We start from the raw sequence: 60,948 nt of genomic DNA, 5'->3' as shown, positions 1-60,948 counted from the left end.
GATTGGTTCAATGTGAAAACGAAGCTATACAAATCTAGTTGTAACGCTCAGAAGATTTTAATCTTCGCCCATTCTTCAGAAAACATTGAGTGTTGTAACTTGCATGTGGTAAGAGGTTAAGTCTTTTGATTTTTAATGATTCTTGAAATCTCAGGGAGATGCAGTATGGCATGATACTCATGAAAGAATCACCTATGTAAGTGAGAAGTGATGCCGCTTCGTGTGTGTGAGTCACTTATGAATTCCAAAGAGGTGTTCCACGGCCGAAACGGACATAAACGTGAGAACTGATGGAGTTGAGACAATATTGTGTTGATGCTATTGACTAGGCATACACCAAGGAGGAATAGTTCAAGGCATCGCGTCCACTAGCCCGCCGGTATGTCCGATAGTGTTGACCATGGAAGGTTCAAAATCATAAGTTACCTCTCCAAATGCAGTATCGTTTCTCGAGAACTGAGCAAAAGAGTCTGCATGCATGCATACACGTCCTTTGTTGGTTTGAGCTTGCAGCGCTCTAACCAATGTGGGGGATTGTTGGAAACGTGTAAAACTTGGAGGGTTTTGGAGGCTTTTAACATGGACTAGACCTATGGCCTTTCAACGAGGATTTTGGAGGCTTTTAACATGGACTAGACCTATGGCCTTTCAACTTGTGTAACCTCTAATTTCTTTATGTTGTATCTTGAATGCCAAGCTTTTCAAGTACCATCCTCTATCCTATAAATAGATGGAGTTTTGGGAGATGAGAACACCAACAAATCATTCTCTCATCTCTCTAGCTCTCAAGCATTCTAGTTTGCATTAGGAGGATTGCATTGCTCGGTCCTCGACTCCAATTCAAGTTCGCCGGAGCCTACGAGTTTGAGGTGCTTCAACTCGATAGGAGGAAAGTCGTTTCATCTTTGGGGACATTACGCCAATCCGTGAGCACTAGCCGGGGCGTATTTCGTCTTGCGGAGAGAGGGTCACCTTGACTGGACTTGAAGAATACTATAGTTTGCATCTCTTTACGTTCGTTGTAATTTATATTGTTACATTTACCTTCCAGTTTTTATTCTTTTGTAATAGCAAGGGTTGCCCGTGTAATATTTCCAACAAGAAAAGAGTCTAGGATATACAAGAAAATTGCTATTGATTATATATATGCTTTCCTTTGAAAGATTTGCAGGGGAAATAGTGTAATTTTCAATGTACCTCATGAAAGTCTGTTGAGTGTTGGGCAGATTTTCTTTGTATAGATAGACAAAATGACTTCATAGTTCAAGCTTTGCTGACATTGCGAACCCGTATGGCTACTGTATTTCATTTCATCAGTGCAAGTTAACGGGTATGACCAATATATTTCATCATTAGTGCATATGTACTACATAATTCTAATGTTTTTGTGGGATGTAATTTTTTTTCTTTTTAAAAAATATCAATAATGATTTCTCACTTGAACCGACCATTTAACTGTAAAAACACTTCTTTTGTCAAACCAAATAACCTTAACAAAAAACACTTATATTTTTACTAAATACTTAAATCAATATCACAATCTTTTTACTTGCCTCGTACATGGAGTATAAAATGTTCCCGGGAAAATCTCTCCACCAAGTCCAACACATAAGAATTTATTAAAAAATGATTATGATTTTATTCCTTATTCTGATTTGACATTCTCTTTTAATTAGACTAATTCGAATTGGCAAGTAGCAAGTGAGGATTCTTCCAAAAATGGAAGCAAGACTCCTCTTTTGGGCAATTAAATCTATGCAAAATTCGAATCGGCAAGTAGCAAGTGAGTATTCTTCAATAAAATGGAAACAAGATTTCTTTTTTGGGCAATTAAATCTAAGCAAAGTTCGAGCCGTTAAATCCAGAAAGCATGTATATTTTGGAGCAGTAATTATGGTCAAGGACTGCACTTGATGGCGGCTATAATTGCAATGAGAATGTGTCGTTGCTTTGCTTTAGAGAGAGAGAGAGAGAGAAAAGGAGCGCTTGAAGATTGAAGAATTGTAGTGAAAAGAGAAATGAGGAAGTGCGAGAGTGAGAGGAGAGAATTGGGCAGAGGAGAGAGCTACGTGTCGAGGTGGGAGTGGAGGAGGGGAAGGGGGCTCGGTTCCCACAGCACAGGTGCCAGTTTGTGTGTAACCCCCAAAGTCCTATTACCCCGGCGATTCCGTATTTGTTTTCTAGTCTTTCTCTCTCTACATTTCCCTTCTCTCTCTCTGTCTATTTTTATTTCCAATTGTCTGCCCCTCTTTCTCTCTCCCCCTTATTCTCGTTCTCTCCTAGTCATATACCCTAACCCCCTTTTTGTGCTCCACTCCACCGTTCCCGCAATTCCCATCACTTCCTATTTCTCAAGAGGTAGGAATGATTTGGTTTTCTTTAGTTTCTGGGAGTTTTTGATGCACGCCTCAGGTTTGGTGACTGCTTATTTCTTTCTTTCTTGCTACTGTTTTTTCGACTCGAGTCTTTGCAATATCAGCTCAAATTTGATTGTATGGCACTGTTGTATAATTTCCTGCAATATTAGCTGTTGCATGTAACGGCTTTATGCTTTGATTGATTTCTAGTTAATATCAATTTCAGTTATAGGCGATTCCTATTAGGTAATGGGGGATTTGGTTTCTGCATTTAGGTTGGTCTTCATTAGTGTGGGAGGATAAGGCTGTTTTAATCTCCCATTAATCAAATGCATTATTGAATATATGCAGATTTCGGTCGTAGATTACCTCATACTATTGTTTATATTCTTCAAGATTGAACCATTTAAGGTCTTTTTGTAGGATTTTTTGGAAATGATGTTGATAAGTAAAGATTGTTGCATGAAAGTTTCATGCTGTTTAGTTCCCTGTATAATGTGTACTCATATTCAACAGTTAGAAAAGTTAGTTGTGTTTCAAGGTTTAAGGTTGCCGAGCCACTGCTTTCTATCCATGGCCAATAAATATGTTATTCCGCTGCAGATCATAAATGTATTGGCAATGAAGGAAAATGGTTCAGAGAATAGTACCATGCTTAATAGAGACTGGGTGTTGAAACGCAAACGTAGGAAGCTACCATCCGGTACAGATAAGTCTTGTGACAGAGGGAAAATCTTCAGACCTGTAAAATTTTCATCCACTACTAGATTAAATAATGACCAGGAAGAGGACGATAGTCTAGAGCAAAATTCTGGGAAGAGAAAAGGCAACGACGGGGTTAGTTGAATTTCATTTCCTTCTTATCCTCTTTATATGTATTGTTTCCATAAGCAACCCCATGAACCTGATTTGAAGTTAAGGAGACATGAGAAAGTTCTCTAATAGATGCACAAATCTTTTCTTGGCACAACTGTGCTTGCAAGATGTTTTACTCCAGGCGGTTTATTGTTGCCTTTGGATATTTTTTCAACTAAATTTATCTCTTAGTTAGAATGTTAGATGGATAGGAATTTTATTTATTTATTGAAAATTGTTAAATGTAGGAGCGGAAGGTGCGAGAGGTTCATATTTCAAGTAGAACTTGCCTAGTAATTGCTATGACGATTAAAAAAAATAAAGGGTAAGAGGCTAACATTAAATTCAACCCATTTTAATAGGAGTATTATACTTGACCAAATAATTTATTGAGCAATCTAGGACGTAGTGTATGCCATTAGACGAAGTTACTTTAATACAATTATTAAATATAAATTGGATGGCGTGGAGCATAAATACCTATCTTAGGCTGAGAAATTCAATCCAAGAAACTTGTACTCTACCCTTTTTTGCATTAGGGTTTCCGAGATTTATTGCCAATTGCATGCAAGTCATTAAGATATTACCACAATTTGGATCGTACAGTTGTGTAAAGACTTTTGAGCTAGATGGCATATGCATTTTTGTTTTTATTGTACAGTATTATTACGAGTGTGTGGTCTGTGAGCTTGGTGGAAAGTTGCTATGTTGTGATAGCTGTCCCCGTACATATCATCTTGAATGTTTGGATCCCGCTTTGAAGGTATGTTATTGAATGACTCATTTCCCAAGATTTTTAATCCTTTACTTCTTTATTTGCTTCATTTATTACTTTGAATTATGTAGCGCATTCCAACTGGTAAATGGGAATGTCCAACCTGCCTTCAGCAACATTCTTGTGCAGAGAGCATGAATAATCTGGATCCTGTTTCGAAACGCGCACGAACAAAATTAATTATTCGTAGGTCAAAGACTGAGGCTGAATCATCTTCAACTGACAAGCTAGCCAAGACAATTGATGCTCCCATTCTTCGGAAGAAAAGAAATTCAGATAAAGGAAAATCTCCTGCATCTCGCCAGAGCCGAACAACTAAGAAGTTGGATGCTTCCTCCAATCACTTATGCCATAACGTTCAGTTAAATCCAGTTCAAGATGTCTCTGTGGATGCTAGTTCGTCTCATGATGTTAATGAAAAAGAGCAAGATTCTCATGCACTTGTACAAGCACAGGACAGGAAGGCTCCCGTTACAGGATCGTTGTCAAGGAAAAAGAAATCAAAAGCTAACGTAGAATCTACTGACATAAATCCCAAGGCATTTCCTGAAAAGTTTTCACCCGGAAGGGAACCTGTTCTTTCACTGGAAGCTTCTAGCCAAGCAGCAAGAAAAATAAAACAAAAATCGTGTTCTGACAATAATGAAAAGAGGCTTAAGACGATTAAGGGCAAATCTGGTTCTGAACCTTCTAAAAAAGGACTGCTCAAAGCCAGTGTTCGACGTTCAGGCACTTCAAAATCAAAGGGAAAATTTAATATAGCTGGTGAAGATACTTCCTCAACTAAGAAGAATATTACAGCATCTACGGCTGGTGTTCTTCCAAAGGATGAGGTCTTTTGCTTTCTTTAATCATGGTTTCCTCTCACTAAAAATCTGGATATGACATCCTAAATTGTTCATCATATTTCATGCTGAAACTTGTACATTTAGAATGAGTATAAAACATATGAATGTTACTTGAAAGCCTTGTTGTCGTACAGGGCGTGAAGAATAAATTAACAACATGAAACATTGATTTTCCTTTTCAATACTCTAATCACAAGTATATATATTCTAATCAGAAACCCACCTTTTAAAATGTAGGGGTAGTAGTGTATATTAACACATTTATTTTTTCTCGTTATTATAGCTCCTCAAAATAATCTCAGATGCTTGAAAAGATATTAAAACGAAGATACACGAACCAGTTGTTAAAAAGGAAAAAAATCTGATTTGGGAAAACTGAGGTTATACCTAACGTGGTTGTTTTTGTTTACCTTAAAGAGCATGGTAAAACAATGACAGTTCAATTTGGCATGGGAGTCCGATGATTAGCAGTAAGCAAACTCAGGTGGCAGACTTTCACTTTGAGCTGAATCTTTCAGTCTTTCTACTAAAAATGTATTATATCAAGCATGTTGTAGCGGAGATATGAAGTGCACTTTATTACATATGTTCATTGCATATAAGGGCTTGTTCACAAAATCCCTTTCTCCTCTTCATTTTACCTTACCTGTCAGCATGGTAAAACAATGACAGTTCAATTTGGCATGGACTTGTTGCTACAGTCAATGTGTCTCTAAATTTTATGATGCATCTTGTTGTCTTGGATGTAAATGGTTCTTTTGATTTACCCACAAGTATTATATATGCTGCGTGCAGTTAGGGGTGCTTCATCACGAATGATTAATAAGTATATTATATGATTCTTTAATACAGGATGTTGCTGAAGATGCAGCACATGATTCACTCGAAGCACAAGTTGCTGCAAAAGTGAATGTTGAACAAGAGATTAGTAATGGACTACATCAGGTTCGAATGTCCTGGACATCATTCAATTAGTCTTGTAGCAAATGAATTTGATATTTCTTAGATGCCTGACTGCCATTTTAGCTCCAAGTTTTCTTATTATTTCATGATACCAGGTTGATCGTGTAATTGGTTGTCGAGTTTGTGGTGATAACATTGATCCTGGTTGTAATGTGGTGGTCAATGGTGGTGAATCTCCTTCAACAGATTCTTTGGTTGCAGAAGATGTGAATAAACCGGAAGAAAATTTGAGCTGCCAAAGGCCTTTGGAGGGACGAAACTTAGCCGAGGATCTTCAGGATGCTGCAAATTGTTCTGATGAAGGGGGGAAGGCAGAAAATAGTCTGAATAAAGATAAGCTACAAGTATACAAAAGGTCAGCAACCAAAGAATATAAAGAAAAAAGTGTCATGGATTCCATTAGTGGAGAAATTGAAGGTTCTGATTCCTTGGTACCAGAAAACAAAAGTCAAGATGGCAATATCTCATGCACCGATGCAGTAGAAACTTCCAAGAAGGTCCTAAAAGATGAGAAGACTGATATGGTGTTAGACACTTGTCCAAGTAATGATGAAGATAGTGACAGTCAAAATCCTAGGATTTTAAAGGATTGTCAGACTGATGATGCCTCTGATGATAATGATAGCAAAAAAGAGGTTGAAAAAAACATGAGGAAGAACTCTGCTCAGAAAAGGAAACTTGTAGAGTCTTGTTTAGCCGTCTCATATGAGTTTCTGGTCAAGTGGGTCGGCAAATCTCATGTCCACGATACTTGGATTCCTGAATCTGAACTGAAAGTTCTGGCTAAGCGGAAACTGGAGAATTACAAGGCAAAGTATGGAACAGCCACGATGAACTTATGCAAGGAACAATGGAAGAAACCCCAAAGACTAATTGCTACAAGGTCCTCGGCAGATGGTGCAACTGAAGCATATGTAAAGTGGACATGTCTTCCTTATGATGAATGCACTTGGGAAAGACTGGATGACCCCATCATTGCAAAGTCAAGTCACTTGATTGATTTGTTCTTCAGGTTTGAAAGAAAAACTTTGGAGAATGATGCTTCAAAGCTTGACTCTAAGCAAATGAGGGGTGATCTACAAATAAATGAGGTCATTAATCTCACAGAACAGCCTAAAGAGTTGGTTGGAGGTTCTTTATTTCCACATCAGTTGGAAGCATTGAATTGGCTGCGCAAAAGTTGGCATAAATCAAGAAATGTGATACTTGCTGATGAAATGGGGCTTGGGAAGACCGTGTCTGCCTGTGCCTTCTTATCATCGCTGTATTTTGAGTTTAACGCTACACTTCCTTGTCTGGTCTTGGTACCTCTGTCTACAATGCCCAACTGGATGTCAGAATTTGCTCTCTGGGCGCCTGAGCTCAATGTTGTGGAATATCATGGTAACACAAAGGCAAGAGCCATTATACGTCAATATGAATGGCATGCTCGCATTCCTGCTGGATCAAATGAGAAGTCTTCTGCGTTCAAATTCAATGTTCTTTTGACTACTTATGAAATGGTTCTATGTGATTCCTCGTACCTACGTGGAGTTCCTTGGGAAGTTCTTGTGGTTGATGAGGGTCACCGACTAAAAAATTCTAGCAGTAAGCTGTTTGGTTTGTTGAATACGTTTTCCTTCCAGCATCGAGTACTGTTGACTGGTACTCCGCTTCAGAACAACATTGGGGAGATGTACAATCTGTTGAACTTTTTGCAGCAGGATGCATTTCCTTCACTTGCTTTATTTGAGGAGAAATTCAATGATCTAACAACTGCAGAAAAGGTGGAGGAATTGAAGAAACTCGTAGCTCCACATATGCTTCGGAGACTGAAAAAGGATGCTATGCAGAATATTCCCCCTAAGATAGAACGAGTGGTCCCTGTTGAGTTGTCATCTATTCAGGCAGAATATTATCGTGCTATGCTTACAAAGAATTACCAGATATTACGTAACATAGGGAAAGGCGCTCCTCAGCAATCGATGCTGAATATCGTTATGCAGTTAAGGAAGGTGTGCAATCATCCTTATCTCATGCCAGGCACTGAACCTGAATCTGGATCAGTGGAATTTCTTCATGAAATGAGAATAAAAGCATCTGCTAAGCTGACTCTGCTGCATTCTATGCTTAAACTATTACACAAAGAAGGCCACAGAGTTCTTATCTTTTCACAGATGACAAAATTGCTTGATATCCTTGAGGACTATTTGAATATAGAATTTGGACCTAGGACATATGAGAGGGTTGATGGCTCTGTTTCTGTGACCGAACGACAAGCTGCAATAGCACGTTTTAACCAAGACAGAACTCGATTTGTGTTCCTGTTATCAACACGGTCTTGTGGCCTTGGCATCAACTTGGCAACTGCTGATACTGTAGTTATATATGATTCGGATTTCAATCCACATGCAGATATCCAGGCTATGAATCGAGCACATAGAATAGGGCAGTCAAAAAGACTTCTTGTTTACAGGCTTGTTGTGCGTGCAAGTGTTGAAGAGCGTATCTTGCAGCTTGCAAAGAAAAAGCTGATGCTTGACCAACTCTTCGTCAACAAATCTGGATCCCAGAAGGAGGTGGAAGACATCCTAAAGTGGGGCACAGAAGAACTTTTTGGTGATTCACCTTCCATGGCTGGAAAAGATGGTGAAACGAACAACAATAAAGATGAAGCACCTGCAGAGGTAAAACCGAGTAGTAGGAGGAGAACTGGTGGCCTTGGGGATGTATACAAAGACAAATGTGCTGATGGCAGTAGTAAGGTTGTATGGGATGAAAATGCCATTCTGAAACTGCTGGACCGTTCAAACCTTCAGCCTGGTTCACCAGAAAATGCAGAATCAGGATTAGAGAATGACATGCTTGGTTCAGTGAAGGTGTAAACCGGCTCCCTGTTTCATAAACCCTTTTACAGATTTCGTTCCTTTGTCACTTCTATCTGCACTAGCTGTCTTTTTCCTCACCCTTTCTATTTCTTTTATTCAGTCAATAGAATGGAATGATGAGCCTGTAGAAGAACAAGCTGGAACAGTAGCAGACCCTTCGGCAATCAATGACGCAAGTGAACATAGTTTTGATAAGAAAGTTGAGAATTTGGTCATTATTAATGAAGAAAATGAATGGGACAAGCTTCTGCGAGTTAGGTAAGGAATTCAATCTTTACTATGTTTCATTAATCATTATGTAGCCATATGGTATCCACACCATCTGCTACTTCTCTGTGCCACATCTAGTACTTTGTTAATCAGTTTATTAATGAGAAAGATTTATGTGGGAAGGACCTTAATGTTAAGTTAGTGGAACCTTATTTATGAAAATCTTCATGATATAAAATCAATAAATTGGACTTGAAATCATTTTAGAATTAACCTGAAGAAGGTATGCAGCCATGGCAAATAACCAAAGAAAAATGCTTACCTCAAAATGTTTAAGCATTCACCCATCCTGCAAATTAACCATTATCTTTTACTACTTAAGCACTGCGGATACCTCTTAGCCCCGTGCAGATAATTGCTTTCTGGTTTTGTAGATGGGAGAAATATCAGAATGAGGAGGAAGCAGCTCTTGGTCGTGGGAAACGCCAAAGAAAAGCTGTTTCTTACAGGGAGGCATATGTAGCTCATACTACTGAAGCACCACATGAAGTATTACTATTACCTCTCTCACTCTCCCTGCTAGTTGAACTTAGCTTTATGTTCAGTGAATGGGCATGCCTACTATATACTACATCTTGGTAGCTTGAAATATATTTGGTAGTTTTGAGTGAGTGTTAAATTTGTTACATTTGGAATAGTGTAGTAAATGTTATTCTATGGCATGATAGGGTGGAGCTGAAGAGGAACCAGAGCGTGAACCAGAGCCTGAACGTGAGTACACTCCAGCAGGACGGGCTCTAAAAGAAAAATTGTAAGTTTCATATTTACGAAGTCCAGCTTTGTTTATTATCACTGTTTATCCTAGCGCTTGTGATTAATTCTTTCATCACATGTAATTATAGGGCTTCTTAGTTCATGCAAATAAGTTGTCTTTGTTTCCTACTGTGTTTAATCGAGGAATGAGATAAAAAAAAATATACTCCATATTTGACACCGACAAGGATTCTATGACCATTGAATTATCAGTGTGTCACAGTAAAAATTTAATCTCAGGATGTCAAACTGCTGGCATTTTATTACAGGACTATTATGCACAGTAAGAAAGCATCATAAATAGGTCTAAACATCTAATGATTTTGATCATTCCCGAAACCTCCTATGACAACATAACAGATGTTGTGCTTGTTTATCTACACATGCAATGCACAGGAATTGCACAAGCTCCAATCATGCTATTTGTAGGACTACATGACTGTTGTGAATTCGAATACAAAATTCTTTTCTGAATTATCCTGATTAAAAACAGTGTCATTATTTTGCTCAAGGTCAGTGGAAAATTGTATAAATCTGATACATTCATTGTTCACCAGTGCCAAACTTCGTGCGAGACAAAAGGAAAGATTAGCCAGAAGGGATGATGTGACTGAATCTTTAACTCCAGTTCAGAGATCCGATGGTCTAGTCTTAATTCCTAATGTTCATGAAGACAATCAAACGGCTGATGAATCTCGATGTACTGAAGAAAAACCTACAGTTAATGTGGAAGACAATAATCACGATCAACTGGTAGGACGAAACAGCATGACCGATTCAGCCTTAGGATTGCGAAGGATGCCAAAGCAGAAATTTAATTTCCCTATGGATCTTCCTGCAATGTCTACCAGACGGCGTCTTCCAGAGCTTCCCTGGAATTATGATCAGTTGCAGGGCACTAGCTCTATAGAAGCTATGCGCAACAATTTGCTGCCAGTGGTAGGACTATGTGCGCCTAATGCTCCAAAAAATATGGAGGTGCTGCATAGGAAAGTCCCAAGACCTTTCCGACAAGTCAAGCAAGGGGCTGGACTAGATTTTCCCTTACTTGCTTCCTGTTCTGCCTCTGGCCCGTCAAATGAAATCAGTGGCAAAGGTCACGAGGCAGCTCAGTATATGTTGCCTGATCTTTTACCTGGAACTTCTCTGGCCCCGAGCAAGAGTGATGTCCCAAAATATCCATCCTTTACTCCAGTAAGTAACTATCTATACGTCTGTCATGTGACTCATGTTTAGACTTATATATTGAAATTTCATCTGAGTTGTGTCTTTTCTGCAGCATTCTATGAATATTCGTAAAGGTAAGGGAACTATGGAGAACTCAGGGACTGCTGGTGGTACATTCTCTGAATTTCAAGAAAAGATGCTACTGCCCAAACTGCCTTTTGATGAGAAGTTGCTGCCTAGATATTCATTTCCGGGTGCAAACTTGTTGAGTGCAGCTCCTGATATGTTTCAAAGTTTATCATTAGGATCAAGAGTTGCAGAGTCATCTGAAGCTGCTCATAATAATCTTCCAATGCTGCCCTTTTTGCCCAATCTCAAATTCCCACTGGATCCATCCAAGTATAACCAACAAGAACAGGAGATGCCTCCAGCATTAGGCCCAAGCCAGATGACACCTCCATTCTCGTCTTTTCCTGAAAACCATAGGATGGTTCTAGAAAACCTTATTCTGAGAACTGGAGCTGGATCAAACAGCCTGCTTAAAAAGAAATCGAAGTCAGATATCTGGTCCGAGGATGAGCTTGATTATCTTTGGATAGGCGTTCGTAGGCATGGAAGGGGCAATTGGGAGGCTATGATACAGGATCCAAGGTTGAGGTTTACAAAATATAAAAGCGCTGAGGATTTGGCAGCAAGGTGGGAAGAAGAGCAACTGAAGATCCTGGATGGGCCAGGACTTCCTGCACTGAAGCTGCTTGTACCTCCCAGGTCTTCAAATCCTCCTCTTTCTGGGATTTCTGATGCGATGATGGCACGGGCAATGCACGGAGCTTGCTCAGATGGAATGGTAGCACGAACATTGCACGGTACAAAATTCAATGGGCCAATGAAGTTCCATTCACACTTAACGGACATGAGATTGGGCATTACTGGTCCATCATCCGCTGCCCCACGTGTAGAACCATCTGATGGACCGCTTGTGAATTGGCTGTTGCCCTATGAATTTTTCGCAGGAAACACTGAAAGACCATTCGGGTCCACTGGTGCTCCAATGGAGTCACCGTTTCTTCTAAACTCACTAGGCATTAATTGCTTGGATTCTATTGCAATGCAGCAAAGGCTGAAGCAAAGGGATGCAGCTGGTTTGGGCATAGTGCCTGGCCTTAATAATGCAGGAAGCACTGACCCAGCGTGTTCGAATCCAGTTCTTGATCATAACAACATTCAAAACCTTTCCAAGTCTAAAGGAAAAGAAGAGGCTGCTGGATTTGCATCTCTGAAAGGAAAACTGCCTCATTGGCTTCAAGAAGCAGTGAATGCTCCGGCCAAATCACCAGAGCCTGAGTTGCCTCCTACTTTATCCGCTATAGCAGAATCAGTTCGCGTTTTATATGGTGAAGGCTCATCCCAGATTCCTCCGTTTCCTGTTCCTGGACCTCCCCCACCTAAGCCTAAGGATCCTTTGCTCAGATTAAAGAAGAAGAAAAAGAAGTCACATGGACCTAGAGAAGATGTTGCCTCGACCTCCACAGCTCAAGGGACTTCAGGTTCTGGTTCCCCCATGATTGAGGTCGATCCGTGCATGCCTGGGCCCAATGTGGAAACAAGTCAGCCATCTTCATCTGCACCAGTTCCTCCTAAGACTTGCATTGCAGGACTGTCACCTTCTCCTGAAGCTCTTGAATTGGTTGCTACCTGTGCGCCTCAGGAAAAACAAACCGAAAGCATGGAGCTCAAGGTAGATGCTGTTGCTAGTGAAGAAGAAGAAGAATCAGACCATCCAGTTGCAAATGTGGAAGAGAATTCAAAAGAGGGTTCACCTGGTTTGGAAGAGCCTGCAGGAAGTGGAGATTCAAGCAAAACATGGTCGCAATTGCAATTGCAATTGCCACCGGACGATGTATCTTCAGAAGGGACATTATCAGACCATCCTGATTGCTGTGATGAAGCGTAGAATATGGGCCCCTTGTCTAGATACTGATCATTTTTGCAGTGCAGATTCTGATTTTAGTGTAATTTAGAGAAATTTGGTGGTATTTAATGTAGAGCTTTCTTGTAAGATAGAAAAGAAATGTAGAGTAGTGGCGTTATAGTGTAGTATCCCAATGTTCATCATTAATCGGACTTCATCATTTGTTCTATACATTTGCAGATTACAAAAAAATATGCTTCTCATTTTATCTGAATCATTTGACCTTTTAAGTTCTTGTATCATTTATTAAGAATGGCAGTTAGATTAGTACTAATAAAATATTGTTTCTGGTATAAAACCCTCACACAAGGGCATGTGCTGAGGAGAGTGAGAGAGAGAGGATGGAGAGAGGAAAGCTGATTGTGGAGAAGGTAGAAGGGAAGTCCACTCTAACTCGCTGCTTGTCCAAGTACCCCATGAAATTCATCGTCCCCAAAAAGGTCGCTTTTTTATCATTTTCGTTTCAATCAAAAATCATATCTCCATTTTAAAAAATAGTTATCTTGTCAGCAGGTGGGCTCCTCCCAAACCGATGTTGTCTGGATTTACACCATCACCTATGGCGGCGGCATCGTCTCTGTACACACACACTCTCTCTCTCTCTGAATTGAATTGAATTGAATTGAATCGAATCGAATCCAAATCCAGTGAATTGAATTGAATTTAATTGAATCGAATCCAAATCCAGTTAATATGTATTGAATGCAGGGCGATTCGATTGCTTTTGATTTTACGGTGGCGGATTCCTGTATTGCAGTTTTGACGACTCAATCTTCTACAAAGGTGCAATCTCCTCACTCGTTTCTCCCATTCCTCATCTCTGATTTCTCACATCACTCTGTTATGCAGGTATACAAGTCTATTGCCTCCAAATGTTCTCAACAGCTGCTGGAGGTACTCAAATTCACTCTCGCTTGTCCATGGCAAATTCATAATTGTTCTTGTTATTATTGTTGTTTTGGTTTTTTTTTGCAGTAGGCGAGCATTGGGCGAGATGCTTTGTTGGTGGTGATACCCGATCCAGTAACTTGCTTCTCCACTGCAAGATATTCTCAGACACAGAACTTCACACTTGCGACTGATTCGAGCTTGCTCTTGGTAGACTGGATAACTAGCGGCCGCCATGAAAGAGGCGAAAAATGGGCATTTTCGTACTACAAAAGCACTAATCGCATTCTTCTACAAGATGGTGAACCATTATTTCTTGACACGGTAGGTTTCTCTCTTACTCTCTCTTTTTCATGGAACTTGGTTTCTTAATTGAGGTTCTGATGCCAGACATTGTTAGAACAAGAAACTCATGGAGCTATTAGTGATCGCATGAAAGATTACCAAGCAATAGCTATGATTGTGCTTTTGGGGTTAGTAGAAATCACCATCATCTATCATTTGTCTCCACAACTTATAGCACTAACTAATACTCTAATACATTTTGTTAGGCCTAAGTTGCAGCAGATTCAGAAGCAAACTGAGGAAGATGTCAAGAAGATAATGTCTCAGCAGTTCAGCTTTCCTTCAAATAGTTCCTCTAAACCAGACATGAAGCCGGATTTTGTTGCTTCTTGCAGTAGGTTTGGCCCAAAGGTGCACATCTTCATTCTAGGTTATGTATATGATATATAAAGCGGCTATGTGATCAAAATGAGTTTCTGTTTGGTGATGGCATGATAGGGGATGGGAGTCGTGGTTCGTGTTGCATCCATGACGACTGAAGCCATCTACAGTTTCCTGCAACATCAGTTGGCTTCTATGGAAGAGCTGGTCGGAGCCCCCCCATACCGCTAGCCAAATTACCCACTTTTCTGTCTTTTTTTTGTCCGACGAGGGTGTAACAAGCAAGCTTGTTTGGTGTTTGAGATGAGTTCAGTTTGGTTCTATAGACTCGAGTTGGTAGATGCCCTGTTATGAAAATAAAATTTGTAACCATGACTCGTATCTTACCAAAATTGTGTTGTACACTTGTACTACATCACTTGCAAGATGGTTATGTTGTTGTGAGAGATGCTAAAATGTTAAAACCCCAAAACAACAAACTTCAATCACCAATGTCATAACACTTTCTTGTTGAATAAAGCAGTGTGTAGCAAAAAATGCTGGTCAACAGAAAAGTTATATGAAACTTATTACCTTGTTTGTCAGCCCAAGCTATAAAAGATGCATATACAAGTATCTTAAACAAAACAAAATGCTCATCTAAGAACAACTTTCAACTTGATCTCTACTTGCTCCCGCACTTTCCACTGCATCACAATTTTCACACAACTTACAATTTTCAGTACCTGATGATATGGTATAAGATTTTAAACGATAGTTATTACAAAATGTTACCTGTAAATCGTTGATCTCCTCATCAGTAAGTGACCGTTCCATTGACCTATAAGCAATCCTGTAGCAATGGCTCGTCATTCCTTTCTTGTTGGTGAAGTTGTCGATCAATTTCACCTGCCAAAACTAGACGCTCAATATTGCCTTGCTAATATCCGTAGGGTTGTCAAAGGAAACATGGAGTTAAAACAGCATTTCCTCTTGATGTCTTCATGTGTAGGATTGTTTGATTAGGAACAAACTTTAAACATAAAATTCTCCCTAAGCATCATATTTTCTGGAAAAGTTAAAGAGGATTTTCTGAAATGGGTTGAAAGTGAATTAGGAATCATGATTACAACAAGTTGAGCCCCGAAGTGTTGACAACCTCAAACATGAGCTGTTGTTACTGCAATTAAGTGTCTTGAATTAAAGTTCCTCTAAACCAGTCTTGGATCAAAATAAAACTGAACATACCTCCTCAACAAGATCTCCAGCAATACCTCTAACAACTTCACAGAGGTTGTTTTCAGTAAATGAATCACTGATCCAGAAACTCATATCCTTATAACATGGAGGAAACTGCAAGATTGGTTTAAGAGAGTAGTGTATAACCCTTTTAATCACTGTAATAAGCTATGTGAATGTAAATTGATAAATAATTCTCAGTAATGATAAAGGCATACCTTTGAAAATGGCTTAAACTTAACACCAAGCTGGCCTTTGGAGAACTGCAAAATAAGAAACAGCGCTTTTAAATAATGAAGAATCGAGACAACTAAGTGAAAAGTATTTTAAAAGATTATATACTTGTGAAGTAAATCGCTCATCATTAGTCCAGAAAAGACGGATATCAGGAATGTCAAATAAAACCATAGCTAAGCGCTCCAGTCCAAGCCCAAAAGCCCAAGCAACATTGTCAGTCCTTCCATTTCTTTGCAGAATGTCTTGCTCCATCACTCCACAACCCAACACTTCCAGCCATTTTTCCTAAATACTTTAAACAAAATCAGTAGAAATTCATTATAAAGAAACAAAATGAAGAACTGGTTCATTGCTATAACTACCTACGAAACAAAATGAAGAACTGGTTCATTGCTATAACTACCTACAAGCAAACAAGGCAGTACATAGGTCAAAGCTTCTAATTTATGTTTTATGGACATGAAGTAGAAATTATGTGTCTTATCAGTAACAACTTCAAAACTCTACTAAACAGATGAAGCAACACAAGATGTATCCCGGGTCATATTGTTTTTTTATCAATGTTTTTAATACAGAGAAAAATATACCTGAAAGTATATTTCCAGTTCAAATGAGGGATTGGTGAAGGGAAAATATGTGTCAATCCAACGCATTTCCACACCGCCTGAAAACATCTTCAAAATCAATGGCTGGGATAGTGACTCAGTAAGCCGTCATCGCTTTTAAATAAGTTTCAACTCTGAGGAAATTAAGTTAGCTGGTGTAACAAAAATTTATTAATCAGTTAAGAACTGTGATATGATTATATGAAACATAATTTCCTAGGATATGAAAGAATATCACCAACAAGGCTTTGCATGTAACTCTGCATCTCTCACAGCTAAAGGCAGTTAATGCATCTGTCCATTCAGTTCAATGTTGTTACACATGCACGTGACAACAAGATCCTTCACATACGTTTCCTCTTCTGTGTGTGCAAGAATCAAGTAATGGATGTATTTGAATACACAAAAAGTTGTGTGAGACCATACCAGGCTAATGATTCACAAGATGGTATTAATATCCGGATCAAACACAATATTAAGTGCCATATTTTCCCTTTTATTGGTGATTGGTTGTGTTATGATCAGAGTATGGGTACTGTCATGCGAATCTTGATCCAAATAGTCTTACACAAGACTCCCCCAATTCTAGATATTGTGAATGAACAGACCAATAAGGCTCATGATATCTTTTGTAGAGAAATGAAGATGGAGGACTCATTTCGATCCAACCGTACCAAATAAATGTTGTGCCAACCCCTCAAGACATTTCTTAAGATCCTCAGCTGCATATTGTGTGCCATCTTTCCCAGATCCCTCCCAGTCAACTGGATTGAATACTCGTACACCTTCCATCTGAATGTTAAACACAAAAAGTGCCTTCACTACTGTACCAGACTTCCAGAGTCACAAATTATCCACAATTGCAAACCTGATGGAATACAGGGTAGTGGGTAGCGTCTATAGAATCTCTGCGGTAAACATCTCCCATGACAAGGAAATGAGTGTGTCCTTCCCTCAGTAACTCAGCTTGATGTGCACTAGTATGGCACCTCAAGACAGTTTGAGAGTCTATATAATATGTGTCATTGTAACTCCTGCTTACATGATCAGCAGGTACCAAGACATCATCAAAGTTCTGCAAGCACACAAATACACCCGTTCAATGCATCAACCAGGATTGGTGCAGGAAAAAGTCTAATAACATCACACAACTTTTTTGAGAAACTGAAGACAGAAATCGATAATATGTAGGATTCAAGATGGTGAATCGTCTGCCAATATCTAAGAGAAACCCAAGCTATTGTCTTGATGTAGGGAATTAATTTAACGTCTTCTCACTAGGTTGCTACTTGCTAGAATAAACCCTGGAGGTAAGATCAGCTAGCAAAGGTTCATACAAACAAAAAGAGTAGGATCTTGTGTATAAATCCCAATCAGGTGAATCGTTCAGTATTGAAGGGGACACAATAATTGTCCAATCTGGCAACTTTGATCCAGTTTCGCATTAAATCAGTTCCCCAGGTTTGATTACAGATAGGCTGATCATCTTGATGCTGTACGTGATAACTAATCATATTTTTCTAACAATTACAAGTTGCATGAAGATTTAGGCCCCTAATTGTAATTCACTAGCGAAACAACAATATTTTGTTTGCTGTTTTATTTGTATAACTCAGCATCCACATTTAGGCTTAGTTGATCTTATGGTGAAGCACATGTAACTATATTACAGAAGCACCTCAAAACAAATTCCTTTCCAACCAAAGGCAAATTGCTAAGATCATTAGGCTCGACCTTTCTCATAGTGGTTCATATGTAAAGCATGGGATTTACTTCAATTATCATCCAACAATGAAAGCAAGAAAAGAGCATACATGCATCAAACGACATGATGGAATTCAGTAGAAGAATCAGACTGGATGTGTAAAGCCACGGTAGTTAAAACACAGATAAACTAGCAATCAGTCAATTAAGAAAAAACCCTACCGCTTTCACCGAGACTATTGGACATAAATCGTCGAACTTGGTAAATTTGTTGGGGTAGTTGGTGTCAAAATAATCGAAAATTGCATTCTTCAGTATGCCGAGGGGATGATTATCCCTCCTATGCAGCTGCAATCCAAGCTTTGAGAAAATGGAATCAGGGACATTGTTCGTCGGATCATCCCTCACAATTTCTGCACATTTATAAGTTTAATTATCAAAATTAAAATAATAACATAACAATGCTGAAATCGCTAGTTTGCATTACGAATCCTTAGAACAATCTTATAACTCAGCTAGAAATAATCAATATCATCCTCATTATTAAAAAATTAAAGCTGAGATTGCGTGTGGAAAGTAAAATATAAGGTGTGAAGTTTACCATCCCTGCCAACTTTTACCCCGCCGAGTTCGAGAAGCGTGGCGGCAACGGGTTGCCTCGACTTCTTATGCGGGTGAAGTACATCCGAAGAAAGAGTCGCGGAGGAGGTGGAGAAAGGCGACAGGTGGAGAGAAAAGGCTAGGACTCTGCTGCGGCGGAGGAAAATATAGTTCTTCAATAAGGTAGCGGAGTGGACCAATGAAAATGAAGACGCCATGGAAGCTCTGTATGCTCCCATCCAAGCTTTCTCGCGCGCACACAGTTGCTGTGGTGAAACGACTCGATTTGTTTGGATAAGCAATTCATTATTGGGCCGTTTACTTTGAATTTGGGGCCGTCACAATCTTCTCCATTGGGTTTAATATTATTTGGGCTCAGATGCGATTGATTATTCATAATCAATTGTACATTTAGGCATAATAAAACAAATACGGTATAATCTAAATTTAGAATTTTAAAATTAAGCGATTAAACTTTTTATTGCAATTATAACATCTCTAATTTTTCATTCATACAACCTGATCGTTTCATCGGTAAAACAATGGGTTGCAATTTCATTGAAATATCGATTGTGGCACGTGTCGTTGACTGCACAACTTCTCTCATCTCACGGAATAACCAATTTTAGAGCACCCGCAACGCTGTGCCGTTGCGGTGCCTATGCAGTTCCGGAGGAACGGTTCCGCAGCGGCACGCGTTGCAGCGGCCGTTTCGTCGCCATTCCGTGCCGATGTCGTTCCGGGTGTCGTTGCCGCGGCACGCGGCACGACACGTTCCGCCACGCGTCGAGGCGACGTGGCAGGCTCTCATTCGACGCGTGACGCTCACTCGCTGCCCCGCGAGTGGTTTTCGCCACGGTGACGCAATAATTAATTTTTTTAAAAAAATTCGAATTTAATAAAAAAAAAATTGCAACGGTATTGTTACCGTTTTTTTATCCATTTTTTATTTATTATTTATTTATTTTTAATTTATTTACTCTGTAAATACTCCTATTTCATACTCATTTCACTCACAAACACACATCTATTCCTCTCAAATCCTCTCTATTTCCACCCCAATTTTCATCTCAAATCAACTCTGTTTTTCTTCTCTCAAATTGAATCAAACTAATGGATCCTTTTGAACAAATGCGTCAAATATTGGAACAATCACTTGAAGAAGATCGACGACGGGAGGCGGAAGAAGCCGCGCCGCCCCAACGACGCTCCCGTACGTAATCTTGCACAACATGATTGTCCAAGAAGAAGGCCCAAAGGCGGGAAATTGGTTCGACCCTGAATCCCCCGGAAGCTCAACCGCAAGTAGTCCGCCTCGAAGTGGAGCGCATCCGTCTATACAAGAACGGTTATCTATTTGTGCAAGGACACGCGACTCTAGCGCCCACACCCAACTCCAACAGGATCTAATTGAGCACATTTGGGCAAACTTTGGCGGATGAAATTATTAAAATTGTGTACTTTTATTTTTTAGGAAATTATTAAATTATATTTTTTTTACGAATTTTATGTTGTAAGTTTATTTTATTTAATAAAGTGTGTTTGTTTTAATTGAATTGGATTGGAAATAAAAATAAGAAATGAAATTGAATGAATAGTAATTTAAGGAACGGTTAAGGAACAGATAAGAAACGGAGGGTTGCAGGTTCTGTTCCTTAGTTAAGGAATGGAGTGAAAAGGTACAGTGGAGCCCGCAAATAGTAGTTTAAGGAACGATACAGGAACTGCGTTGTGAATGGGCTTATGACTAGAAACATAATTAAATATGTATTTTTGAAAGTTTATAATCACAGGGATGTGATTGAATGCAGATGCAGTGAATCATGGTAAAGATAAACGCAAAACATACAAAAATGAAGTAGCGGCATATCATAATCTAGGCATTGACGCGGTTGCATTTGAGGCGAATCTCGGTATCATCTTCGTCGGCAGAGTAATCAACGATCTTTCCAAGCTTAAGCATCGACGCCGCGAACTGATGCTGGAAAACCTCCGGCTGCGAAGCCAAAGCAGAGACGATCGAAGCCGTTCGTGAATCGGAGTATAACATTTGGTCGGTAGATAGCAACCCCATCTTCTTCTGCAAATTCTTGTAGTACTGCACGTCGAATTTCCTAGGAGTGACGGCGTCCATCTCCACGGTCTCCGACGCCCACCGGCACTTCCGCCGCAAGAAATTCAGGTACCTCGGGTCGATGGTGGGGTCGGGTTTCCGGGTGCCCTTGTAATTGAAGAGCCTGTGCTGGAGGCTGGCGCACCCGCTTCTCCCGATGGTGTGGGCCCCCGAGAGGACAACGAGGTCGAGCACGTTCAGCCCCTTGGACTGGAAGAGCTCGATTAGGTCGGTTATCCTCTCGCGGCCGCTCGGGAGGGACTGGGCTTCCTTCGCCAGGGAGATGCGCCCGTCCTTTCGGCCGTAGGGGACTGACCAGAAGGGGCCGCCTACTGCGGCCGTGGCGTCCCTGGCGGCGGAGGCGAGGATGTCGGCGCATGAGACTGTTTTAGGGCATTTTTTCTCGACTTCGGATTTGATGTCGTCGATGACTTGGAAGCCCCTCAGAGAAGCGCTTGCCTTGGCACTTCTCTCGCTTCCCTTGTGGTCTAGGAGAATCGAAGCATCGCATCCCTTCAAAGTTACAATAATACAATGAAATTGGTAAATATGGTAATAAAGAAAAGTAATTGATGTATGTTAGTAGTGGGATAATGTGTTTTAAAAAGATTTTTAAAAGTAAAAAAGTGGACTAATTTTATGGGATGAAATAAAATGGTAAAATAAGACTATTTTGGGGACGGAGGAAGTATATGAAATGCGTACTCTGATGGCGCAGTCACGGTAGTGGAGGTTGATGAGAGCAGGGGCGAGAGTGGAGTCGTTTGTGAACCACAGTTTGAGTTTGTGGTGGACTATCTTTTCTAGCTGAGGGCAACTCTTATGGTAGAACGATAAACTTAGATCCTCATCGTACTCGTACCCGTTGCCGTGGACTGCCACCGCGGTCGCCAACACCACCACCAGCATCAATGCATAGCAGCTACGGGACTCCATTACTTGATTGTATGATTAATATTTTGAGTTTCATTTTGGTGTTGCTCATATTTATATACAATTATTATATGAACGTGAGAAGCATTAACCCGGTATTGGTATTGAATAATTGAGTAGGTGACATCAACCTTTGGCTTGATACATTTTGGTTTTGCTATACACGGACGTGCATACCAACACTACTACTTTGGCAACGGATTTTAATATCAATTTATTTTGACTTTTATCTAACTTTTGAGAATGGCGAAAGAAAACTGGGCTGGAGCTGTGAGACTTACTTGGGCCGATAACATTGAGGTCTAAAGATACTATTAATTGGGCTAGTTATAGAATTGCATAAGGGCAAGGCCCAGAAGCATGTGATCATATCAAAAGGCCCTATCAAAGAAATGAAGATCGCAGTGGCGAAGCCAGAATTTTAATGTTGGGGGCCCAACTTACTCGTCATGGTTGTGAGATATTTTTTTATTTTTCATCGCCAAAAACCGATGCGACCTAGATGGGGTAGATGAATAATACGTGCGAAATAACTTTAAAAATGTACTTACTATTAACATTTATAAGATACATTTATGGAAAATTTTATAAGATACATTTATGGAAAAAACTAAGGAGTAATAAATATAAAAATACATTGTGAAACTAAAATTTCAATCTACAAGATTTGGGGCGCCTATGGGAGGCAGAGTGGTAAACCATATGTGCTAAGTATTAGTACATGACTTATGAATATATCTATAGGGGAGTGTTATATTGCAAACTCAATACTTAATTGTTAACTTCAATTAAATAATAGCCCTTAGATATTCAAATCAAGGGCCTAGATCATCAGCCCCGAAATGTCAATACGATCAACAAAAAACGTCAATAAGGGTATTAAGGTCAATTTACAACAAATTAGTTGTAACTAACTTTTGAAAAATATCACATAACTTTAAAACGCATATAACTTTCTCGATTTAAATTATTTTTTCACACAACATATATCAAATTAAAGATAATTTCATAAGGATTCTAACGAAATCTCACTTGCATATGTTCCGATGTCAAAATTTGAAACAAATTTCGATAATTTTTCATTTTTTCGTACTGCAACAAATGTCAATATATTATATAAAATATGTCAATATAATGCATGTAGAATGTCATTCTTAAAGCAATGTGTTGACATAAACAATGCGTTGACATTCTCAAAGCAATGTGTTGACATAAGCAATGCGTTGACATTCTCAAAGCATTGTGTTGATATTTTCAAAACACTATATTGACATTTTCATCAAAAACCCTAATTTGATAGTTTTTTTATCTTTTTCGATTTAATTAATAAAAACGAAAATTACACGTGGCAAATTTTAGATCACTAGATTTCTAAAATCCTATGGTTTTAAATTAGTTGTAGTTAGCTGTTAGGATCGTCGACTGCAACATTAGTTTGATATTGTCCGCTTTGGGTCAAGCCCGCACGAATTTATTTTTGGGTCACTCCCAAAAGGCCTCAAACTAATTGGGGTTGGACAGGAATTATATACACCTTCCAACTTCCCCTACTCATCCGATGTGGGATGGGTTTGTACCCCAACAAACCTCCCCTCAAACCGAGACCACATCGGGAACGCAGTCGACACGAACATGGGTCGTTCCAGCCCTGGCCCCTGGGTCATCCTGGCCCGACTCTAACTCTGAGTCCTTCAGGGCCCGACCCTAACCGGGGCTCATCCAGGCACAACCCATAGCCACCTGGGCTTTGATACCACTTGTTAGGATCGTCGACTGCAACATTAGTTTGATATTGTCCGCTTTGGGTCAAGCCCGCACGGATTTGTTTTTGGGTCACTCCCAAAAGGCCTCAAACTAATTGGGGTTGGACAGGAATTATATACACCTTCCAACTTCCCCTACTCATCCGATGTGGGATGGGTTTGTACCCCAACATTAGCAACTAGAGATTAAGTTAGCAATTGATTACTCCCCTATATGTATATATAATATAAATAATGAAATTGACACATAAAGAATAAGAAATCAATCACATATACAATTACAAACATATTGGTGGCAAATATGAGGGGAGAGAGAGGGCTTCAGCCTTCAAGGCTTAGGAGGGTCTGCTGCTGGTGCTGGCGGCGCATCCTCGAGTTTCTCCTCAACAGCCGCCTCCACAGCGATCTCCTTCTCTTTAACCTCCTCTTTGGAACTCTCAGCCTCAGCCTCAGCCGGTGGCGGGACAGCCTCCTCTTTCTTCTCCTCCTCTTTCTTCTTCTCCTCTTCAACAAGGGCAGGTATGAAAGTGGAGACCTTCTCGAACACAAACAGAACCGGACCAGACACGTATGCTGGTCCAACTTTACTAGCTGCTTCGCTCACTGATTTTGAACCCGGAAAATCTGGCCCAACCAACACAACCGTAGCAAATACAGACAGATATCAACTATATGTAGTATTTGATAATATGATTATGATATTATGGGATATATACGTACCGATCTTAGCAAGCTCGTCGAGGAATTTCTGGACTGCTGCGGAGTGCTTTTTCACAGCTGCATCCGTTGGTTCCTTGATCAAAGCCTACATATATATATAGTACATATCGGAGTATAAGATGGGAGTATTATACAATTAAGAATATTCAACGAATTTGGATGAAGACCTTAATCTCAGTAGATGAAGCTTGATAGATTTCGGTAACTTTGGGCTCAAGATCTGTCTTTTTCTCTTCACACTCTTTCGAATATTGCTCCTGCTCAGTTAAAGAAGCATATGTGATACCAACGTAGTAATTAAACAAGGATAGATGATCATAGATATGTGATGATTAAGTATATATATATATATACCTTAGATTCATCGAAGGCCTTGCAAGCTTCAAGAGCAGCTGCCTTTTTTGGGTTCTCAAAGACTTTCTTGATCTTGGGCAGAACCTTGGATTTCCAGTAGTTTACCATCTTAAGTAGGAGTACAAATCAAATACTCCACTTGAGTAATTATCACAAATATAAGTACGTAATGTTTATATTAAGAGAAGTGATTTCAAGAAGAAAACCTTGTTAACTAATAAGCTGCAGGTATGAGGCGTTGAGAAATAGTAGTAATGATGAGAATGAAAGGTGCAAAGAAATATAGAGAGCAATGCGTGTCAGCAACACAAACACATATTTAAAACCAAAACTCGTTACGGGAGGGGCAATGGAGCTAGGGTCAAAATTGTCATGTTAATTAGTACTCCATTATAAGATCGATCATTTTTTTTATTTAAATTGATAGAGACTGGAATTGATCAATAGATTATCTATTAAAAAAAAGGAAAAAAATCAATCACAGACAGCAACGGTTGCTAGCTGGCAATCAAGATCATCCAGAGTTGCCAATTACACACCGGTCCCACTCCCATTGATATGTTCGTCCAATCCCATATCTATAAAACATAATCTCATCCTTTTATTTTGATTTTTATCTGAAAATTACTCTTAATTTACTTAAATTTAATTTTTTGCTTTCATACTTTATGCATTTTCACTTTTCTCTCCTACTTTACTAACTTTATCATTTTTCTCTTATGCTTTACTAGTTTTGTATATTAAAATTTATGTCATCTGACTTATGAAACTATTTTCAGTAGACAAAGGGAGGGAGTATAGAGAGGGCGTTCCGACACGTATGGTAGTATAACATACTTCTCGCTCTTTGAATGAAATCATATTTTCTTGTCCAAATCCAACCCAAACCAACAACATGCATGAATCATCATCTTCAATTATTAGCTCATCAACTATTCTTATTCAAACGTGGCCTCGCTGGTATTTACTTGTCTGCAACACACCGATGGGAATCTTGAACTCTACTGATTGTCACATATCCTTCATTTATAAACATATAATGAGAATTTTTATGATTCATGCCACTTAATATCTACCAACTCATCCTTATGGGTTACTCCATGAGTTTCTATCACGGTCTATCAAAGCCAGTCGCCCAATATGGACTAAAATTTTTAACCACCCTCTAGCTAGCCAGGCCGAAACAAAAAAAAGGACTAATTCGACAATATATCCGAGCTTCAGTTTGATGGAAAGCTGGTCCAATCCAATCATAAAAAAATGTCAAACTCCTTCAAATAACTCCACTTAATTAATACCAACGTTGCAATAGAAAAAGTGAACAAAACATATCATAGATGATCTTTAGTCATGATCCAATTAAAGATTCTATTACATTACTTATCAAATTTTGAGACTATAAATCGTATTCCCTTCCAGTTTACCAATATGATATATCCTTGAATGAAATGAGCATCACAAACACGTTCAACAATTGTGGGGTATTGGAGCCACATAGCAGCCAACACATTTTTCACCTACATTATCAACACATTCATTTTCTCTTTATTCCCATTATCCAACTCCAACACCCACACAATAGAGATAGAGAGAACGAATAGTACTAATTAGTACTTTTATGAATGCATTTATTTTCCCGGAAATGTTCAATTACTTTGTTTGAAACATATTTGCTATATTACAAATGAGGTGTAACCAAATCGTAACTATCTTAATTTGGCCACTTTGATAATTAATCATTACATTATATTTAAAATATCAACACAATGACATGAGTATGTCAATACAAATAGATTGGAATAGCTTTGTTTTTGTGTTGACATTTAAATATTAACATAAAGATAAAATATGTCAATCCAAATTTGTGTTAATATTTTTAATATAATGTGTTGATTAGTTAGCAAACTAAGCTAATCACATCCTAACGCGACTCTATTATACTTCCTCCGTCCCACAGAAAGATGACTCCTTCCTTAGGCGACACGAGATTTTATGCAACTTATTTTGTGTGTTAAGTGCAAAGAATAAAGTAAGAGATAAGGAATAAAATAGAGATAAAATGTTTTCATTTTTAATAATGAGTAATTTTGATTGGGACAAACCAAAAAGAAAAGTAGGTCATCTTCAGAGGACAGAAGGAGTATATACTACGTGTAGTTAATAATACATTAGTATTTATTTATTTTGTAACTTTTTCTAAGTTGGAGAATGGAAGGTGAATTGAAGTATTAAGATGTTACATGCTATAAGATCGCGACAAATCGTGTGGGTTGAATTGTAACCGGGTCAATCTAATAACGACGAAATCTAATAAGGCCTAATCAAAACTCGACATATTAAGAAAATTATCAACCCGTACACAAACTCGACCTACTACTTTCAAACCTGAACCTGACCGCACCTGATACGAATCTATTAACGACGATATAATATGGGTTGACATGACACAATAATTACCTGAACCTGATATTACATGAAAAAAATCTTATTACACGATTTAAACCTGATTTACAAGAACCTAGAGAATGGACTAAAACACATTTTTAAGGAATAAAATAATTAAAATAATACTCCCTCCATTCGGTAGTGGATGTGTTTTTTTTAGCACGCGATTTAAGAAAAATTGTGTTAAGTGAATTAAGTAAAAGAGAATAAAGTAGGAAATTAAAAAGGTAGAGAGGTGAATAGAGACTAAAGAAGAGAAAATAAAGTAAATGAGAATAAATGTGTTGACTCTTACTAAAAATGGAAATGACTCTACTAATATGAAATGTACGAAAATGACAAAATGACTTCACTACTATGGAACGGGGGAATCCTCATCTTTGAACTATCTCAATTATCAATACGTGTTATAATAAAAGGGACGATCCATTATTTCGTTTGATTATGAGTCAGAAAACAATATGTGACGATACAACGAGAAGGAAAAATAATATTCCTTCATTCATAGAAAATAATTTTATTTATTAATAATATATATTTTAATTTACAATTGATAAAATAAGTAAGAGACAACAAATTTTAATACTCGTGGGCAGATGAAGTAGTAAACGATAAATATATAGTTAAGCGTGCTTACGTAATTAGTCGCATTCAATATGTGGGTGATAGTGCATTTGGCGTCTAAGCATAGAATTCGTTCTTGATTTTGACCCCGAATAGAATACATAATTGATGCATATGTAGTCATTCAACTTTCTAATCCTAATCCTAATCTCGCTATACTCCTAACAAATTTTATTTGCTAAAGAAACTCCAACTATTTAATCATCATACTCCATAATTAATACTATGGAATATGTTGAGTTGCCCAACTATATAACAAGATCCATGTACTTAGACTAGATATAAGCCATAGGGATGATATTTGATTTGATAAGGTTTAACACCATATCTAAGAACATGTTTGTTTGGTAGAAAAATAAAGTCAAGTACAAAAAAAATAATTCCTAGGATCGATTACTTTTTTAGGATCATGATTCTTGGAATTTTGGTTTTTGGAATTTATGATTAGTGATAATTTGATTCTTGAAAAATATAGTGACTGTATTTGCAAACTATGAAATATAATTTGGTTTTTGGTTTTAGGGCCATTAGGACCATAGTCAATCCCTCTATGTTAGGATTTAAACTGTAACTTTTATTTACTTGTAATTCTAACGTTAACGTTGTCAACAGAATAGTTTTCAAGTTTTATAATATAGTAGTAGTATATTATTATGACAAAATTTACTGTTTTTTTTATTTTGCACGTAATTGTGTGTGTATATATGGAGTATAATTAAGATGATAACATGTTCATTACAAAAAAAATTAAATAAATAAAATAAAATTCAATGAGTGTAACCTAGCTACATGCTGGTAACCTCTCTTCCTCTATCTCTCTCCTTAAATCATGGGTCTTATTAGTTAATTGTAATTGAAATTGTCAAATATTTTTGTAAAAAATACAAATGATTTAGTTTGAATGGTGGTAGCATTTACTAAAAATATATGTATATGTACATTAGTTTTTTTTAATATATTTAAATAAATTTATAATTATATTTATGCATATTTATCAAAATTATTATTGTATAATAAAAATATTCACTTCTTATGAAAAAGATAAAGTAATCGTGCATTGCAGGTGGGCAAACTAAACGTATTTTCCATATTAATTATGATGATGAATGCATGATCGGAGCGGGTTTCTTTAGCAAAAGTAAAATTTCTTAGGAGTATTATAGAAAAGAGATTATAATTAATAATTAAGATTAGGAATAGACTAGGATTATGAGTAAAAAAGTTGAGCGACAAAATCAAGAAAGAATTCTATGCTTGGACGCCAAATAGCATTATCAATTTATCACCCATTGATTGCGACTAATTACTTAACCACACTTAACAATATATACACGCATAAATGTAATTAAATGATAACCATACCTTATTTTATAACCATCATCAATTATAGACTACTGGATTAAAAAATCTAACGGTCAGTATCATGTGTTAATTTAAATATATTATTAAAATATAAAATGGTACTCTCTCCGTTCCTTATTAATAGAGACATTTCTTTTGAGCACGAAAATTAAGAATAGTGGGTTAGGTGGATGACGAATAAAGTAAGAGAGAATAAAGTAACAAATTAAGAGAGAGTCTTACTTTTGCCAAAAATAGAAATAATTCAATTATCTTGAAACTTACTAAAAAAAATCGACTCAATTAACGAGAAACGGGGGAATATATATATATATATATATATATATATATATATATATATATATAGGGGAGCGTTATTCTCCTTTTCACATCTTAGATCATTTTTCCTTCTTAATATTACGCGTTAGATCTAAGGCATCAACAGATCAGATTGATTCTATAAAACTGGTTCCGTGTTGCATTATAAAAGGTGGTTGTATGCATTACAGGGTTATTATTGACATTTGACGGAAAAGTAACTGCCACATTTTGGTATCTGCGAATAATGCACCACATGGTCACGAGTAATGCATATAATTGACTATATAATGCACAATATGTGAACTGCAATGCATACGAATAAGATGTACCATGTTATGATGTTTGGACACACGTTTCTTGTTTCCCCTAAGTGTTTAATAAGCTTAGGGGCTAGGGTATAGTACGTAGACACGTATGTAATCTTCACATGGTAACGAGTAATGGATATAATTGACTATATAATGCACAATTTGTGAACTGCAATGCATACGAACAAGATGTGTTGTGTTATGATGTTTGACACACGTTTCTTGTTTTCCCTAAGGATTTAATAAGCTTAGGGGCTAGGGTATAGTACTTACGCATTAATAACAAATTATAAAACGATACGAATAATTCACCAAATTGTCACGAGTAATGGATGTTATTAACTATATAATGCACAATATGTGAACTGCAATGCATACGAATAAGATGTACCATGTTATGATGTTTGACACACGTTTCTTGTTTCCCCTAAGGGTTTAATAAGCTTAGGGGCTAGAGTATAGTACGTAGACATTACTAACAAATTGTTGTTATTGGAATATACGTATGTGCATTATTTGGTTTAGGTAGTGCATTATGTAGCTGTTAATTGTCATTATCTCAGTATATTATGCATTATTAGAGGTATTGTGTATATGAGTTAATCAACGGATTGAAGATTACATACGTGCATTTAGTAATGTCTACGTACTATACCCTAGCCCCTAAGCTTATTAAACCCTTAGGGGAAACAAGAAACGTGTGTCAAATATCATAACATGGTACATCTTATTCGTATGCATTGCAGTTCACATATTGTGCATTATATAGTTAATAACATCCATTACTCGTGACAATTTGGTGAATTATTCGTATCGTTTTATAATTTGTTATTAATGCGTATGTACTATACCCTAGCCCCTAAGCTTATTAAACCCTTAGGGGAAACAAGAAACATGTGTCAAACATCATAACACAGCACATCTTGTTCGTATGCATTGCAGTTCAAAAATTGTGCATTATATAGTCAATTATATCCATTACTCGTTACCATGTGAAGATTACATACGTGTCTACGTACTATACCCTAGCCCCTAAGCTTATTAAACCCTTAGGGGAAACAAGAAACGTGTGTCCAAACATCATAACATGATATATCTTATTCGTATGCATTGCAGTTAACATATTGTGCATTATATAGTCAATTATATGCATTACTCGAGACCATGTGGTGCATTATTCGTAGCGGTTTCCAGCCATTATTAGATTACTATTGTACCCTCATAATGCACAAAATAGGACAAATAATGCAACACGGGATTAATTACCCAATGTTGATCTTGATGGTTCATTTCTCTAATCTAATGGCTGATATTAAGAATGAAAAAGGAGGAAATATAGGAAAATGAAATGAATACATCCCTATATATATATATATATATATATATATATATATAGGGGTGCATTATAATGATAACCCCAAATTCCGTAATAACCCTATAACCAAATCTGGACCACACATTTTTAAAAAAGCGCGGGGGTAAATATGTCATTTCGCTCATGATAAAATTTACGTATCCAAATTTCGCTCATTTAATTTCTGAATTTCGCTCATTTTATCATTTTATCAGTCAGTCAAAAGTATCATTTTATCAACTCAGAGTATCATTCTATCCGGGAAAACTATCATTCAATGCAATAAACCTAAAATATATCATTTTATCATTTTATCAGTCAGTCAAAAGTAACATTTTATCAACTTAGAGTATCATTCTATCCGTCAAAACTATCATTTTATCAGTTTTATGTCATTTTGTCACGTTAAAGTATCATTTTATCAGCTTATATGCAATTTCTTCAGCTAAACTATCATTTTTATAAGGTTACTGTCATTTTATCCGCTTAGATTATCATTTTATCAGGTAAAAGTATCATTTTATTAAACAAAAATGTCATTTTATACACCAAAAATACCTATCATTCTATCGGCTGAAAGTATCATTCTACCCGGCAAAACTATCATTCTATCGGCTGAAAGTATCATTCTATCCGGCAAAACTATCATTTTATGCAGTAAACCTAACATTTATAAGCTAAAAGTATCATTTTATCAACTCAGAGTATCATTCTATCCGGAAAAACTATCATTTTATAAGGTTTCTGTAATTTTATCCGCTTAGATTATCATTTTATCAGGTAAAAGTATCATTTTATTAAACAAAAATGTCACTTTATACACCAAAAATACCTATCATTCTATCGACTGAAATTATCATTCTACCCGGCAAAACTATCATTCTGTCGGCTGAAAGTATCATTCTATCCGGTAAAACTATCATTTTATGCTGTAAACCTAACATTTATAAGCTAAAAGTATCATTTTATCAACTCAGAGTATCATTCTATCCGGCAAAACTATCATTCTATGCAATAAACCTATAATTTTATCATTTTATCAGTCAGTCAAAAGTATCATTTTATCAACTCAGATTATCATTCTATCCGGCAAAACTATCATTCTATGCAATAAACCTATCATTTTATCAGTCAGTCAAAAGTATCATTTTATCAACTCAGAGTATCATTCTATTTGGCAAAACTATCATTCTATGCAATAAACCTATCATTTTATCATTTTATCAGTCAGTCAAAAGTATCATTTTATCAACTTAGAGTATCATTCTATCCGGCAAAACTATCATTCTATGCAATAAACCTATCATTTTATCATTTTATTAGTAAGTTAAAATTATCATTTTATCAACTCAGAGTATCATTCTATCTGGCAAAACTATCATTCTATGCAACAAACCTATCATTTTATCATTTTACGTGATATTTGGCGAAATTCAGAAATTAAATGAGGGAAATGACAGTTTTACCCCCACGCTTTTTTTATGAAGTAAATCTAAGTTTGAATCTCAAAACTATCATTCTATGCAATAAACCTATCATTTTATCATTTTATCATTTTACGTGATATTTGGCAAAATTCAGAAACTAAATGAGGAAATGACAGTTTTACCCCCGCGCTTTTTTTTATGAAGTAAATCTAAGTTTGAATCTAGACCGCGTGATTTTAAAAACGTGTGGTCCAGATTTGGTTATAGGGTTATTACGTGATTTAGGGGTTATCATATGATCACGACTCTATATATATAGCACGTCAAATGGATCCTCGATGGTGCTCCATGCTCACTGAGTCACTGTCCCATCTTAATAATCCAATTCAACTTCCATCCTCCAACTTTAAAAAATATATATAGATGGAGTTGTGATTAATGTCGAACCAATTTTAAAGATCGAACCAGAGATCAAATTAGGACCATTAGATCTAGTTTTTTGATGAGATGTGCTGCTGTATAAATTTTTTTCGGTCTTCATTACAAGCCCATTTTACTTCATTGTATTAGGTTTATTAGTTCATTCCGTACGTAATACCTTGAAACTACAACATGTTTTTACTTGCTTCCATTAAGGTTTGAAATGATTCAACATATGCTTCATTCGAATTCATTGACCTGGGTTTTTACTTTATTCACTTTAAAAAATGCAATTTATTCAAGTGGATTTATTACTTCATTCAGAAACATTATTACTTCATTGGATAAAGTTTTTACTTCATTCCAATAGGACTTCAAATGCTTCTACACATACTTCATTCAAATTGTTTATTACATCATTCCATGTGTTTATTACACCATATCATCCTTTGACCCAGAAAATGATCAATAAAAAAAGGCTGAAAATGAAACGTCGCGTCTTTTCGTTTTCATAACTGTTTTTAACAGCTTTTGGCAGGTTTCAAAAATTGCAAATTAGTCCTTCGACCCCAGCCAGGGGCTCAGCCCCTTGGACCCCGCTACTCGGGGGCGCTGCCCCCGAACCCCTGTCTAATCATAATGAATTCAAACAAGTGTGCACGCCGCACTTCCAAACTTATACGATGTCTCATTATGATAATATTGATCAATCAAGTTAATCCAATTACACTAAAATAACCAACATGATAGACATTGTAGAGAGAAAGAACGGTACACGACGGCGAAACCGCATTTACGTACTGGAATGAAGTAATAATTATATTGGAATAAAGTAAAAACCTACTGGAATGAAGTAATATATTCTCAAATAAAGTTAAATCTTCGTAACATGTTAGTATGACTTATTTGCCTTCGGATAAATTAAAATAGGCTCGTGATGAAGGCGAAAATAATTTATAAATTTGTGCATCTCATCCATAAAGAACTAGATCTAAAAGCCCTAATTAGGTATAGTTCTGTGGTTCGGCAATAAGGAGTGGATTTGCATATAATGAGACTCTCTCTATATATAAGGTCATCTTCTATTGCTTATATCATCATAATCCAAAATCAAGACCAAATCTCCACCATTAAATTTTAAAATGAGTGGATGAGATTAAATCTTACGAATTTCAATAAATAGTAGACAAAATATCAACAAAAGGGTAAGATCGTCATTCTATTATCATTATCATAGTTTTCGTGTTTTTTTATATCAACATAGTGTATTACAAATATCAACACAATGACATGAATATTTAAACACAAGTACACGAAAATATCAACATAGTTTTATTGAGATTTCACATGAATTATATTGAGATTTTGTATGCATTAAGTTGAGATTTTTTTATGTACTTGTTGGTAAAATATATGCTTATTAATATATACGAAAACTGAAATAAAAATCATCAAATTTCATCATCCGAATATCATTGGAACTTATGCAATTGAGACCACGTTAAAATCCTTATAAAATTACCTTTAATTTGATATATTATTTTGCGAAAAAATAATTTAAATTGAGAGAGTTACGTAAATTTAAAATTTTAGAATTTTTTTAATAACAGAGAATTGACATTAATACCCTTTATTTTTATTTAATACTCATTTAAATTTAAAATATAATCCACTTGACATTATATCAACCACTAGATCTCCTCATTTAATGGTTAAAAATTGATCTTAGTTTTAGATTGCTAATTAGTTAGCAATTGATAACCTCTATATATATACATAGTTATAGGGTTGCATTAGTGTGTTAACTAATTTACAGTAATAACTAATAACTTTCAATACTGTGTATTAAAATTATCAACACAAAGACAAAATTTATCAACACAAGAAAGATTGATAAATTTATGTCTTTGTGTTGATATTTTTAACATGCAAAATTGATATTTAGTTATTAGTTATTACGATAAGAAGTTAGTATTTGATCACACACCTATATATATATATATATATATATATGGAGATGTGGTAGTGATAAAATGCAAAATCATATATTGTACAAACTCCACACTATGATCTGGACTATTAAAAAATATCAACAGATGAAAAAATAGTAGCAACAAAAAATGTCAACACAATATCAACATAGCATCAACCGTTGACACTATGTTGACATTTCTGTTGCTACTATTTTGTCATCTGTTGACATTTTCTAACGGTTCAAATCATAGTTTGGAGTTTGTACAATATTTAGAGTTTGCATTTGATCATATTCCTAGGGAGATGAGTATAACTAATATTAAGTATATAACTAGAGAATAAATTGTTGGGACTACCGCAGCGGAAGACACGGAAAACAAACAGGTCCATACGAATCTATTTAGGTGATTATGCATTCGATTCCAATTTCATACAATAAAACTAGATCTATAGATTAATACATCAAATAAACACGTAGACATGCAATTTGACGTATACATATAATTGTTACCTCTTGATCCATCATAGGATCGAAGTTGCTTGCTGCACCACCCGGAGATCCTTGATTTATCGACCACAAATCTTCCATACTATTCCCACGTCCTTGATTATTCATCCGTGTGGGCGGATCTCGAACAATCAAATAAAAGTGATATGAGATCTAGGGAAAACCAATCACAAACACGAGATTGTCTTGATCTAATCCTATGAATTAGGATAGAACAAGAACAAAACAAGAACCCTATTCTCCCACGTGCTGCTAGGGCACGAAAATCGAGACCAAGAGGGAGGGAGAGAGGTGCCGACTTGGGGGGCTAAGGGTTATGGTTTTGGAGTTGTGTGTGTTGTGTTGTGTTGTGTTGTGTTGTGGTGTGCTAGGGTTTCCCACCTCTTCACTATATATAGGCTTGGACTTGTTGGGCTAGGATGGGGATCCATAGAATGAGATAGATGTTGGGCTCACCCATTAGATAAATATCTAATTAAATCAAATGACCAATGATTTAATATATTATCAATGAAATATTATTTTGTTCCACTAAAGAATAATATTGCACTCTCATCTAAATTACCAAATTACAAATAACTTGGGTCCATTTAATTTTATAGTATTTCATGCGTTTAAGATTATCTTAATCCGTCAATTTATTTCTTTGTCTGTTATATGACTTGAATTAAATTAATTCTCCAAAGAGTTTTCTAGTTTGAAACTTTATTTATTATTCATGGAAATAAATTCCAACGGTGCATATTTATGAATAATAAATTCATTTTTCAAACACCTCTTGGGGATTTAATCATACCACACTGGGTACGCGAATTCTATGAAATAATATTCCAATACCTTAATGTTATTCAATTACTACCACCCAAGATATCATGTTTGAGTTACGTACAAACTCTCTCATACTGATAAGTCAAAGTGGCGTTTGATTAAATAAACAATATTGATATTAATTTCATAGACTAGAAAATACTAAAATTTCTGAAATATATTCTTTCAGTAGATAGCAATAAAGAATACATTTCGTATTAGATCCTTTCAATGTTTTACCACACCGGTGTTACTAATATCTTCTTAGGTAAGAGAGAATTATCACAAACACCGCAACCATACCAATAGGTAGCCAAAGTCTATCTAGGTTGTGAATACGTTTTTCTTCTTACTAGATCTGGCCAAGTCCCCTACTGGAAAACTTATGAGGATTCATCGAATTTCCCTACTTTGACCTTCTTAGTAAGAAGCCTTAGACTTGTTTATTATATTTTAATAAATAAACCAATATATTATATTATTTATTCTCATAATTAGGTAAACAAGTGGACGTGGCGTTTCTCGTATACATGCACAAGCTGACTGTACAATGACATGTACGCTCGAAACATCTTTTAGTATACAAACCCCGACACAAATCTCAGCCATTATATCAAAATGATCTAGCTCACTATGTGAGCGATTTAGTTCACGATAAGAGTGATTTAGTTCACTACTGGAAGGAGTGAACCAAAACACTGTTATAGTGAAGTATTTATTTCGTGAAGGATTTAGTTCACTGTAAAGACGTTTTGGTTCACTCCTTTCTATAGTGACCTAATCACTCTTATAGTGAACTAAATCGCTCTTATAGTGAACTAAATTCGTGTTCTCTAGTTATGCATTGAAGTAGTGTTTTCCCTAGATCACTACTCTCTCTCTCTATATATACATATATATATGGTCTTGTTAGGTTGAGATTTTTGGGCCTAATTGAGAACTAAGATGCATTTTCAGCCACTCATTCACAATTTTCGCGCGATGTCAACTACTGAGACATTATATCAACTACGGAGACATTATGTCAACTACGATGTCAACAACAAATGTTATTTATGTCAACTATTATGTCAACAACAATATTTTATAAATAATTAATGTCAACAACAAATACTTTCATGTCAACGACCTATATTATTTATGTCAACAACAACAACGTTTTACATATAATATATGTAGATATATGTAGTTGACATGGATTATATATGTAAATGGCATGGATTGTACACATAGTTGACATGAATTGTATATGTAGTTGACATTATATGTGTGTAGTTGACATGCATTGTACACATAGTTAACATTATATGTGTGTAGTTGACTTGAATTGTATATGTAGTTAACATTATGTGTGCAGTTGACATTAATTGTATATTTAGTTGACATATATTATATATGTAGTTGACATTATATGTGCGTAGTTGACATTATAAAAATGAGATATCTAAATCTTGAATCTACCTCTGAGCAACTAATTCCTAACTAGGGAATATCACCAAACACCTAGAGTGCATTATGATTAAGCTTGATTCCCCAATCCAGCTCACATCCAACACAATTAATAATCCAAACCCTAAAACTTCCAATTCCATAAACGAATCAATAATTAAGCTTTCAAAAAGTTCAAATCCACCTTCAACCAATAAATCAACCAACAACTAAATGCCTAATTAATTACTACGAGTAGTATAATACAACAAAACAAAAACACACTTGAAGGTCTACGAGCAGAGGAACGTGAGTTTCTTCAACTTTGGCAACAATAGAGAGGCAAGCAACGGCCACAAGCTGCATCAGCCACGACCTCTTCTCTGCATCTCCCTCCAAACTCACCAAGAATCTGTCCACGAAATTCACGCCCAAGACGGCGGCCGCGGCGGAGAATTTATGATGCGAAGCGATTTTGAGAACAAATTCTACGGCTTCATTTCTAGCCGATGAAGAGAGGCGCCTGGATTCGGGCGGTGCAATTTGTTGTCTGTGCAATTTCTAGCTGATGAAGAGAGGTGCCTTGGAATGCCGATCGCCGTTGAAGGATTCTCCTCTTTTGCTCTACTTACCATTCGGCCATTTCATAATTAATTAATCTAAAAATATTTTTTATGTGATAAATTCTGGACCACTCATTTAATAAAAATGAGTGACCGATAATGTATCTCAATTCGCTAAAAAATCTCAATTGATCATAACCCACCCATATATATATATAAATAAAATAAGCACGTATTATTAATTAATTACACGAGGTAGTGTAGTACATAATTAATATAGCTAATATGTTTCAAACAAAGTAATTTAACATTTCCGGGAAAATAAATGCATTCATAAAAGTACTACTATTCATTCTCTCTCTTGTGTGGGTGGGTGTGTGTTGGAGTTGGATAATGGGAATAAAGAGAAAATGATATGTGTTGATAATGTAGGTGAAAATGTGTGTTGGCTGCTCTGTTGCTCCAATACCCCACTTGTGAGTCGCGACACATTATATGAACGTGTTTGTGATGCTCATTTCATTCAAGGATATATCTGAAATATGGAGTATAAGTTATTGGTAAATTGGAAGGGAATACGATGTATAGTTTCAAAATTTGATATGCAATGTAGTACTATGAATAAGACATGATATAGAATCAATAATTGGATATAGGTATAGTGTAGCATACTTAGTTCACTTAAAGATCATATATTGCCACATTTTATATCAATAAAAGTTCCAACGCAATACCAATTGGTATTAAGTGGAGGGGTTGGGTTTATTCTGGCCGGACTAAATCAGTTCTCCATTGAATTGGCCCAAACTAAAACTCGGATATATTGCTAGGATATGTAGGGCCTCTCTCTCTCTCTCATCTTTCTCTGTATGTTAGATATATATGTGATGAGCATATCAATAGGAGTGGGACCGGTGTGTCATATTGGCACCACTGGATGAGCTTGATTGCCAGCTTGCAGCTGTTGCTGTTGCTGTTTTTTCCTCTCATCTGTGATTGATTTTTTACCTTTTTTTAAATACATATATATATTGATCAATTCTACTCTGTATCAATTTGAATAAATAAAGATGATCGATCATATAATGATTAACATGACAATTTTGACCCTACCTCCATTGCCCCTCCCATAATTAAGCAAGCGGCCAGTTTTGGTTTTAAATATGTGTTTGTGTTGCTGACATACACTAGTATTTCTTTGCACCTTTCATTCTCATCCCTACGCCTCATACCTGCAGCTTATTAGTTAACAAGGTTTTCTTCTTGAAATCACTTCTCTTAATATAAACATTACGTACTTATATTTGTGATAATTACTCAAGTGGAGTATTTGATTTGTACTCCTACTTAAGATGGTAAACTACTGGAAATCCAAGGTTCTGCCCAAGATCAAGAAAGTCTTTGAGAACCCAAAAAAGGCAGCTGCTCTTGAAGCTTGCAAGGCCTTCGATGAATCTAAGGTATATATATATATATACTTAATCATCACATATCTATGATCATCTATCCTTGTTTAATTACTACGTTGGTATCACATATGCTTCTTTAACTGAGCAGGAGCAATATTCGAAAGAGTGTGAAGAGAAAAAGACAGATCTTGAGCCCAAAGTTACCGAAATCTATCAAGCTTCATCTACTGAGATTAAGGTCTTCATCCAAATTCGTTGAATATTCTTAATTGTATAATACTCCCATCTTATACTCCGATATGTACTATATATATATGTAGGCTTTGATCAAGGAACCAACGGATGCAGCTGTGAAAAAGCACTCCGCAGCAGTCCAGAAATTCCTCGACGAGCTTGCTAAGATCGGTACGTATATATCCCATAATATCATAATCATATTATCAAATACTACATATAGTTGATATCTGTCTGTATTTGCTACGGTTGTGTTGGTTGGGCCAGATTTTCCGGGTTCAAAATCAGTGAGCGAAGCAGCTAGTAAAGTTGGACCAGCATACGTGTCTGGTCCGGTTCTGTTTGTGTTCGAGAAGGTCTCCACTTTCATACCTGCCCTTGTTGAAGAGGAGAAGAAGAAAGAGGAGGAGAAGAAAGAGGAGGCTGTCCCGCCACCGGCTGAGGCTGAGGCTGAGAGTTCCAAAGAGGAGGTTAAAGAGAAGGAGATCGCTGTGGAGGCGGCTGTTGAGGAGAAACTCGAGGATGCGCCGCCAGCACCAGCAGCAGACCCTCCTAAGCCTTGAAGGCTGAAGCCCTCTCTCTCCCCTCATATTTGCCACCAATATGTTTGTAATTGTATATGTGATTGATTTCTTATTCTTTATGTGTCAAACTAGCTATACTCTTCATAGTTCATACCCCTTTTTTTTTGTTTACCACAACAGTTTGGGAAACTTTGATGAATGAATTTTTTACTATTTTGATACTCCACCATTGATTTTTGTATTACAGTCTATTGGATATATAAGTACCCTGTACCCCTAATACATGCATGTCTCTCTTATTTTTCATGATTCCATAGATTAACTATATATACTTAGAGCATCTCCAATAGCGGCGAGCGCACAGGCTAGCCGGTTCTTGGCCCTCGTCGGTCCGCTCGCCGAACCATTGCAGCCGGCGAGCACCAAAACGGCGAGCGCACGCCGATTCCCGAGCGCTCGGCGATGCGCTCGCCGATCTCCTAGCCGCCATTGCAGGCTCCAGATCGGCGAGCGTCGGCGAGCGGGATTTTTTTAATTTATTTATTTAATTTTCGAAACACTATATATACGCGATCTGCACGTCATTTTCATTTGCACCACTTGTTTTAACGAGTTTTCTCTCTATCTTAATTTTTGTACAAGATCAACAACGCGAAATGAGTAACGCGGGTGGTAGTAGTGGTGGTAGTGGTGGGGATGCTAAGGAGTTCGAACGGCGTTTGAACGAACAGTTGGAGGCCTATACGTCCCGAGAGATCGACCGGCTGATACAACGAGCCTTGCAGCCGGCGGTACCTCGACCCGTTGTCCACCGCCGAGCAGTGATCAATTGCTAACTCACTCTCTAGTTACTAACTACAACTAATTTAAGACCATAGGATTTTAGAAATCTAGTTGGTCTAAAATTTGCCACGTGTACTTTTCATTTTTATTAATTAAATCGAAAAGGATAAAAAAAACTATCAAATTAGGGTTTTGGATGAAAATGTCAATATAGTGTTTTGAAAATATCAACACAATGCTTTGAGAATGTCAACACATTGTTTTAAGAATGACATTCTACATGTATTATATTGGCACATTTTATATACTATATTGACATTTGTTGTTGTACGAAAAAAAATGAAAATTTTTGAAATTTGTTTCAAATTTTGACATCGGAACATATGCAAGTGAGATTTCGTTAGAATCCTTATGAAATTATCTTTAATTTGATATATGTTGTGTGAAAAAATAATATAAATCGAGAAAGTTATATGCACTTTAAAGTTATGTGATATTTTTCAAAAGTTAGTTACAACTAATTTTTCAAAAATAATCTAAAATTCATAAATAATCTAAAATTCATTCTTGACGTGGCACCTTAACCATAAAGATTTCCATGTCAGGCCATAATTTACTAAGCAAAACGAAGAAATGGACTTTCTAGGAATCATACGTTACCAAGGGAGTAGCTCAGCACAGATTTTCTCCCAATGAATATAAGTAGACAGGGCTAATTATTCGGTTGTTTGGTTACAAATTAACACATACACAAAATAGATTTCAGTAGTTATCAATTAAGTCCAGTGATCAGTTTAACCAAAATAATGGATTATTTCAATTTAGTCCATGGGGCTTCTTTATAATAGAAAATTTTGGCCTATATTACAGGCCCAAAATTTTGAGAGTTTGTTAAGCCGAGCCCATATACTTGATAACCAGTGCAACAGGCGATATTCAATTCTGCCCAGTTGGCACGGATGCAACAATCAGATCGTAGTAAAATATTGATTTAAATCTATAAGTATATTAGAATTTGGAACTACTTAATCATTACACTAAGTAATTATTGAAAAACATCAACTATTGCAAGGTTTCTGATGGGGTACGAACTAAACAAGCCCAACAGCAGTGACGGCCCATCAGCCCAAAGCCCAAGGAAGAGTATGAGTTCGGCATTACCAAAGAGTTCGGAGGAGTTCGGCATTACCAAAGAGTTCGGCCTCAGCCTACAGCTCGGTAAAAGCCAACCAATCAAGCTCTGCTCTCAGGTCGGCATCAAGCTCTACTCTCAGATCGGCAACCAAAGCAGTTCGGTCTCAGTATTCGACCGAACAAGGAGTTAGTGGACCCATGCAGGATTTCCACAACTTCCAATACACCCACTACCACGTGGCGTCAACTCAGGCCACGATCTTAGGCCATGACCTACACGACCTCCACGACCTAGAGTGATGATGTAAGCCACGATCTTAGTTCAATGTATAAATAGAACTTAGATCTGATAGAAAAGGGTTAGAATCTCTCGAGAAAAATAATCATATAGCAAGTCTGTGTTGTAAGCTGTAATTCGCAGATCAAGCAATACAAACCTGCCCCCGTTTCTCCCCGTGGACGTAGATTTACCTCAGTAAATCGAACCACGTAAAATTCTCTGTGTCGTAATTTATTTTTACGAGCATTCATCATCATCAATAATTCGCGGAATCATCACTGGCGCCGTCTGTGGGAAACAGAGAACCAAATTTGTGATAAAGCGAATTTTTGACCATTTTTTCAACCCAAAAAATGCATACCAGATCGCAGAGTACCCGTATTCCTGCCCGTGAGAACCAGGAGGAAGCCAATCCATCCCATAGGTCTGGAAAACAGCCTAGGGATAAATCCACCACCAGTTCTCATGGTGGAGGAACAAGCCGCTCCAAAAGCCGTCACACCGAGTCTTCCCAGCAGCCCGATTTGAACGAGGCTGTCAAGCTGTTTTTGGCTGAAAAGCAGGAGGAATTCTTAACCTTCCTGCAGAGAAGCCAAAAGCAGCCGGAAGCGAAAACGGCGGATTCTCCCTCTCCCTCCATACGAGACAGTCACTACCGCAGTAGTGTCATGTCTTCCAGAAGAAAGAATCCTCGGTACCGGAATCACAGGAGAACTCCATCTCCTCCATACCGAAGAAATGTCGGGTTCGCCATGTACGGAGCATTGAGGACTCCGTTCTCGGACGATATTACCCGAACTTCCCTACCACAGAACTACCGAACTCCGTCGATAACCTATGACGGACTCGTGGATCCTCATGATTTCTTGGGACGCTATCAATATAACATGGCGAACCAGGGTCTCAACGAGGTCCACATGTGCAAGCTGTTTCCCGAACTGCTTATCGGGAACGCAAGAAGGTGGTTCGATAGCCTCCCCCAAGGCAGCATTAGATCCTACCGAGATCTAATGGATGCTTTCCACAGAAGGTTCTTTCAGAAAGCGGAAGCCCGGATTACTTCGGCTCAGCTGCTTTCTATACGTCAAGGTCGCGACGAAAAGATCAGCGACTTCCTGACGAGATTCCATAAGGAATGCCTACAAGTAGATAATCTCAATGATCTACTTGTCATTTCGGCATTCCAAAATGGAATCCTGCCCGGAGCTCTCTACAGAAAGCTCGTGGAATGCAGTCCGCAAACAGCTCAAGAGATGTGGGACATTGCGGACAAGTTTTCTCGTGCCGATGAGGCAGACCGTCGAAAACGGTCTTTAGACAGCTCATCTGGAGAAGACAAAAGAAGCCCGGTCATAGCGATCAGAGGCATCCTCGCCGAACACCTTCTCCACTAAAGGAGGGATAGCGGTCATCCGAGGTGATCGAAAAAGAGCAAGTGTGTTCGCAGATTGCGCTTAAAAGTGCCGAGCAATCAGTTCGGCACCATCAAGCATAGCAATCACAGCAGCCGGAATCAGAGGCCGGCGAAATGACCGAAGTCACACCGGAGCCGAACTCGATGGTGTACGGCACTGAAGCCGTGATTCCGGTCGAGATCGGCATATCCAGTCCCCGAACTCAATTTCTCCTCAGAAATGAATGGTGACGGACTAAGAGCCGAACTACATCTGGCCGAAGAAAGAAGAGAATTGGCCTGCATAAAAGCAGCCAAGTACAAGGAGCAAGTAGCCCGGTATTATAACCAAAGGGTGAAAAAGCTGCAATTTCAAGTGGGAGATCTCATCTTGAGAAACAACGAAGTAAGCCGAGCAGAAAAGCTGGGCGAACTCGAACCCACATGGGAAGTTCCATATCGGGTGTCAGAAGTCCTCGGCAAAGGGTCTTACAAATTGACTCACGTGTCAAGAGCACAAGTACCCCGAACATGGTACGTTTCCAACCTCAAAAAGTTCCATTTGTAAGAGACAGTCCGGTCAAAGATGTTTATTTCATCAGACCAAAGACGAGTCCGGTCAAAGATGTTTATTTCATCAGACCAAAGACGAGTCCGGTCAAAGATGTTTATTTCATCAGACCAAAGACGAGTCCGGTCAAAGATGTTTATTTCATCAGACCAAAGACGAGTCCGGTCAAAGATGTTTATTTCATCAGACCAAAGACGAGTCCGGTCAAAGATGTTTATTTCATCAGACCAAAGACGAGTCCGGTCAAAGATGTTTATTTCATCAGACCAAAGACGAGTCCGGTCAAAGATGTTTATTTCATCAGACCAAAGATGAGTCCGGTCAAAGATGTTTATTTCATCAGACCAAAGACGAGTCCGGTCAAAGATGTTTATTTCATCAGACCAAAGACAAGTCCGGTCAAAGAAGTTTACTTCATAAGACCGAGGACAAGTACGATGAAATTTTTTCGCTAAGCTGTAAATACACAGTGTTAGAAGCGAAAACAAAAACAAAATTTCATTTTCAAATCTTGTTCGGCACACAACTCCGCTACCCTACAAGATGGCGTTACGCTATTACAAAGGACTATTCTACTGTCCAGGGTTGCTAAAGTTGAGCCATCTATTCACAAAATCCTCGTGAAGCTGAGTTCGGGCGTTCCAGGCAGCTGCAGAATAAGCAGGTCGACGAGATGCTCTAATCGACCTGCCACCTCTTCTCTGAGCCCGGGAAGCCCTAGCACCTCGGCGGCGAAGAGTCTCTTCACGAAGCATTTGTTGATCTTGCTCACTCATAATCACAGCTCCTCTACGAACTTCAGCCTGTTCTCGTCTTGACGTTTCCGGCTGTTCCAGAGTTCGTTGCTGACTTGGAGTACGGTTTTGAGCAAGTGAATCAAAGGTTTGATCTGGAGTGCGAGCATCTGTTGGCACGATATGCCGAAGGAATCTTTCTATGGAGGGGCGCCGAGAAAGAACAATGTTGTACCGAGAAGCCCAGCGCCGCAATGATGTCACGACTTGTTGGCAAGCCGAGCTCTCCAGCGCATTGTTCCTCCGGAGTACATTATATTCCTCCCACAGTTCGTCAACTCGACTCTGAACATCTGATATGGTCATTCCCCCGCGCACACGGATGTAATCCTCGTACGCAGTCCTCTCAGCAATGGTCGTATTCAGCTCGGCCTCCAGATCATTCTTATCGGACTCTAAGTCCTTATTATCGGCATCCAGCTTCACTAAACGAGCCAGAAGCTCGTCATTCTTCGTCTGATCGGCTATAGCTCTTTTCTCAGCTTCGTCTAAAGCCGAAGAGTACAGCCGCTTCCAGTGAAGTACCTCCAGCTCCTTGAGAGTTAAGAATACAAAGCAGCTACGTCAGTTCGGCATTTCAGCTTACCGAGCAGGTAGTAAACCACAACAGGAGTAAGAGAGTACGAAAGGCTATACGAAGACACAAGAGCAGAAAGAAGAATTTTTTCATTCATAAGAAAAAAAAAAATTTTCTATACAAGGAGGGCTTCAAGGCCATTTTACATAAAGGAAGAAACTAAACTAAGAGAAGGGAGACGAAATCATACTTCGCTAGCTTCGTCTCCACCTTCTCGGTGAGGTTCAGCTTCCTTCTCTGCTTCAGCTTCAGCCTCTGCCTCCTTGCTCTCCCCAGCCTGCTCGGCGCCACCGTAGCCGATCTGCTGCGTCTCCTGATCGGCTTCCTTCTCCGGATGCCCGGCCCGCTCGTCTTCGGCCTCCCGCTCCAGCGGCTCGGCCTCACCCTCTCCGTTGTAAGTCGAAGCGGGTGAAACGGGTCCCACGGAGGCAAAGATAGCCTCCAGGTTCTCGTCCCGATCAGCTCGACAACTCCGGACCCGGTCTGCAGAAAGCAGGACCGAGGATGAAGCGAGCTCCTCAAGGAGCGGCAGATTCTGAAGCCGAGCTGCTATCTCTCGGCTGTACAGAGGCAGCACGACGTCGGCCCCCTGCTCGCCCTTATCGGCAATTAGCCTTACCAGACTACCGACAAAGGCCGAGAACTGGCTGCTCAAAAAGAGTTTCTCCGTGTAAACACGGAGACCCTCTCCTTGGGCAACCACGGCGGCAGCATCACTCCGTTTCGTCTGCTCTCGCTGGATGACGAGCTGGTTTTTGGCAAACTGAGCTTCATCCTGGGCCGAAATCCTAGCAGCTCTGGCTTTCTCAAAGTTTGCCTCAGCCTGCTCGGCCCGGTGACAAGCAGCCGCCAATTTCCTCTGCATCTCAGCATAGTCGTTGGACGCTTTGGAGAGTTCGACTGCGACGAGCTTGGAGAGCATATCGTTCCTCTGAAAATGGATAAGGAAAAAAGTCAACAGAGGGCACCAAAAATACAGGACAGAAGCCAAGCCAAAGAATCAAGAAGACAATTCACCTCGGCGAAGTCCGTGGGCCATAAAAATGGCTCACAGATATGCTCCGAAGGAGGCGCCAAGACCACGTCTTTCTCTGGCGCTCTCGGGGGCTTCTGGGCCTTCCCCCCAGGTAAAAAATATTTCTCGTGAAGGGATATCACAGTATCCTTACTCAAGATACTGTGAAAATACTCTACGGTCTTCTCCCCGGATTCTTTCCGGCTAGAAGACCCCTTATCCCCTTTCCTACCGCTACCCGACACCGAAGAAGAAGAAGAAGACATTTTTCTTACTTTTTGAAAGTGAAGAAAGTCTGAAGAAGCTCTTGAAAGCGGAAGAAAATTTCTCGAGAAAGAGAGAGTATAGAAGACGCAACAGCAAAGGTGTTCAAATGAGGAAGAAAGAGCATATTTATCAGATTCGGCGAAGATTTCAAAATCGTCGCACCGTTTCGAATCCCACCTTTTCAGGATTCAACGGCCGGATTTTACTGTCGCATTTAATGCAGTCACATGCAAGGCACGTCCCCTGACGTCAGCCTCCCCCGTACCTTTATCCAGAGTGCCGAAGTGACTCGCTTCGCCGAAGTGATTCACTTCGTCTTTCGGGGGGGGTAGTGATGGGGTACGAACTAAACAAGCCCAACAGCAGTGACGGCCCATCAGCCCAAAGCCCAAGGAAGAGTATGAGTTCGGCATTACCAAAGAGTTCGGAGGAGTTCGGCATTACCAAAGAGTTCGGCCTCAGCCTACAGCTCGGTAAAAGCCAACCAATCAAGCTCTGCTCTCAGGTCGGCATCAAGCTCTACTCTCAGATCGGCAACCAAAGCAGTTCGGTCTCAGTATTCGACCGAACAAGGAGTTAGTGGACCCATGCAGGATTTCCACAACTTCCAATACACCCACTACCACGTGGCGTCAACTCAGGCCACGATCTTAGGCCATGACCTACACGACCTCCACGACCTAGAGTGATGATGTAAGCCACGATCTTAGTTCAATGTATAAATAGAACTTAGATCTGATAGAAAAGGGTTAGAATCTCTCGAGAGAAATAATCATATAGCAAGTCTGTGTTGTAAGCTGTAATTCGCAGATCAAGCAATACAAACCTGCCCCCGTTTCTCCCCGTGGACGTAGATTTACCTCAGTAAATCGAACCACGTAAAATTCTCTGTGTCGTAATTTATTTTTACGAGCATTCATCATCATCAATAATTCGCGGAATCATCAGTTTCCTATCCAAGTAAGGAAAAGGGAAATGAAATTAAAAGAATGGGATAATATTCATGTTCAACCACGTTCGTAACCGACCTTTGAGTATTTCTCAATTATGTGTCGCTCTTCTTTCTATTTTGATAGTAATAAGTTATTCGAGATTTAGGCATGGCATGAACTACACAGGTACAAAACTTCAAGCGCCCATACAATTAATTATTAATAGTTATTAGTTGGTAAAGAGTGTGAAGAAAAAATTATTGATAGTTATTGATGGCTATGGCTATGGCTATGAACGGAAAAAATATAGAAAAAGAGTGTAAAGAAAAAAAGTGATTTGGTTGTGAAGATTGTGCATGCATACAAAAAAGAATGATGTAAAAAAGAAAAAAAAAATGGAACTATGTTGAAAACAATTAGAAATTTGGAAGTAGAAAAATTTTGAAAATAAAATAATTGGGACCATGTTTAAATTTGTTGAGACAAAAATGATTGTAAGAGCATCCACAGCGATTGAAGGACGGCATCCGTCCGTCCGTGCCAGCGGCGCATCACCCGTTGTCCGCCTCTGTGCTCTCGATGCATAGAGCACAGCGCTGCTCGATGCTTAGAGTACGTCCGTGCCAGCGAGCAGCTGACGTGTCCTCCTCTGATTGGCCAACGGCAATACCGTTGGCAATTTTCTTTTTTTTTAAAAAAAAAATCGGATTTTAATTTAAAAATCCGATTAAAAAATATTTTCCTTCTTCCCAAAAAAGTATATCCGTTTTCTTCCCACTTTTAATTTATTTTTCAATTTTTTTCCCCCAAAAATTCACATTTTCATCTATAAATACCCCCACTTCCACACAAAAAATTTCACACCACACTACACAATTCTCATCTAAATTCTCTCATTTCCATTCTTACAATTCTCAATCTTTCTTTCACTCTTACAACAAAAAAATGTCCGGCTCCGGCGATCACCCCTCCGACTCCCGCGGTTGGAACCACGAATGGTTCGGCTCGCAACCATTTCCTAGTCCGGAAATGGAATTTTCGGCCCCTCCTCAAACCCAAAGTTCGCAAGCTCCGGGTGGTTATTGGCCTTACCCGGTGGACAACCAAGATGCCCCCGATGGGCAATACGGGTGGGCACCCGAACCACCCGTACCTAGAGCGGGAGGGAGCGGCAGCTCTCAAACTCTTCATCTTCCTACTCATGGTGTCCGCACCCTGTACACTCCGGGGGAGATGGATCAATTATTCAAAGCGTTTTTGTCTATCTCCGAAGATCCGGAGATTGGCACGAACCAATCCGGGGACCATTTTTGGTAGCGCATCTGTCGCCGGACAATCAAACCGGCCGGCTGGAACAATCGACCGCAACGAGAGTATGGTGCGCAATGCCATATACGGAGCCAACGAAGAAATTCAAAAGTTCCAGGGGTATTACCTCCAGGAAGAGCGGTCGGCGGGGAGCGGCAGAAGCGAGGTTGACATCATCAGTGTCGCGTTGGCGACCTACCAATCCCAACACTACAAACCATTCAAGTACCTCAGTGTTTGGCAGGAGGTGCGTGTGCATCCGAAGTATAGGGGAGGCGTACCATCCTCCTCTAGCTCATCCGGAAAACGGTCGAGGTCGGTATCCCTATCTGACGCCGGCTCCAATGAGGTGTCCACCCAGTTCGCCGGAGCTAACTTGGGTAGCCCCGACGCCGGCCCGAGTAGTTTCCAACGCCGGCCGCAAGGAAGGAAGAAGTCGACGGCCAACCGCCGTCGCGCCGCGACTCCATCCGCCCCGATCCCGCTCCCTTTGTGCCACCTCAACCCCCCACCAACTCGTTGTGGGGGGTTTTGGCCAAACTCAATTTGGCCGATAGGTCAACTATGACCCCCGAGCAACTTCGATCGCATGTGACAATGATACGGGGTCTCCAAAGAACATTGAGGGTAGAGCCGGATGAATAGTCTTCCACGAGGGTATTTTTAGCCTTTAATTATGTAATTTTTATTTTTAGGATTTTAATTATGTAATTTTTATTTTTTAGGAGTTTAATTATGTAATTTTTAATTTTTAGGATTTTAATTATGTAATTTTTATTTTTTAGAATTTTAATTATGTAATTTTTATTTTTTTTATAATTTGTAATAGTATTCCGGGTAATTTTAATGCATTTTAATATTGTGGAAATGTTTTTATTTAAATTGAATAATAGAATGGTGGGACCCTTGCACTTGTCCTTGCGGAAGAGCACGGATGTGAGTGTTGTGCTCTTGCTTAAGGACAGAGAGTAAAAGTGGGTCCGAGCCCACATCCGTGGTCGTAGACAAGAGCACGGATGAGGATGCTCTAAAAGTGGGTCCGAGCTGACATCCGTGGTCGTTGACAAGAGCACGGATGATGATGCTCTAAAGTAACTTGATCAACCTTGCTCATAAAAATAAATTACCAGAGATCTTGGATATAGACGTAAACATGCTTGAGACACTTTTTCACTATTTCCATACATTTTTGTCCTTTTTGCCTTTTGTGATAAAACTATTTTGGTACATTCATATTTTATTTGTCCCATAAAAATAAATTATTTGAAATAACACTGGTTTAATATGGTAGTATTTGTAAAATAAAACAGAATAGAAAAAAATGTGACTGGAATATTATCGAGAATATTATCAATAGAGAATATTATATAGTACATCACGTTAGAGAGAATAATTTTGCATGTGTTACCGGTACGCACCAAAAAGAGCGTGAGCCATGTAGTCTAAACCTCGGTCGCCAGAAATTTAAAAAAGGAGCCGTTAGAGTATCTAAGCATTCACGTGGGTCCTACCGATACCGACATTTCATGTACAGATCATATTGCATTTTGCAACGAGATGGACGGTAAATATAGAATAATTATGAAATTATTGGTCTCATCTTTAGTTTATATAAAGTTTTAAATGTGAATACGTCACTCTGAAATCATTTTATTTCCTCAAAACAAGCCATTAACTATGCAACGATAGTTTATAATTTAAGATTATCTCTTCTGTTCTTTTCACAATACTACTCACTCAGTTTTAATATAGTCATTTTGCTATTTTAGTATATTCTATGGTAATAGAGTCATTCTCTTTTTTAGTAAAATTCAACACATTTTTCTAACCTACTTTACTCTCTTTTATTTTTTTTTCTCTCTTCATCTCTCTACATTTTCCATTTTCCACTTTATTCTCTCTTTACTTAACTCACTTAACACAATTTTTCTTAATCTCTATGCCGAAAAGAAACACTTTCATTACTATGGAATGAAGGGAGTACTATTTAATATTGTTTCATAGAAAATTATGAAATACATGACTAAACATTTCTTTCGGTATTAAGCAAAACGAAATGAGTGGACCAGTTGTGGACTATATAATAAACTGTAATTAAATTGATGCCACGTATAAATATATAATTTTATATGTACGTTAGAAAATGCTCTTCGCTTTCCTCAAGTCTACAAAAGTGCCTACGAAATAAAAGTTGCCGAAATTTTGTTTCTTCTATTTAGGCAGAATCTTCAAGAAAATCTCAGTTTTGCTGGTCTCTATCACTCTTCCTGTGTGTTCGTGTATATGCACAATAACTGTATGTACAGGCTGTGTGGTTTATGGTATGATCTATGTGACAGAGAGTTGCTTCAATTTTGAATTAACTTTGCAACGTATATATCTTCATTAACTCTTCATATATTCTGTATTTGTTACAGATTCAAGTGATTGTTATGCTTTAAATTTTGGATTTGCAAGTTGATTGGAGCGAAGCATCAGTTTTCCCATTGGTATTGCTGATTTTTCTGAAGTCATGTGGAGTAGTTATTATTGGGGATTTGGTTGGGTAGTATTTGTAATAATCGGTCGAAACTGTTTATTAGTAGACGCAATGGAAAAAAAATGATTGATAAAATCTTAGAAAAGAATTACTGGCTTTCAATTCTCTTTTTGGGTTTGGTCGTTTCTGAAGGCTTGTTGTGTTGTGTATGTAAAAGGATTGTATAACGTTACGGGTTTAAGAAAAATAGCTTCTGATAGTGACAGAAAAATGCTTGAAATGTACCAAACACTACAGATCTGCGTGTTTCTGTGCTTTTCATGAAGTACATGATTTATTCATTGTCTATTGTAAGAAAAATGGTGTTGGTTGATTTCTTAGTAGTGTTTTTATGAATTCACAACTTGGATCGTAATGTGTATATTGTGATTTCCCCCTCTGCGTTCGCTCACAACTTCTTGGTTCTAGCAGGAGGTTGAATAGTGGTGTAGAGGTTAAAAGATGGCTACGTTTGCGGATATAGGAGTTGCAGCTGGATTGAACATTCTCTTTGCTGTGGCTTTCCTAGTTGCGTTTGCTATCCTACGCCTTCAGCCAATTAATGACCGGGTATATTTCCCAAAATGGTATCTCTTGGGTTTGAGAAGCTGTCCTATGGAGCAAGGCTCCTTTGTGACCAAATTTGTAAATTTGGACTGGAGATCATATATTAGGTTTCTGAATTGGGTGCCAGATGCACTAAGAATGCCAGAACCGGAGCTTATTGATCATGCAGGGCTGGACTCAGCCGTCTATTTGCGGATATACTTGCTGGGGTATGCTCACTTGTCCAATATTTCTTCAACTTGATACACGGCACTTAGCTAAGTCAAAAGGTTAAAGGATATGGCTTAACAACATTTTCGAAGTAAGTCTTACAGTGGCATAGACAACCTATCCTGGGATTTCTAACAAGTAAAACAGCAACATAAATGCTTCTCAACTAGTGACTTTTGAAGATCATAGTCACTTCACAGCAGCAAGGATTTCCATAATTGCTAACTAAATTGAATATATTGAAAAAGTTCAATCAACTTCTAGATGAATATATTTCATCTCTGTGCTGCTTGCTAATCTTCTACATTGGTTTTGCAGACTTAAGATTTTTGTACCTGTTGCTTTACTTTCATGGACCATCCTTGTGCCAGTTAACTGGACAAACAACACTCTGGCAAATGCTGGAGCAAGTGAGAAGCTACAGTACAGTAACATTGACAAACTTTCTATTTCTAATGTTCCATATGGATCACCAAGGTTAGTTGGCTGTCGATTTCTAATCGTATAATTCTGCCTTTTCTGCAATTTCGATTAGGACTTCTGGTGTTCCACCGCTCTATAAGGACTTAAACCATGACCCTCTATAAAGTTGTTCCGACTTAGCAGTGTACTAGTATATGTTTGGGCTATTTGCGAATGCATATTATTCCTTGAATCATTAGTCATTTGGACGAAAATAAGGAATTGTGTTCATAGTTTTTTAATATTTTGTTCAGTTCTCTCTATTTGTAATCATGCATTTCTGAGTTTCTTTCTGAAATTTACAGGTTTTGGACTCATATAGTGATGGCCTATGCATTCACTTTCTGGACTTGCTTTAGTTTACGGAATGAATATGCAAAAGTTGCGGAAATGCGTTTACACTTCCTTGCTTCTCAAAGGCGCCGTCCTGATCAGTTCACTGTAAGATGCAACTTAAGATATTTATATATTCTGAAACTAGGTTGGAATTAGAGTGTTTTTAGGAACAGGGGAATGCATAACTATTATCAGGAAAGTTTGGCTTGTATTTTCTGAGATTTTGTTGTGTCTATTTTAAAGATATACTCTCATGGAACTACAAGATACTATAAACTATATAAGGCATAAGCCTGCAACAATGACAAATAAAAATGTATCTGACTTTAGGTAGCTTCAATCCTTTTCTTCCTCTATGTATGCATGCTCTTAGTTATACAATATACGAGTAGTAACTTATTATAAATATGTGCAGAATTGGAAATGGTATTTTCCAGTAATCTTCTCTTCAACATAGATAGTCCTATTTCATAGTAATCCTTGCTTATATCACATGTCCCCATTCTCAGCTTTATCTAGTTATTTAGTTGACTCTTTCCGATTCATGTGTAAGGATATCGTCAAATTAATGCCACTGAAAACTCTCCTTTTCACCTTTTTTAATAAACTGGAATGATGTTATGTTAAATCTTCTCAGGTTCTTGTCAGAAATGTGCCACCAGATCAAGATGAATCTGTGAGTGAAGCAGTGGAGCATTTTTTCTTGGTCAACCAACCAGATCATTATCAAACTCATCAGGTTTCTTCATGCTACTTTTTGCATCTTTGTCGATGTAAATAAATTTACTCAACCACCTGATTTTCTTTCATGACTCATTCAGTGTTTTCTTCATATTGCTCTTAAAAGCATATTGCTCAGGCTTTTGAAGAGGGTTGTTCAGCTAGGTCTATTTTAAAGAGCTTGTAAGGTGTTAGATAGGTCTGTTTAACAATTAAGTTTTTGGAGTGCTCGACTAATTTGGCTTATTAGTTGGTGATAATAGCTAAATGTAATAAATAATGACTAAAACCCAGTATAAGGTTTTAACCTGAAAAAAAAGGTTGGGTTCTTAGTAAAAGAAAAAACTTTTAAGCTCCTATCTTATTTTGGGATAGTGTAAGTTTTACTGCTAAATTGTTGTTGAAAACTTTAAACTTCTTAGTTCTTATATATGGTCAATTATTTTTACTGGTTGTTTAAATATCTCAAAGCATGTAGAATACCCCTTAAGTATTCAATTTGCTGACAAGTATCTATATAATACTCTTCAAATAACACATTACTAAATAACGCATCAAGTGTATGAAAGTATGTTTATTGCACAAATTGATCTCATAATACTGTTAAGGCAGTATGTTTATTGCACAAATTGATCTCATAATACTGTTTCCTTAAGTCTGGATACTTATTTTCATTTTGTGTCTTGCACCCATATGTTGCTTCTAGTATTTCCACTGGGAATTAGGATTTGCTACAAAATTGTATGCATTTTCCCCTTATATCAGGATATTTTTGCAGGTTGTAATCAATGCCAATAAACTTGCAAAACTGGTAAAGGAGAAAAAAAGTAAGAAAAATTGGCTTGACTATTACCAGTTAAAATTCGATAGAAAGCAAATAAGGCCAATGACAAAGGTACTTTATCTGTACAGTAAGTGTTCTATTTCCTTAGCTTCTTTCTAAACTTTGCAGAGTGTTACTGTTAACTTCCTTCTTAACTTTGTAGACTGGCTTTCTTGGTCTTTGGGGAAAAAAAGTTGATGCTATTGATCATCAGATAGCTGAAATTGACAGGCTATCGAATGAAGTAAGGAGGCATCCACATATTTATGTTTGTAATGTGTTGAACTTTTTGTTTAAAATTTGGAACTGGTCACCGCATTCAAACTTGCAAAAAAAACTTGTGACCGCATGAAATGTAACTGTTTTAGATCATATATACACATGAATTTACCTTCTAGTAAAAATGTAACTGTTTTTAGGTCATACTATAAAATAATGTAGTGTATTGAATTTTTCAAAAAAATGCCTCCTGATTTTGTAACTAAGATATTTAGAAGCCCCAACTTATATAAAGAGACTTTTGATAAGTAAATCATATTTAGTGAATGATTTCATCTGATTTCAAATGAGTATTAATGCTATTGTTGTTCTTGCAATTGTAATTATTTCGAGGAAAAAACGTTTCTGGGGGAAATATATTATTATGTTGGTGGTTTCCTGTACTGTTTGATTTTTATTGGGAGAACAAAAATGTGAAAAATGAAAACTAAACCATAAAGAACCTTGCATGTTCATTGCAAATTTGCATTTTGTTTAATTTTTTTCTGCATGTACAAAGATGTTCCGTTATCTTCCTTTAGCAATATTTATGGATTAATAATCTATGTATCACCAAGGGATTGAAACTTTGGCACGCAAATGCAGATAGCGGAAGAGCGGAAGAGGGTAAAAACTGATCCTAAGAGCATCATGCCAGCGGCATTTGTTTCCTTTAAAACTAGGTGGGGTGCCGCTGTTTGTGCTCAAACACAACAATCCAGAAATCCAACTCTGTGGTTAACCGATTGGGCTTCGGAACCACGTGATGTTTACTGGGATAATCTTGCTATCCCCTATGTTTCACTGACTATTAGGAAGCTTATCGTCAATGTTGCTTTCTTCTTCCTTACATTCTTCTTTGTGATCCCGGTGACTTTTGTTCAATCTCTTGCAAATATAGAGGGTATCGAAAGAAGAGCACCATTTCTCAAGTCGGTAATTGAAACGTGAGTATGAATGACTTCATGAGCAATACATGCCATTATCTGATTTTGATATTGAAGTCTTACAATAGCCAGTTAACATGTGACTTTGATATAATTTATTTATCATGTCAAATATTACTTCCCTATAACTGATTTCCCCTGATTATTGTTTTTTTTTCTAGTTTTATTTTTGTGGTCACATGTTGTAACTTATCAACTGGGAGTCCTTGTCGTGTCCAATAGTTGGTTTATAAGTGGTATTCTATGGTTTGTGAAAAATGATAGGAAAAGTTGCCATCTCTCTGTCTCGTGAAATTTCCACATCCAGGAGAATCAGACTCTGTGCCTTTTGTCTCTGAGCTTTGCAGATGACTTGGCTTTATGAGTACAAAATGGTCATGCATTCAGTGTAATTCAGATAGTTCTTTTGTCATAAGTTCTTACCGTCAAAGTCAAAGATGACTTGGCTTTGCCAACATAAGTGTGCCACCTTCTCCTATGATTTGTCCACAGCTATCAATTTGAGCCACAGTTTGTAGTTTCACTGGTTTTTTAACCATCTTACACTCATAATTAATTTTCTTAACCATGCAGACACTTTATCAAGTCTGTCATACAAGGAGTTTTACCGGGTATTGCTTTAAAGATTTTCCTTCTAGTTCTACCAACAATACTGATTATGATTGCAAAATTGGAGGGTTTGCTGTCAATATCAGCTCTGGAGAGGAGCTCTGCCTTCCGATATTATATCTTCAACTTTATCAACGTCTTCCTCGTGAGTGTAATAGCTGGAACTGCATTTGAGCAACTTGATACTTTTATTCACGAGTCGGCAAACAAGTAAGTTACTCTAGTACACAGTTTTATTCAAATGTGAGAGATGAAACTGCTGTCAATTCCTTACTTCGCCAATTTAATATCGTGCCACGACTGTTAATTCTGAGATCATTCTTCGTATTTATAAGGGGTTTGTCTTATCAAACATTTAATGGTGAGTTTGGTGTCTCTAACTTCCAACAATAAATCTATAATGTTGGATTGATATTGACAACTATCTGCAAACAGTCAAATTACTATCTGATAATTAGTGAATATTTTTTTTGTTCTGTGAATGTGCTCCATTCCTCAATTAATTTGTGGTTACTTATTGCAGCATAACTAGAATAATTGGTGTGGCGATCCCTATGAAAGCAACATTTTTCATTACTTACATAATGGTGGATGGATGGGCCGGTGTTGCCGGAGAAATCCTCAGACTGACACCCCTGATAATGTTCCACCTCAAAAATTTACTCCTGGTGAAGACTGAAAAGGACAGAGAAGAGGCAATGGATCCGGGAAGCATCGCATTTCATATGGCTGAACCTCGGTTACAGTTGTATTTTCTTTTGGGCCTTGTCTATGCTGTGGTCACCCCAATTTTCCTTCCTTTCATATTGGTTTTCTTTGTCTTCGCTTATCTCATATTTCGACATCAGGTATGCTTACAATACTTTACTTGTAATTCTTTCATTTTTTTAGTTGAACTAATGATGTATGTATCTTTTTCTCGCAGATCATAAATGTATACAACCAAAAATACGAAAGTGCTGCGTCGTTTTGGCCGGATGTCCACGCCCGTATAATCTATTCAATGGTGTTATCTCAGATTATGCTTATAGGATTAATGAGCACCAAAGGGAATCCGCAGTTCGCTCCATTCCTCATCGCGCTTGTAGTATTGACCATTTGGTTCCACTTGTACTGCAAAGGCCGTTATGAGCCTGCTTTTGTTAGATATCCTTTGCAGGTTGCTACAAGCTCTCATGTTTTTCATTAAAATCTTTGCTAACACAGTAGTTTCTACTGAATCTGAACCTCAGGCAATTTACATATTTTGTTCTGGTTTCCAGGAAGCGATGATGAAAGACACGCTGGAACGTGCAAGAGAGCCGAACCTGGATCTGAAGAGCTACCTCCAGAGTGCCTATATCCATCCGGTGTTTAAAAATGAAGATGAGGAAGAGTATGGAGTAGAAGATATTGATGAGAAAATACAAGAGAGTTTGCTTGTTGCGACGACGCGATCACGAAGAAATACACCTGCTCCGAGTAAATATAGCGGTGGATCCTCACCCTCACTTCCAGAGTCTGTTGCTGAAAATGCAGGCTCTCAACGATGAGACTGTCCCCTCCTCTCTGTTAATATTGTGATTACGTGAAGTTGTAAATTGAATGAGATAAATTTTGGTGCTGTATACAAAAGTGAGACGTAGGTTCAACTCAATATTCAAACCATGCGTCAGACTTGTCTTATTTTAGATGGCGAAGTATGTATTCTTTAAGTCATACAATCAGAGCTAGTAATTCATTTTTGTTGACAATCATGTTTTTAGATAGAAAGTGGAAAGTGGGAACTTAAAAAACAGATTCTAATTGAGAGGGTAGAATAAAAAGAACGAAAAAGAATCAGTCGGATTTTTACTCTTGAGTCACTGTAATTATTTTTAACATCTACAATTTACAAATAAAAAATTCTGGAGCTCCATTGGAGTGGTATAATATCCACAAATACTAATATCTATGTTCTAAGTATACCATGCCTCCTCTTGAAAAAAGTTGTCAAAACTAGAAGTGAACTATATTTATGATAACTAAAATGAAAAAAAAAATCTACTTTTATAGAACAGGAAAAGTATGTACTACTAATCTTTTACTATATCCACAAAAAATCATACTCCTATATTCCAAACAAATGAATAAATTACACATTAACTATCGATTTATAATTCACAAAAAATGTGTTGATGAAGGTCCAATACTCACTCAGTTAACTGTATTAGCAATGTAGAATCAATTGTTCATTTTAACACAAACAAATTACTCAGTCTCTCGCTCTGTATCACCTGACTACCTACTGCTGCTATGGCTTCCATTCTGTTTCCGCCTACCCGGATGAGACTAAACACCACCCTAAGTTTACCGGCGCCTCCTCCTGCTTCACCATCTTGCCGGAGGCCATCTCCGCCCACCACTTTTCTTTCTCCATTCGTTGGAGGCAGCGTCTCCGCCGACTTTGCCGGTCTCAGGATCCGACCCGCTTCCCTTATTCATAACTCCTCCAATTCCACCTCGACAGGGAAACGTGGCGTTGTTACTATGGTATTTTATCCCTAAATTTTCTTCAATTGTGGATACCTTGACCTAACTCAGTCTGCATTTTGCACCTTATTTTTTGGGTGAGACAATGCAATGCATTTCTGCTTTAATTGGAATTAATTTCTGTTCGTCTTCACTAACTCATTCTATTTAAAAATGATTCTTGGAGTTTAAATTGTTTTCTTATCCAGGATATCAAGCTTTGTAGTCCACTTGCTCAACCTTATTTGGCTTATTCATGATCTTGATATTCTTATAGTAAAACGTATATCTTGTTCTGGCTCCATCTTTTTGTTGAATTGTATCAACTGGCAATGCTTTATTGTATCACTGTAACCTCTGTTAGCCTTTTTACTTCATAATATCTTCAATGATCTGATGACCATCGCTATTTTAAAGGCTCAATTTCCGTGGATTGTTAAAACAAATACCCTTTTTCTGGTGACTACAAGTCTAGAACAGAAAATACGTTCAAGTTACTCATTCTTTTTAGAACTAGTTAAACCTAATCCACTCTGTGTTGGACCTGGGTCAAGAAAAGTTGTGGCTTGAATAGGATATTAAAGGAGATCGACTTGTTGATAAAATTTAAGAATCTACTACTCCAGGTGGAAAAATGCAGCTTCTATAATATGGGCTAAACTTATACGGTATGCAATAATGCAAATGAGAAATGTGAAGGATTTTGTCTGAGGGAAAGGGGAACTGAACTAATAAAAGATGAAGTAACTGAAGGACTAAACTTTACACCTCTTAAACCACGATCGTTATCTTCCAGCAGACTGAAAAATGTAATCATGGATATTGAATCTCTTTTTTGGAAGTGTCTGCTATTTTTTTTCTGGTCTGCAATAAGGTTATTATTGTAAACATGTAGTAGGCATCAACGTATACTTCGTAATCCTTTAACTTTAAAATGAACTCTATTGTGTTTCCTGGTTCAGAACACATTTTTTTCTAGCACGATTTGATAGCCCAATTGTTTGACTATGCTCCCTGCCACAGATCGTTATGTAACTTGTTCGGCCTGCTATGTCATTGATATATCATTTCCAGTGGCTTTAGCCTATCGCTCATGCATATGGCTGAGTTAAAGCTAGGAGCACTAGGCATAATAAAAGACCAGTTCACATTTTAATTATACTGTGTGGATTATGAAGGTTATTTGAGGTTTAATTGACAATTAAGATACTCTAGATACACATTTGACTGATTAGATTTAGATTACTTTCGTTGCCTGCTAGTATACGTCAAATTTACTTAATATAAATTTCTTTATCATAGTAGACTGCCTCAAGGGTTATGATACTTGGCATAGTAGAACTTTAGTCTTCAAGTTTAAATTTGTTCGAAGTAGAACCAGGCAAAATCCATAAAAACATACTTTTTGAAACTAAGATCATGGTCAAAACTAAGAATAGATATTACTAATGGTTCACTCTGACACACATACTTTTCCTGTTGAGGTTTCTTTGACCATGTGTTAGCCTTCTACTTTATGGCTTGGGTATCTTATGTATCATCCCAATTGCTTTCTTTGCCTTAGTTTTGAGATGTTCCAGGGAATTTTGTCACGTTTATTTTCATTTATACCCTCCCTTGGCTGTAGATGTAGTCTAGG

General features: G+C 37.9%; 8 protein-coding genes across 10 annotated transcripts in view; 5 read left to right on the top strand and 3 right to left on the bottom strand.

Annotated features, from left to right (window-relative positions):
- The first annotated feature begins 1,707 nt into the window (after positions 1 to 1,707).
- On the top strand, positions 1,708 to 13,041 carry LOC121807698 (protein CHROMATIN REMODELING 4-like). 2 transcript variants are annotated; one of them, XM_042207965.1, is made up of 11 exons: positions 1,708 to 2,412; positions 2,961 to 3,194; positions 3,874 to 3,975; positions 4,059 to 4,820; positions 5,688 to 5,780; positions 5,894 to 8,656; positions 8,766 to 8,923; positions 9,310 to 9,424; positions 9,604 to 9,686; positions 10,246 to 10,882; positions 10,968 to 13,041. In XM_042207965.1, the coding sequence occupies exons 2-11, from the start codon at positions 2,979 to 2,981 to the stop codon at positions 12,807 to 12,809; spliced, it is 6,771 nt and encodes a 2,256-aa protein (XP_042063899.1). In that variant the 5' UTR covers positions 1,708 to 2,412; positions 2,961 to 2,978; the 3' UTR covers positions 12,810 to 13,041. The 2 variants fall into 2 exon arrangements, with proteins under 2 accessions (XP_042063899.1, XP_042063898.1); XM_042207964.1 differs by having other exon boundaries at positions 1,709 to 2,358.
- A 68-nt stretch (positions 13,042 to 13,109) lies between these two features.
- LOC121807700 (urease accessory protein D) lies at positions 13,110 to 14,829 on the top strand. Its single transcript, XM_042207968.1, has 8 exons — positions 13,110 to 13,267; positions 13,341 to 13,406; positions 13,536 to 13,610; positions 13,677 to 13,721; positions 13,806 to 14,039; positions 14,106 to 14,188; positions 14,267 to 14,411; positions 14,499 to 14,829. Exons 1-8 carry the CDS (start codon positions 13,169 to 13,171, stop codon positions 14,610 to 14,612), a joined length of 861 nt encoding a protein of 286 aa, XP_042063902.1. The 5' UTR covers positions 13,110 to 13,168; the 3' UTR covers positions 14,613 to 14,829.
- Positions 14,830 to 14,839: 10 nt separating this feature from the next.
- On the bottom strand, positions 14,840 to 19,028 carry LOC121807699 (phenylalanine--tRNA ligase, chloroplastic/mitochondrial-like). The gene is made up of 10 exons (XM_042207967.1): positions 18,747 to 19,028; positions 18,368 to 18,558; positions 17,310 to 17,516; positions 17,116 to 17,233; positions 16,424 to 16,500; positions 15,942 to 16,121; positions 15,818 to 15,862; positions 15,609 to 15,713; positions 15,156 to 15,269; positions 14,840 to 15,067 (listed from the first exon to the last, which is right to left on the bottom strand). Exons 1-10 carry the CDS (start codon positions 18,982 to 18,984, stop codon positions 15,017 to 15,019), a joined length of 1,326 nt encoding a protein of 441 aa, XP_042063901.1. The 5' UTR covers positions 18,985 to 19,028; the 3' UTR covers positions 14,840 to 15,016.
- A 1,593-nt stretch (positions 19,029 to 20,621) lies between these two features.
- Positions 20,622 to 21,794, bottom strand: LOC121808712 (peroxidase 7-like). The gene is made up of 2 exons (XM_042209307.1): positions 21,564 to 21,794; positions 20,622 to 21,371 (listed from the first exon to the last, which is right to left on the bottom strand). Exons 1-2 carry the CDS (start codon positions 21,792 to 21,794, stop codon positions 20,622 to 20,624), a joined length of 981 nt encoding a protein of 326 aa, XP_042065241.1.
- Positions 21,795 to 23,740: 1,946 nt separating this feature from the next.
- LOC121810065 (plasma membrane-associated cation-binding protein 1-like) lies at positions 23,741 to 24,970 on the bottom strand. The gene is made up of 5 exons (XM_042210963.1): positions 24,835 to 24,970; positions 24,629 to 24,736; positions 24,442 to 24,531; positions 24,275 to 24,359; positions 23,741 to 24,178 (listed from the first exon to the last, which is right to left on the bottom strand). The coding sequence occupies exons 2-5, from the start codon at positions 24,734 to 24,736 to the stop codon at positions 23,883 to 23,885; spliced, it is 579 nt and encodes a 192-aa protein (XP_042066897.1). The 5' UTR covers positions 24,835 to 24,970; the 3' UTR covers positions 23,741 to 23,882.
- A 14,368-nt stretch (positions 24,971 to 39,338) lies between these two features.
- LOC121806535 (plasma membrane-associated cation-binding protein 1-like) lies at positions 39,339 to 40,434 on the top strand. Its single transcript, XM_042206613.1, has 4 exons — positions 39,339 to 39,608; positions 39,706 to 39,795; positions 39,878 to 39,962; positions 40,059 to 40,434. Exons 1-4 carry the CDS (start codon positions 39,501 to 39,503, stop codon positions 40,352 to 40,354), a joined length of 579 nt encoding a protein of 192 aa, XP_042062547.1. The 5' UTR covers positions 39,339 to 39,500; the 3' UTR covers positions 40,355 to 40,434.
- Positions 40,435 to 51,526: 11,092 nt separating this feature from the next.
- Positions 51,527 to 58,552, top strand: LOC121807535 (calcium permeable stress-gated cation channel 1-like). Of its 2 annotated transcripts, none has more exons than XM_042207793.1 (13): positions 51,527 to 51,690; positions 51,787 to 51,858; positions 52,320 to 52,663; positions 52,983 to 53,141; positions 53,432 to 53,567; positions 54,100 to 54,201; positions 54,961 to 55,077; positions 55,169 to 55,249; positions 55,870 to 56,210; positions 56,784 to 57,029; positions 57,343 to 57,667; positions 57,745 to 57,978; positions 58,082 to 58,552. In XM_042207793.1, exons 3-13 carry the CDS (start codon positions 52,350 to 52,352, stop codon positions 58,349 to 58,351), a joined length of 2,325 nt encoding a protein of 774 aa, XP_042063727.1. In that variant the 5' UTR covers positions 51,527 to 51,690; positions 51,787 to 51,858; positions 52,320 to 52,349; the 3' UTR covers positions 58,352 to 58,552. The 2 variants fall into 2 exon arrangements, with proteins under 2 accessions (XP_042063727.1, XP_042063728.1); XM_042207794.1 differs by having other exon boundaries at positions 52,317 to 52,663.
- Positions 58,553 to 58,964: 412 nt separating this feature from the next.
- The window catches only part of LOC121807537 (ATP-dependent Clp protease proteolytic subunit-related protein 4, chloroplastic-like), a 4,155-nt gene continuing 2,171 nt past the window's right edge, over positions 58,965 to 60,948 (top strand). Inside the window, exon 1 of the mRNA XM_042207797.1 lies at positions 58,965 to 59,330. Within this exon, the coding sequence (XP_042063731.1) occupies positions 59,094 to 59,330 (237 nt within the window). The 5' untranslated portion in view covers positions 58,965 to 59,093. The remainder of the gene's footprint in view (positions 59,331 to 60,948) is intronic.

This window comes from Salvia splendens, chromosome 6 (genome assembly GCF_004379255.2).
Source record: "Salvia splendens isolate huo1 chromosome 6, SspV2, whole genome shotgun sequence".
Classification (NCBI taxonomy): Eukaryota; Viridiplantae; Streptophyta; class Magnoliopsida; order Lamiales; family Lamiaceae; genus Salvia; species Salvia splendens.
The sequence above is the reverse complement of the archived record's forward strand: the minus strand, read 5'-3'. Positions and strand labels throughout refer to the sequence as shown.

Bases quoted from the DNA above. Each gene is read 5' to 3' on its own strand.
- LOC121810065 (XM_042210963.1), bottom strand. From the start codon at position 24,736: ATGGTAAACTACTGGAAATCCAAGGTTCTGCCCAAGATCAAGAAAGTC. The intron at 24,532-24,628 runs GTATATATATAT...TTAACTGAGCAG, and splicing joins AGGCCTTCGATGAATCTAAG to GAGCAATATTCGAAAGAGTG. The intron at 24,179-24,274 runs GTACGTATATAT...TGGTTGGGCCAG, and splicing joins CGACGAGCTTGCTAAGATCG to ATTTTCCGGGTTCAAAATCA.
- LOC121808712 (XM_042209307.1), bottom strand. From the start codon at position 21,794: ATGGAGTCCCGTAGCTGCTATGCATTGATGCTGGTGGTGGTGTTGGCG. The intron at 21,372-21,563 runs GTACGCATTTCA...GTAACTTTGAAG, and splicing joins ACCGTGACTGCGCCATCAGA to GGATGCGATGCTTCGATTCT.
- LOC121807535 (XM_042207793.1), top strand. From the start codon at position 52,350: ATGGCTACGTTTGCGGATATAGGAGTTGCAGCTGGATTGAACATTCTC. The intron at 53,568-54,099 runs GTAAGATGCAAC...AAATCTTCTCAG, and splicing joins GCCGTCCTGATCAGTTCACT to GTTCTTGTCAGAAATGTGCC. The intron at 57,979-58,081 runs GTTGCTACAAGC...TCTGGTTTCCAG, and splicing joins TTGTTAGATATCCTTTGCAG to GAAGCGATGATGAAAGACAC.
- LOC121806535 (XM_042206613.1), top strand. From the start codon at position 39,501: ATGGTAAACTACTGGAAATCCAAGGTTCTGCCCAAGATCAAGAAAGTC. The intron at 39,609-39,705 runs GTATATATATAT...TTAACTGAGCAG, and splicing joins AGGCCTTCGATGAATCTAAG to GAGCAATATTCGAAAGAGTG. The intron at 39,796-39,877 runs GTCTTCATCCAA...ATATATATGTAG, and splicing joins CTTCATCTACTGAGATTAAG to GCTTTGATCAAGGAACCAAC.
- LOC121807700 (XM_042207968.1), top strand. From the start codon at position 13,169: ATGGAGAGAGGAAAGCTGATTGTGGAGAAGGTAGAAGGGAAGTCCACT. The intron at 13,268-13,340 runs GTCGCTTTTTTA...TCTTGTCAGCAG, and splicing joins AATTCATCGTCCCCAAAAAG to GTGGGCTCCTCCCAAACCGA. The intron at 14,412-14,498 runs GTGCACATCTTC...ATGGCATGATAG, and splicing joins GCAGTAGGTTTGGCCCAAAG to GGGATGGGAGTCGTGGTTCG.
- LOC121807699 (XM_042207967.1), bottom strand. From the start codon at position 18,984: ATGGGAGCATACAGAGCTTCCATGGCGTCTTCATTTTCATTGGTCCAC. The intron at 18,559-18,746 runs GTAAACTTCACA...ATAAATGTGCAG, and splicing joins GGTAAAAGTTGGCAGGGATG to AAATTGTGAGGGATGATCCG. The intron at 17,234-17,309 runs GTTTGCAATTGT...TTTAACATTCAG, and splicing joins ACTACCCTGTATTCCATCAG to ATGGAAGGTGTACGAGTATT.
- LOC121807698 (XM_042207965.1), top strand. From the start codon at position 2,979: ATGAAGGAAAATGGTTCAGAGAATAGTACCATGCTTAATAGAGACTGG. The intron at 3,195-3,873 runs GTTAGTTGAATT...TTTATTGTACAG, and splicing joins AGAGAAAAGGCAACGACGGG to TATTATTACGAGTGTGTGGT. The intron at 4,821-5,687 runs GTCTTTTGCTTT...TCTTTAATACAG, and splicing joins GTGTTCTTCCAAAGGATGAG to GATGTTGCTGAAGATGCAGC.